Source organism: Gossypium arboreum, chromosome 7 (genome assembly GCF_025698485.1).
Source record: "Gossypium arboreum isolate Shixiya-1 chromosome 7, ASM2569848v2, whole genome shotgun sequence".
Classification (NCBI taxonomy): Eukaryota; Viridiplantae; Streptophyta; class Magnoliopsida; order Malvales; family Malvaceae; genus Gossypium; species Gossypium arboreum.
In genome coordinates, this window is record NC_069076.1 from 104529190 (window position 1) to 104601131 (window position 71942).

The 71942-nt window shown below is 30.4% G+C and overlaps 7 protein-coding genes across 9 annotated transcripts; 3 read left to right on the forward strand and 4 right to left on the reverse strand.

Annotated features, from left to right (window-relative positions):
* The first annotated feature begins 5580 nt into the window (after positions 1–5580).
* Positions 5581–11275, forward strand: LOC108454347 (casein kinase 1-like protein 1). 3 transcript variants are annotated; one of them, XM_017752797.2, is made up of 14 exons: positions 5581–6324; positions 6422–6462; positions 7373–7442; positions 7626–7774; positions 7865–7960; positions 8046–8116; positions 8412–8473; positions 8575–8638; positions 8733–8817; positions 8953–9079; positions 9188–9270; positions 9351–9414; positions 9664–9785; positions 10498–11275. In XM_017752797.2, exons 1-14 carry the CDS (start codon positions 6249–6251, stop codon positions 10765–10767), a joined length of 1380 nt encoding a protein of 459 aa, XP_017608286.1. In that variant the 5' UTR covers positions 5581–6248; the 3' UTR covers positions 10768–11275. The 3 variants fall into 3 exon arrangements, with proteins under 3 accessions (XP_017608286.1, XP_017608271.1, XP_052886623.1); XM_017752782.2 differs by having other exon boundaries at positions 5582–6324; positions 10486–11275; XM_053030663.1 differs by having other exon boundaries at positions 5583–6324; positions 10502–11275.
* A 1763-nt stretch (positions 11276–13038) lies between these two features.
* On the reverse strand, positions 13039–13752 carry LOC108484160 (uncharacterized). Its single transcript, XM_017787854.2, has one exon. It carries the CDS (start codon positions 13554–13556, stop codon positions 13203–13205), a length of 354 nt encoding a protein of 117 aa, XP_017643343.1. The 5' UTR covers positions 13557–13752; the 3' UTR covers positions 13039–13202.
* A 1228-nt stretch (positions 13753–14980) lies between these two features.
* Positions 14981–21615, reverse strand: LOC108466843 (diacylglycerol O-acyltransferase 1). The gene is made up of 16 exons (XM_017767228.2): positions 20785–21615; positions 20481–20561; positions 20320–20393; positions 20106–20181; positions 19824–19891; positions 19099–19222; positions 18337–18414; positions 17980–18081; positions 17730–17866; positions 17184–17265; positions 17040–17060; positions 16507–16569; positions 16354–16401; positions 16139–16201; positions 15950–16003; positions 14981–15355 (listed from the first exon to the last, which is right to left on the reverse strand). The coding sequence occupies exons 1-16, from the start codon at positions 21115–21117 to the stop codon at positions 15251–15253; spliced, it is 1509 nt and encodes a 502-aa protein (XP_017622717.1). The 5' UTR covers positions 21118–21615; the 3' UTR covers positions 14981–15250.
* Positions 21616–32637: 11022 nt separating this feature from the next.
* On the reverse strand, positions 32638–37337 carry LOC108461688 (telomere repeat-binding factor 4-like). Its single transcript, XM_017761632.2, has 6 exons — positions 36968–37337; positions 36721–36890; positions 36024–36111; positions 35172–35255; positions 33769–34045; positions 32638–32824 (listed from the first exon to the last, which is right to left on the reverse strand). The coding sequence occupies exons 1-6, from the start codon at positions 37115–37117 to the stop codon at positions 32793–32795; spliced, it is 801 nt and encodes a 266-aa protein (XP_017617121.1). The 5' UTR covers positions 37118–37337; the 3' UTR covers positions 32638–32792.
* A 7894-nt stretch (positions 37338–45231) lies between these two features.
* On the forward strand, positions 45232–50483 carry LOC108472621 (lycopene epsilon cyclase, chloroplastic-like). Its single transcript, XM_017774171.2, has 10 exons — positions 45232–45779; positions 47967–48138; positions 48589–48724; positions 48793–48903; positions 48987–49089; positions 49176–49319; positions 49395–49502; positions 49593–49818; positions 49996–50128; positions 50239–50483. Exons 1-10 carry the CDS (start codon positions 45480–45482, stop codon positions 50402–50404), a joined length of 1599 nt encoding a protein of 532 aa, XP_017629660.1. The 5' UTR covers positions 45232–45479; the 3' UTR covers positions 50405–50483.
* A 2112-nt stretch (positions 50484–52595) lies between these two features.
* LOC108468731 (uncharacterized) lies at positions 52596–56057 on the forward strand. Its single transcript, XM_017769598.2, has 4 exons — positions 52596–52854; positions 53957–54200; positions 54666–54706; positions 55467–56057. The coding sequence occupies exons 1-4, from the start codon at positions 52821–52823 to the stop codon at positions 55790–55792; spliced, it is 645 nt and encodes a 214-aa protein (XP_017625087.1). The 5' UTR covers positions 52596–52820; the 3' UTR covers positions 55793–56057.
* Positions 56058–64560: 8503 nt separating this feature from the next.
* Positions 64561–66736, reverse strand: LOC108469362 (heat stress transcription factor A-2-like). The gene is made up of 2 exons (XM_017770256.2): positions 66153–66736; positions 64561–65472 (listed from the first exon to the last, which is right to left on the reverse strand). The coding sequence occupies exons 1-2, from the start codon at positions 66576–66578 to the stop codon at positions 64864–64866; spliced, it is 1035 nt and encodes a 344-aa protein (XP_017625745.1). The 5' UTR covers positions 66579–66736; the 3' UTR covers positions 64561–64863.
* Positions 66737–71942: the final 5206 nt, after the last annotated feature.

Sequence of the window (71942 nt, forward strand, 5' to 3'; positions counted from 1 at the left end):
TTGCACTAAAACAGAGCTTTAGTCAACAATGCTTTTAACTTGTCAAAACTCGTTGACACTTCTCATCCATTCAAACTTGACATCCTTTCGCAAAGAATCTTGTCACGGGTAGCTATCATGGAAAATCCTCTACAAATCGCCTATAATATCCGAAGACCAAGAAAACTTCTAACTTTTGATACATTTCTAGGAAGCTTCCAATCAACAATGGCTGAAATCTTGCTCGGATCAACCTTAATACCTTCACCAAACAATATGTCCAAGAAAACCAACTTCTCGTAATCAAGACTCACTTTTGCTGAACTTGACATACAACCGATTATCTTTCGAATCAGAAAGCGTTCTCAAATGCTCTGCATGCTCGGCCTCATCATGAGAATAAATCAAGATATCATCAATAAACAAAACTACAAACTATCCAAGTACGGTCTAAAAATTCGGTTCATTAAGTCCATGAAAATGGCAGGAGCATTAGTCAAGTCAAATGGCATCACAAGGAACTCATAATGACCATACCTAGTCCGGAAGCGTCTTCAAGACATCGACTCTTTAACTCACAACCGATAATATCCGGATCTCAAATCTATCTTGAAAACACAAGAGCTCCTTCAATTGATCAAACAGATCATCAATTCTAGGCAATGGATACTTGTTCTTTCATCGTTACCTTGTTAAGTTGCCGATAATTTAAGCACAATCTCATCGATCCGTCATATTACCTTGTTTCAATTCCAGAATTCCTTTCTCTTCTCGTCAATAAACCTCTCGATCGATGTACTTTTTACGAAATTCCTCCCGAAAGAAATCCCAAGTGACCCTCTCCTTTGGTACAACCGATACAAGTGTCTTCCACCAGTAGTAGGTGAGTCTCTAAGAAGTGATACTACACATTCCATACATTCCTCGGTGTACAAGATAACTCATCAAAGACTCGATAGTATTTTCTAACCAAAATTCGCTCCTTCGCATCATCATCTTTTGTTGCTCGAACTCTTCTCGCCTTGTTTCTCGATTCTATCAACTGGTGGCTTTTCTCTTATCACCGTACTTGTGATTGGGGAGTTTGAGCTACACGGGTAGCCCGAGAATCATGAGGGGTGGAGGTCTAATCGCCGGATTCGCATTTAACGAACTCGGCAAACAAATCATTTAAAGCTTGGAAGAGAGCTTCGAGTCACTCCTCCCGATTAACTATTCGGCCTATTCTCGATGGCGCTACCCTTCTACGGAGCAGGCGCATTACTTTCTACATCATCATCACCAGCTCACTCGGATCCATTACAATAAAACAAAATATTTAAAAATCGTCGAGTCGTCCACACTATCAAAATACAAGTATGGCATGTATAGCTAGACTTTTCTCACACTAGCTGTTCCGAGAACCGACTAAACCTGCTCGATACCAATAAATGTAACGCCTCACGCCCAAACCATCACCGGAGTTAAGCTTGAGGTGTTACTAAACTTATCTTACCTTTTAAACAACTCTAAATCACTTATTTTAATTTTCGAATAAACTGTTTTTCTGCGTCATGGTTACTTAAAATTCATTTCTCGAGTTTCAAAACTCGAAATTAAGATCCGTAAATTTTTCATGAAACTAGACTCATATATATATCTACTAATTTTTTTCTAGAATTTTTGACTTATGCAATTAGTACAGTTTATTAGTTAAAGTTTCCCCTGTTTCAAAACTCGACTGCACTGACCCCTTCTTACTACGAACCATTTTTCTTCCTGTACAAAATTCATATGACTAAGTCATTTGTTTCTCTCAAAACTATATTCAACAAGCATTCTAACCATATAAATTATACCTTCTAATTAGTTTTGTACAATTTATGGTGAATTTCCAAAGTTGAAACAGGGATCCAGAAATCGCCTCGACCTGTTTCACTAAAACTTAGATATATCATAAAATATAATACTTTTACCTGTTTTGCTTATTCCATAAGAAAATATACATAATAAGCTTTAATTTCATATATTATTCATCTTCAAACTATGTTTCTACAATTTTAGTGATTTTCAAAGTTACATCATTTCATTACTTGAATCTGCTTTTAGGTTACTTTCACATTTTTCATAATTTTCATGTGATAATCATCATTCAATCATACATATTAATAAACATGTATATCATCAGCTATTTTCTTAGCTAATCACTAGCAAGTATTTACACATCATTCATTATTCATATTATACCAAAAGTAGCTAAGTTTCTATACATGCCATACCCAAAACAAAACGCCTAGTTATACCGAGTTATTTCTTTGATAGTGTGATCGGCCTCCGACATTTCCTTCGATCCCCGAGTGACTAGATAAGTACTATAAGAAGAAGAAAATAAAGAGATTAAGCACTAGGCTTAGTAAGCTTACAAGCAAATAAATCACAACATTCAACATAATGGATAATTATGCATAATATCATCTAACATCATAAATTTCTTTACTTCTCAATTTCTATCTTCTTCTTTATTCCCTTACCTTCTTTCTTACCTGACCTTTCCTTTTTCATAACTATAATCTACTTTTCCTTTGCTGTTAATTCACTGTAATTTAACTCAGATCCTGACCCGTTGAACCACTCGGAATACTAAGGATACTAGGTCGCTCCTGCTCATCAATATCTCGCCAATGCCATGTCTTTGACATGGACTTACATGAATTATTCCTGCTCCAATGCCATATATAATATGGACTTACATGGCTCAATCCTATCTCCAAAGCCATATTTCTAATATGGACTTACATGGCTCATTTCATTCATCTGTCAACCCTAATATCCTAACATTCCTAGGGTTCAACCGGCTTTCTAACACTTTTCCTCTCACACTTCACCTTAAATTCGACTTTAAATATTTTCATAACATAAATATATAAATGCTGAAATTGACAATAATAATGTAAAATAAAAGAATATTGCATTTATTTACTGTAAACTTACCTCGATACAAAATGTGACTAAACTTTACAATCTAGTCCTTTACTTTTTCTTTTCCCCGATCTACTCTCGAATTTCGCTCTTCTTGATCTATAATAGCAAATTTAGCTTATTTAATATCAACATTTATCAAAACAACCCTTTACTCAAACTTTGGCAAAATTACATTTTTGCCCCTAAACTTTCACATATTTGCACTTTTGCCCCAAGGCTCGTAAATTAAACTTCATCCTATTTTCTTATGTTTTATGACATGCTGATCATTTTTCCCTTCTATGGCAACATCAAATTCACACACTAACATGTACTTATGACTATTAGGTATTTTTACCGATTAAGCCTTTTTACTGCTTTTCACTTAAAACCAAGTAGCACAAGTTGTCTAACATAATTTAAAACCTCATATTCCATCATAAAACATCAAAATACACAAATTTCACCTATGGGTATTTTTCCAAATTTGATTCCTAACTTAAATTATTGCTAGCATAAGCTTTATCGAGCTACGGGACTTCAAAACGTAAAGATCATTAAAAGCGGGCTTGGAATCACTTACTATGAAGCTTGAAAGTTGAAGAAACCCCAGCTATGGAGAGAGGTAAGGTTCTGCTGGTAACTTGAAGAAGATGATACAATTTTATCATCTTTTTACCTTTTATTAATGTTAATAACCAAATGACCAAAATGCCCTCCTTACTAAACTTTCAAAAATTCCTTCCATGTCCTAATTTTGTCCATGAACTTAAAATTGGTCAAATTACCATTTAAGATCTCCTAATTAATATTCCAAAATAATTTCATACTAAAACTTCTAGAATGCAAGTTTTGCAAATTATTCGATTTAGTCCCTAACCTCAATTTAAGCACTTTATGCATAGAATTTTATCACGAAATTTTCACACAATCATGTAATCATACCATGAACCTCAAAATAATAATAAAATATTTTTATTTTATTTTATTTTTACCTCAATTTGTGGTTTCGCAACCACTGTTCCGTTTAGGCCCTATTTCGGAATGTTACAAGAATATATTTTGGCTCCTAAAGATGAAATCTTTTACTTCAATCCCTTCAAAATTATAGAATAACAAGTATATACAAAAATAAAATTATACTTTAATCGTTTTAAAATTTTATATTTTAATTTTAACTCTAAAGATAAAATTCTAGATTTGTCACTTGATTTTTTCAAGATATTTTTTCTATAAATAAATATGTATGAAGAGCACTGATTAAGTGAGAGTTTGGATGAGTAGTGCGTGCGGTGCATTTAACTTACTTTTTTTCTCATGCTATAGTATTGCTATAGTATTTAATCTTACCACTACCACTGTTTTTACACTAAACTCATTGCCCATCCAAACCAGTTAAGTGTTTTAACTTTCTATAAAATAAGCATGTAGAAATTTAAATTTATTAACTACGAATAAAATCATGTGAATTATTATATATAAATTCCAGTGGAATTGAATATTTAAAAAGCAAAAATGAATGATTAAATTTTAATATAATTAACAAAGGCTAACTTGCTATCATAGTTCCACCTTTTTTTCACTAAAACGAAACTCCTAAAGGCAGCAAGATCACGTGACAATAGATTATAATAAAATCACAGTCGGATAACAAGCACGTGAGGCGGGGCCCACTTGAGACTGGCGCTAAAAATACTTTACTTTTAGGGTAATTTTGCCTCAGCCCTTGTATTCTTTGAACTTTACAAATTTAATCCATTTACTTTTAGTTTTAACAATTTAGTCATCAGGATTTCTAATTTAAAATTATGCTACATTTGAAAACTAATGATTTGAGTGCAATTACTTATAATTATACATGGAGGAATGTTTAGATAATGATTGTAATTAATAGGTCTCATTAATTTGAGTCTAATTTAAACACTCAAATTACATTCTCCAATTTTATGAAAATATTGAGAATTAGGATAATTATATGGATAATTATAATTAACCACATTTAAATTCAATTGCCATCATTACTTTCTAAATACACTCATACATGATTTAAGTAAATGAAATTAATTTTATTTAATAGAATATTTTAAATTTAGAAAATATATTTTATTTTAAATTATAATTATATTTCCATATATTTGACTTACTAAATATTTCCTACAGGTTTTATTACTTGTTTAGATAACTTTGTTTTCAAACATTATTGATATTTTTATGATAATTAATATTTTTCTGGTTATAAAGTAGTGTAATTACGGTTCGCACTAAAAAAATGAAAAATTATGATGTAATTATTATTAGCCAAATATATCTAAGGAATTAAATTTTTATAATTATAAAATGTAATTATTAGTCTAATAATTTCTTTTTTAATTTACTCTATGGTGTTTAAACATACTTCTAATGAATACAACTTTTAATTTAAATTCAAGCCCTTTGAATATTAAAATTTAATGAAATTTCCTTTAATAATAATTATAAATTTTAAAGCAAACAAGGCAAAAATTTGAAATTAAAACAGAAAGACTAAATTTTCAATGATCCGAAAGATATAGGGACTCGGAGAAAAATAAACCTTTTTCCTTAGAGAAACCTTCGCATCCCTTACACGCTTAGTAAAAACGCGTGGCTAACCCATTCCCATCTCTCTCCTCTCTCTTTCTCGCCAAAGAATTTCATTTTATTAATATTAAAAAATAAAACAAGAATTAGAATTTAGAAAAAGCTAAGGAAAAAAAGAGAGAGACCCAAACATCATTCAATTAAGGGAAAAAAAAAAAAAAAAAGCACACACATCCATCTCCGTCGTTTAAAGCAAGTTTTTAAATTTTTTTCTTTGCTTCGATACGATCAAAACATCAGAGTGGCAAAATTTTTTTTTTTTTTTGCTTTTTTAAGAGATTGAAAATTAAGCTAATTTATTTGGTTTTTTTAGATAGTGATAGGAAAAAAAATAGAATTATGATTTCGTAGCTACTTTTCCTTCTTCTTCTTTTCTTTCTTCTTCGCATTTAGATTAACTTAACCTAACCCTAGGTTTTTTTTTTTTGGTGTTCTTGTTAATTTTGTTTTTGTTTGTGGTTTAAGGTAAAAGACGGAATTCTAGTTTTTTTCTCCCTTCTTTTCTTTTATTTTTTTAAAAGATTTTTTTACTTGATTGATCATCTGGATGTTTATGGGTTGTCAGTGCGGTTGATTTGAAGTTTAGTGTCGCCGTATAATTTCCTCGCTTTTTTAACGTGAGGGATTTTTTTCTAAATTAGGGTTTCGGATTATAGTTTAGGGTTGTGAATTTCCTTTTTTTTTTTTAGTTACTTATTTGAAGTTGATTGATGGAACCTTGTGTTGGTAATAAGTTTCGACTTGGTCGTAAGATCGGCAGTGGTTCTTTTGGAGAGATCTATCTAGGTTCGTCCTATGCTTCTTTTTTTCCCTTTGCCTATTTGAGTGTAATTTGGTGTGTGTGTGTGTTTTTTTTTTAATTTTTTATAATCTCCCTTTTCAGGTACGAACGTTCAGACCAACGAAGAAGTTGCCATTAAGCTTGTGAGTAGTCTTTGTTTAAAATTTACTTTCTATTTTTGTTGATTTTCTTGCTCTTTGGTTGTTTTCTTGTATGGTGACTGTAGTTTGTTGCTTTTAAGTTTTAAGTTTAACATTCTAAAAAGTAGCGATGTAGTTGCTGCTCTGTTTAGGTTTTAACCTGAGCTTGTGTCTATTAAATTTCATGTGTTAACTAATGTTTAGAACTTAGTGATGCAGTCGAGCCATAGGATAATGTTAAGGTAAGGAGTTGTGGAAATCTTTTATTCATTAGTTAGTTGGCTTCTAGCCGAGGTGCATGTGAAGGAGAAATTCTATTTCGATTTCTTTGAGGTGGTTCAGGGGAAGCATGGAAATTGTGCTTTGATGTTTGGAGCAACTTGACATTATGCTTATGGTTTTTCACAAACTCCGTTAATGGAAAGCATATTATTAGTTATGGTTCAAAATGATGGGATCATAATATCTCATCAGAAAGAGGATCAAATTTGTTAATAAGTGAATATTTGCATCAAGTGGACATGAAGAACATGCTCTGGATGGTTATATCCTGAGATAAATAAGGTTGAATAGGGTGACTTTCTTTTTATTGTTGATTACTGATTTATCATTTTATGCATGTTATTCTCATTATTTTCTCTCACTTGGTCTGAATTCATTTAATGTTTATCAATCAATCAATGATGCTTATAAGTTTCTGTCAGGAGGCATTCAGTTTCGGTTATATTAATTTTCTGCTCGAGTTATTGGTTTGACCCAATTACTCAAAACTTTAAACTTTTGATTTTCTGTATAAGAATTGCTTGCTTATATTTAGTTTTGGTAGTGGTTTCTCCTATGTTGTGGTTGTTTTAGCTATAATAAATTCTTTTTGGTACCTGAGGAAGTTAATGACCTTTTCTTTAATGATCAGGAAAATGTGAAGACAAAGCATCCTCAGTTGTTATACGAATCGAAGTTATACAGGATCCTGCAGGGAGGAAGTATGATATGAATTTTCTTTGTCTTTCTAAAACATAAAGTGTTTGTTTCAAATTGTGGTTGTTTTTCTGAATTTCATGTTTATTTATTTTTCACTTTTGTTTCTTCTGACTGCAATTGTTAAATTTCCTCTTCTCAATAAGCTATGGTAACGAGCTCTACTCATGACGTTTTTGTCTTGGCAGCTGGGATTCCAAATTTGAGATGGTTTGGAGTTGAGGGAGACTATAATGTCCTGGTTATAGATCTGCTTGGACCTAGTCTTGAAGATCTATTTAATTTTTGCAGTCGGAAACTCTCATTGAAGTCAGTTCTAATGCTTGCAGATCAAATGGTAATACTGTAGACTCATAAATTTGCAACTTTAGTTCCTCTTCCGATAATGTCTTGTCACTTCATGCCATTTTATTTTTTTTCTCTCCAGATCAACCGTGTTGAATTTTTTCATTCAAAAGCATTCCTACATCGAGATATTAAGCCAGATAATTTTCTTATGGGCTTGGGAAGGCGTGCGAATCAGGTTTCTGATTTCTGTGCAAAATATTAATATGCATATATTATGTTGCAGGATAATTAATGTGTTATTGCTTTTCACTTTCACGTAGGTATACATCATCGACTATGGTCTAGCTAAGAAATATAGAGACAGTTCAACCCATCAGCACATTCCATACAGGTGAAAGAACTTAGCTTGCATGCAATCTGTTGTATTTTACGTATGGTTTTAAAGACCTGGATTTGTTTCATCCTCCCCCCCTCCCCAAAAGAAAAAAAAAACCCACATGACTCCTAATGATTTGTTTTGTACATTGCATATTTCTTGTAGCAGCGGTAATGATGATCCACAAACTTATTGACACCGGCATGTCTATGTTTCAGTGCTCCCTTGCTGATTTATTCTGTGATAATTGTTGATGTTCCTAGCCATTTATATATATATATATATATTTACCTGGTCATGTCTGTTTCAGGGAAAATAAGAATCTGACTGGAACTGCAAGATATGCAAGCATGAATACACACTTGGGCATTGGTATGTACGATCAATCTTTATTTCTGTTCTCCTTTCTTCAACATATAGACCTTACTTGAAGTCTTCTTAATTTTGATTCTTGGCCCTTCTATACCATCTAGAGCAAAGCCGTAGGGATGATTTAGAGTCTCTTGGATTTGTGCTTATGTACTTCCTAAGAGGAAGGTGATTCTTGCCATCTACACTGCTATTTATTTATTTATTGTCTTGCGTTCAATTCCTTGGTAATTTTCAATATTAATGCCTATTCTTTTTACAGTCTTCCTTGGCAAGGCCTGAAAGCTGGCACCAAAAAACAGAAATACGAGAAAATTAGTGAGAAGAAAGTTTCTACTTCAATTGAGGTAATGAGCTCTTAAATCCTGCAGTTGCAATAGGTTTTTTATAAAGAGAATTTGAGGTAATAAAAACAGGTAGAGTTATGCCTTAGAGTTATGATTTTTATATGGACTTGTGACTGAAGATTGACATTGTTGCAGGCCTTATGTCGAGGTTATCCTACAGAGTTTGCCTCATACTTCCATTATTGCCGTTCACTAAGGTTTGATGATAAGCCAGACTATGCTTATCTTAAAAGAATCTTTCGTGACCTCTTTATTCGTGAAGGTTGGGGTTTGCTTTTTTAGCAGTCCGTTTTGTTAACTTGTATTAATATACGAAGATCAATTTGAGACAGCATTTTCTCTGTACTGTTTTTGTTCCTTGCTAAAATAGGCTTCCAGTTCGATTATGTCTTTGATTGGACCATTTTGAAGTATCAGCAATCACAGTTGACCAATCCTCCAGCTCGAGCCCTTGTGAGTGCTTGCAGAGTGTTTTACATCTTTTAGTAGTAATCACTGTGGAATTCATCTTTTGTAATGCTCGTCTTTGTTAGGGCCTCGGTGCTGGAACAAGTTCTCCCCTGCCACCTGCAATTGCGAATGCTGACAGACACACTGGTTACTTTTCTCCTCCACATGATTGTCTTAAATAGCTTTAGTTTTTACTATCTATGTTTTTGGTTACTCAAGTGCGTGTTTCACACATACATGCATAGTTTGCATACCTGGCATGCATGCTATTCCTTTTCCCGTGTTTTCAAATTCTCTTTGATATTTGATTAGGAACTTGAATTGCTTTTATGTTTCTTTCAAGCTAAAAGATCATGTTATGCTTGGAACTAGACCATTCACATCTCTTGCTTGCAGCTGCAGAGGACACACGAGCAGCTGGTTTGTCATCCATGGATTCTTCTCGGCGGAGAGCATCAGGACCCTTGATGAGTTCTGGAAATTATGCAAAGCAGAAGAGTCCAGTTGCAAATGATCATGTAAGTAAAGAGTATTGTAATTCTTTCATTATACGGTTGTGTGCTTATGCATATATAGTTCAATATTTTTTTGTCAATCTTTCATTTCAGTTACTGTCTTGCTTCCTATTTATATTTTATGATATATCTGTGGTAAAAGTACCATGTAGGCCCTTGTATTAGAAGTCGGATTGCATTTTGTCCTCTATTAAAAAAATGAGTAAACTAGTCTCTGTACTTTATATCAAAGAGCAAACCGTTAAAAACTAGTCACTGTATGTCAGCATGAGGTACACGGATCAACAGTACAAATGGTTGAAGTTTTAACAGAAAGGATCAACTTGCTCTTTGAACTAACAAGGATTAATTTACCTATTTTTTGAGTAGAGGGGCAAAATGCAATCTGACTCCTAGTACAGAAGCCTCCATAGTATTTTTATCTATATCTGTAAGGATTCATTTGTGTTAGTAGTTGAGACCAACATTAACCTAAATTCTAATAATTTTCCATAATTTCTCTGGCGCAACCATGTCAGTTTTTTTCATTAAATCAAGAAGCACGTTCCAAAGTTGGATATGTGCTTTTGATACCGTTTAATTCAATTAGTAACATGTATTTGGTATTGTTTTGAACTGCTCCTATGAAGTAGTCTCATTACTGTTTTATGTTTTCATTATTATCTTTCAAGTGCCAGCTAATTTGGATTTTACTTCAACCTAGTTTATTGGGCAGTCAGGTGGATCATCTTCAAGACAAGTTGGTGTTTCTAGCAGTCGTGATGCATTTGCTGGTAGCGATGTTGACCCACAACGTTCTCGTACAGCCTACGCTAGCCCCGGAGCACTGCAAAAGAATTCAAGTCGACAAAGAAGTCCCATTGATTCTGCCGACCCTAAGCGGTCAATGTCTGCAAGAAACACCAGTCATGTCAAGAACTATGAAGCGGCCCTCAAAGGAATTGAGGGCCTGCAATTTGAAAGCGACGAGAGAATTCACTATTAAACGCTTGGATATACAAAATTTGTTGTAAAACCGTGAAAATGGTTGATGTACTAATACATTTTCCAACAGAGTATTCGAGGAAAGGTCCGAGTTATCGAAGGAATTTGCAACTTGGAGCTCTCCTTGATTTTGGACTAATGGGGTGGGCAAGTGCACACCCGAAAAGCATAAAATTTGTGATCCACTTGGATGATGGAAAGCTTTGTGAAGTAGACAAACATTTTGAGTGCTTAAAATTTGGATGGTGTTGGGCTGTCAAAGTTTTTAGCAGTGTTTGTGGTATGGCATGTCTTATTTTTGTTGTTTTAATTAAATGGTATTGCTTTCCTGTTTTTAAAGATATATATGTTTTGTCAGTCGTGTGGTTGTTGCTTATTTGAGATGTGAAATTATATGGCATTGTAAATTATTTACTTGTATTCATATCTTTCTTTTCTTTTTGTTTATTTGTGCTACATCTCTTTGATGCATTGATAGTATATATATATATATGTTTTGAATTAGATAATTTTAATTTTGTATTTTTCAAAAACAATGGTAATGTTAAATTCAATTATTAGTTTTTTATTATGTGTAGTTTTAAATTTAGTTTGTATTTTTAATGGGATTATTTTGAATCGTTATATTTTTGGAAATTTGAAATTTTAGTTAATTTATTAATTGTATTTTAATGAGTAAAATGTAAAAATAACAAGCTGATAAAGTATTACATATGATTAAATCTTGAAAATAGTAAAATTTGAAGAAGTTAATAGATATCATTTGATGAAGATTGAATTAAAATATTAATTTAAAATATAAAGATTAAATCTAATTTTGTAATGCATTTATAGTAAATTTAACTTATATATTTTAATTTTGTATTATTATTTGTTTATAAAATTTGATTTCATAGTAAATGTGAAATTTGATTTTAATTGTAGATTTGTGATAATTTAAAATTGTTTTAGGCTAAACTATTAAAATATTTTTGTTTGTCTCAAGTTGTCACTTATGTTTAAAATGTTACGTTTTAGCCACTTATGGTACCGTGTTGTAACATTTTAGTATCGAGCGTTAATTGTCATTAATAGTGTAACAATAATATAATGTGGCAAGTTCAATCATCATATCAAATAAAAATTTTAGGTTAAATTATATAATTGTTTCTTATATTTTTTTTCGCTTTGAGTAATTTAACTCTTCTTTTATGTTCTTTTAACTTTTTTTCTTTTTTTTTGTGTTCTCTTTATTTCTTCCTCTATTTCCTCCCATTTCCATTTGTTTTTTTATGTTTTCTATTTGTTAAAACTAGTCCCTATATTATTATTTTTTAAATAATGTATTTATTTTTATTTCTTTATTTGTTAAAGTCAAATATATTTGATTACATACTAACTGTAAGCCCAAAGACTGTTTTCAATCATTGCAAGATGAATAAAATCAATTCTATTGAATTAACCAATACCAATACTTCTTCGATATATAATATAGAACACTAAGCTAGATTCTACCAAAGACACTGATTTGCTTACCAAATTGATGCCAAGAACTAGAAACTAAGCTAACCCTAAGGAGATCAAAAGGGTTAACCAGATTCATGAAAATCTTCATTGAAATATTAAGTCCAAACAATTCTGTAAAATTACTACAATAATCTATTTTTCGATCATTTGCATAGCTTCAAAGAATAACTATAAAATATCATAAATTTTAATTCACAATTGTCTATAATAAGCAAGATTAAAATTAAAAAAAAGGACCTTTAGATTTTCATTAAAGATCAATACAAAATTCTTACCTAAAGTTGAAAACATATAAAAAACTAATTAAAAAGAAGATTAAATAAAACGATAGGAAATACTTAATACCAAAATAAAAATATAGGGACTAATTTTAATAAATAAAAATATAGAAAATTTATATTAAAAAATGAAGAAGGAAAAAAATAGAGGAGAAGCGAAAAAGAAAAAAAGTTACAAAATATAAAAAGAACTAAATTGCTCAAAATGAAAATATATAGAAATTAATTGTATAATTTAACTTAAAATTTTATTTAAAAAATAATTTAACGTGTCACATCAATTCATTATTAAATTATTAACAACCAATAACCACTCAATAACTATTTTATAATTTACTCATTGTTTAATAATTTCTTTTTAAAAAAGCATTGAATTGATAAAATAGTACGCATTAAAAACGATAAAATTAAAAAACATGAATTAAACTTACAATTATACAGAATTTAACATAACAAATTCAGTTACTATCCTACCGTTTGGATCAAAATTTCGAATACTATTCTTCAATTAATCAACATTCCTCAACTTAAATCCACCAACCAAATTGTACAAACCCCAAAAGAAAAACGAGAGGGTCCATCTCAGTGAAGCATAAAAAAAACAAAACAAGGTAAAAACAAATCCAAATTTACTAATAAATTATTATTAATATTACCACCATCCATAAACAACCCTAACATACCTCTCTTTAAGCCATCTAAAACTCTTCTTCAATGATCCTTTCACTTTCCCTTCAACACTATAAACCCTATAACTAGCTACCCTTTTTTTCCTCCTCAACTCTGGGTCATTGAGATTCCAGCTTTTCGAGCAAGACCCATTGCTGGATTTGCTTTTCTTGAACTTATCGACGTTATTCGGGATCTGGGTTTGTCCATTGTTCATCGTTGAACCACCATTGGAAGCACTGTAACACCTTAGATCTTGCATGCTATTTATGCCATTCTTGCTCTCCATTTGTTGAGCCTTTCCTTCCCTACATGATTTGGGTCTAAAATTTTCCATGGAATGGTTCTAAGAGAAGAAGAAAGGAATTGAAATTTGAATACCTTTGTTCTTTCTATGGGAGCATTTAGCTTTTCTTTTTCATTTTTAGTTTTTATCTGCCTAGAGCTGTGTGAGCTGATATGCCTAATAGGATGAGTGGATTTTTGTGGTTTGGAGCCTTGTGTGTAGGGAATTAAGTTAAATTGTAGTTTTAATCCCGTTTTTACGTTAAAATTTGAGATTTTAATATATATTAATTTGATATGATATAATTAGTAAGTCCCAATTGACATAGTTATTTTTTATTAAAATATAATTTGTATTATTGATTGAAAATAATTAATTAAAATTTCGAGTACTTTCGGCTGTGTGACTGAATAAAACAAAATCATATGTCTAACTATAAAGATTTTCCCTTTATTACAGTAAAAATTGATATAATCTGATTATTTTACATTCAAATTAATAACATTGTTAGGAGTCTATATTTAAAGTGATTACATGCTTTTTTCATAACAATCTTAAACATCGACAGGATAAAGAAAAACAGTGCCATTGCCACTTTAATGACAACAGCTAATGGTGAGAATCAAATCTTAAACTTCGAAGTAAAGGAACTAAAATCAGAAATATACCATGGAATATTGTTTCCTCGTTTTCATCGGGATTGAGGAGACAATTTTTCTTGTTATTGAGTTTTTGATGCCCTGACTTTAAATAAGATCAAATTTAAATGACAGGATCAACCAAGGTGGGGTCATTGTCATTTTTAATGTTTTAGTTTGGTCAGATTTTTTTAATTTTTTCAATAACCACGTTATTTTCATTTGCATTGAAAAAATCATTCAAATATTACGATTTCAACCAATTTTCGGTTCTTCGATTTTTTATCTTTAATCATGAATGTAAAATAAAATCAAAATCTACTTCTTCAAATGATTAGTTCTACCTTATGTTGTCTAAATCAGATCATTTGAATTGATCGATCAAACCAATTGTAACGAAAACCAATAGAAATTAGATTAACTGAACCGCCAATCAGAAACCAGTTGAATTGCTTTTTTATGTTTAGAAGCCAAAATTCTTAGACCATATCAGGGAAAAAGCCAGACCAAATCCAAAAATAAAATGAAAAAACTAAATATTTGATACGCATGGAAATTTTTAATTTTGTAATATTAATATTAAAAATATATTTATCGGATTTCTGGACTTAGGACCACATTTTGGCAAAAATAATTTTTTTAAAATTTGAAAACCGACCAACCAAGAAACCTCTAATTGTTACAACTGCAAAACTAAATTAAGGCACAAATCTATAAAAAATAAAAAATAAAAACACTAAATAGAAGACAAAGAGGCTAAGCCTAAATCATCATCTAAATACTGATATAACGAAGTAAAAAGGGAATTACATTTGTGACTTTGCAAGTGCTTTATGCTTCTCTCTTTCTTTTTTTTTTTTTTTTTTTTTTTTTTTTGCATTTTTCTCCTTTCCAAAATTGCTTATGAATTTGATCTTCCCAGCATAGAGGAACAGCATGCGGAATGATGAAATGAAGAATATACAAAAAAAATCCAAAAGCAAAGCACAACAAAATTAATAAAAAAATTTACCAAACCTTCAGCAGCTACTGAATTATGTTCTAATCAGGGACTGAAGTGTTTGTTATGGTCCTTTAAGTAAGTTTTTGATCTGCTGATCCTTGTTTTTAATCTGCTGATCCTTTGCGATTCATCAAATCATGATAATATAAAAGTACGCACGTTGGTTGACCAAGAATGCAGAATATGAACCAGAATATCATATTTCCCACCTGTCATTACCACACATAATTTAACCAATAAAAAACAATAGAATGTTCTAATTAAATCCTCAAAATATAATATCATTTCAATCAAGTCCTTCGGTCAACTTAGCTGCCAGGCATTACATGCTACCTGGGGTATGATGTGAAATAGGGGGAAGTCAGAAATTTTATTTGAGGGGCCAGAAGCGAATTATAAATATTTGGCGGGGGCAAAATAAAATTTTACCACTACTAATTTGTATTCTTAAAATTTTTAAATGGGCTCTAAAGCAATTCTACCACTTTCGGGTGGCCAAGGCCACTGCCACCCTGAGCTTCACCATTGATGTGAAAGGTCCTGATCACATGAACAACTTGCATAACCGTACGTTTTAAGAAATATGGACAATGTCATTGAAATTTAAGGAGACTCCTTTTTAACATATTAGATAGAAGTTGTTCATGCAATATGAATATAAGTGTCTAAAATAAATTTAAATATGTTACGCTAGATAGACGGAAGAACCTGATTGATACATATTTTAAGACCAATTTAAATTCTCAACCATAGTTCAAAGAAAATGTTTGATACAATTAACTTAAAAAAGAAAAGGCACATACCATTGAACTCTGGAACTTATTTTGAAGATAACTCGTGATCAAGACCAAGGGAGCCTGATAAAATATTTAAAAAGAAAAAGAAGAGAAGTTTTCATAAATCCCAATGCCTGATATTAGTTGTAAAGTGATCATTATTGATCTTCACTTTGCTATATATTCATGTGCAAGAAACGAGTATGTTGCTAGTACCTGAAACATGATGCCAAAGAAAGCCCATAACTTAAATAAGTGGCAAGGAACAGCAATGCAGAGCTGCAATGAATCGAACACAGTTACGAAGCAATATAAGCAAAAGTCAATGTGGCAAAACGGTGATGCAATTAAAGAAAGTTGAATAATTACGAGAAACATAACCCTCTACCGAGGGCGAGTGAAAAGAATAAGAGACTGGCGAAAATACATACCTCATGAAATATAGCAGAAACCAAGAAGGCGATAAGAACGGCAACTCCCTGAATAACAAGGAAAAAATGAAAACAAATTAAATTATTTATATTGCCACTAAAGAGTTAAAAATCATAACTAAATCACTTAAGCATTCAGAAGGGGGAATTCACCTTTGGTATACCGTTCCTTAAGCATGGCAAATAGATATGGCGAACCATCCATTTATGAACAGGCTGTAATAAAATAAAATTCAGTCAGCGATATTTTTTCTTGCGAGTGTGAAATGGGAATCGGGAGAAGGGGAAAATATAGAAAGCTGGAGAGTAGATATAACGCAATGGAAGCCATTTTATTCTGAAATTTATTAAAATTAAGGAGAGCAAAAACAGAGACGGGGATTCAACAATGCATTAAGATCCCAATAACGTTGAATGCTATAGTTGGAAACAAGAAAGTCATAAAAACATTTAGGTTGTACTCGGAAACTTGAATTTTTAAGGTCTTTAAAGTTCAAAACTAGTGTGATGCGTTAAAACACAATATATTAATTTTCAAAACTAATTTGTGCATAGCATGTGCATTTCCTTGTTATAATTTATATAGTAAATAAAATTCACTCGAATTCATCTTCCAAATATAGCATTAGAATTTTGGCCACCACTATAATGCAACAGCAATGGGGAGAGAGTAAAATGAAGCGTACCATATTCCACATTCTCCAATACTGATGATAGCCATAAATCGAAACCCATGCAAGGAACAGAAAAGGTTCAATGAATTTCACCAAATCATTGCCCTCAATGTAACCGAAGAAAGCATTTAAGGAGCTCTAGATTCTAGAACTTACCTCCTCAACAGTTTTTGCATTCCACCAATCTTTATAAAACTCACGGTCCCCAAAACGAAGAAGCTCAGCCAATATATTTAACCTGTATTTATAACTATAAGTAAGGGTAAAATGCAGCATGCAATATAAATATCAGGCTGCCAATGCTTTTTAAGTGTCCAGAAAAGGTTGATCTAGGCCTAATGTGCATGTAACCTAATGCAAGTGCATGAACAGCAACAGCAATGTTTTGCATTAACAATCCATATTCTAGAAAAGTTGGTAAAGAAAAAAAACAGATGCACCATGGTTGGCAAAGACTGATGGCATTTCCTAGCCCCCTAACAATCAATAAGGGAAGAGATTTGGGTGCTCGAGAGTGGTTCAATACTGTTCTAGATAGTCAGTTGTATGATCAAGCAAAGAGCTAGTTCACATGTACATAGTCAAAAGCAGAAATGAAGCACTTGCAGCAATTAATCAGAATATGAAATACTTCAGAACTTCCATAAAAAATCAAAAGAGATAAACGTCTGTATTTTCGGGAAACAATAACTGGATATGTACCAGAGATGAAAGAAGCTGTAGAACATGCAAAGCCAGACATATGTATTTGGAACTGAAAGCTTCAAAATTCTTTCTATGGCATATAAAAAGTTCGCCTTCAAAGGGTGCTGAGAGTTCTGAACAATTGGATTGATATACTGCAAATTATAAACACAGACAAAATATTTTAACATTTGACAAAAAATTCTGACTAAAAAAAACAGGTAGAAGAATGAACATCGGTAGTAGAAATTGAAGAATTGACACTCACCTGTTCTATTATGAAACCCATGAGTCCAGTAAATATTATTAACTTGATAAATTGACGAACCACCCAATTTTTTCTAATTGATGCAGTACGAGGATAGCTTGTCTGCACAGAATTCATCAACATTTAAAACAATAGACGAATCATAATGCTGTTTAATACAAATATGAATCAGAATTATGAAAACAGTAACAAAAATTTAAGACAAATCATAATCACAGACTAGGTGAACATACCAAAACTAGAAATTGAAAAAAAATAACTATTTCGGTAAATGACGTACATAGAAAAAATAGATTCTGGCTTAAGCATTGGGCACTAAAATGCACTACAGTGCAGCAAAAAGTAAAATATTGTTACCTGGTAACATAATGTGGGAGCTGCCATGAAGTATGCCAGACTCCTGAAGCTAACATTGTACATGCAGCCTTCACTTCCCTAACAGCAACAACATCATTTGAATAACCAATAATAATTAAGTAGAGAATATAACACTGATAAAATTGGAAACAAGGGAGAAGATACAGATAGAGAGACATGTGGAAGCTCTCCCTTTGACTCGGAGGTGGGGGGGGGGGGGGGATGCAAATGCAGCTTGTGAAAGAAGTAATGAAAGGAAAGCTCGGCCCCAGATCAAACTGTGTTTGTATCCCCACCTGAAGACCAGTTGGCTACCAAATTCCCTATATGGGTTGGCTATCCAGTTTTGTCTTGGGTTGAAAAATGAAATTGGTGAACTGCTATTATTCTAAACCTCCCTGCCTTTCCCTTCTGATTCTAATGCAAATTAAAATGTATTCTAAACCTCCCTGCATTTCCCTTCTGGTTCTAATGCAAATTAAAATGTACCCAACATTTTAACAAGATTTGTGATGTGAAGCAAGAAGCATTTATGATCAACTTCTTTTTCTCCGGACCATATTTCTCAATTCCCAAACAAACCCCAAAAACAATGAAGAAATTGTTAATTTCACATGTGGTTCAACTGTAAAAAGAGAGAAAGAAGAACTGAACTGCAGGGAAGCATAAATAGAGCTACATGCTGTTGTCTGTATTAAGCCTGCACAATTTTTCATTTTATATTAATGAATACAAACATGCTACTACCAGAAAGCAGCCTACCTTTTCAGTCAACTTCGCAACTGATCTCATATCACTGTTAGTATGAGCATAGGAGACCAATTTTAACCAGACAATGCAAGCAAATAGCATCAATGCAATGCCTGATAAGAATGCAGAATCACACCTGCACAGTTCAGAGTAAGTCCAATCAATTTAGACTGTTCAACAACTACCCTTTCATATTTTACTTTTAAATAACATGTGAAAACTGAATAGGCACAAGACAAGTAGAAGACCTCAAAAACAAAAGTTTAAACAGAAAAGAATGAAGCAGACAGGAAACAGACTTTGGCAAAGTTGCCAATCTCAAGCCACCTCCAAGAAGAACAGGTAAATTGTTTAGTGATGATTGAAGAAAAGGACTTAAAATTCCTTAAATGAGCTTTTCTGGCATTCATCTAATGCAAATTTACATAAATGGGTATCCATGTACCTAGACTCTTCGTTTTCGCCAAAGTACATGTGGCTGACACTTGTCTCTGACACATATTCAGACATGATCATGAAGATATGATCCTATAAATATGTGCATTTTCTTTTAAGAAATGAGTATACAATGTTGACACATACTCCTTTCGGACACATATCATATATATATATCCTAGTATTGGAAAATCTGACAATCGTAACATCTTTGAATGCTAAGTAGATTATCAACAGATAACCACATACTTGGAAGAAAAAGAAAATCAACTGAAAACTTTTAAAGGTGGAAAAAAGTTCACCTGAGAATAACAACAACTGGATATAGAACTGCAAGCGTGCTAATCAGTATATGAAGTAAAATAAGAGTCTGCAATATAGAAATTAGCAGTCAACCTTTCTGCAACTTCAAAAGACATAGTTTTGTTTTGTTCTCTAAGAAGAATAAGTACACTTCATTAATGTCTGAAGCCAAACATAATTAAAAAGCAAAGAAATTTCTTAATTGCCGCTTCATTTCAATTAAAATTTCAAGTACAGAAATAACAAAAGCAATAGGTGCAAACTACTGTTGAAACACTTACTCGTTCAGAAATTTGATTCTGTTGCAACAACTTTTCAACTACAAAGGCCGCGATTGGGAATATTGGGAGAGAAAGACTGCAATGTGAACCAGCAGAAACGGATAATAAGTTAAATGATGATAACAAACATGAAAATGGTAATCCAAAAAGGCAAGCCTAGCCCTAACCTATTCTTAGAAAATCTAAAATTAGGATTAGATTAAGGAAGCATTACCAGCACATAAAAAGAGGCCAATCCCTCAATGACCTCGAACTAAACCAAAAGCCAGATCTGATTAACCACCCATACTGCAGCATTTATCAACAACAAGACTTTAATCCGATAATCATAAGTTCATAACCAATCACCAAGGGAACTAAAATTAAGAAACAAACCTTCATCAGGTTCTCAATAATAAGCCGGCTGTTTACAGCAACAAGCACTACAACACATAGGTTAAACAGGCCTGCATGACTCTGCTTATGTTACAAAGAAAAATCGGTAATCAGAGCTAGAAATGCTAAATTCAACACAACTCAAGCATTTTACTGTTTCTTTTAGCTATTAAGCTCGTCATAAACGGTAATAAACCTAAACTAACTACCACAACCAACATAAAAGAAAATAATATTAAAAAAAAACTCCAACACAGAGCGGGATGAAGAACATCTCAAATGAAAAAACACGTGTAAACGTAACCTGTTGGAAGATATTGTCAGAGCTCAGAGGGCTTTCTTTGATCCTCCAATGAGCAGGAACAGAAGGCCGATACGTGAACCTCGTATCTGAATTAGTCGGATTCTCATTCACGTTTTCCCTCGAGAAATTAGCCGATTCCATTCGATCCCTAGCGTCCACTGTCTCGCCATTACCGGAATTGTTACGCTCCACAACTCTAGTTCGTGCATCGACCGCGTTATTCACGGCTCGACGACGGGGCGCAAAATGATTAAGATCTGACTCGCTACGTGAGGTACCGATCACCGTCGCCGTACTACTCCCTGAAATCTCCGGTGACTCGGACATCGCCATTCAAAACACACACACACACACACACACACAAACAGAGAAAGAGAATTCTAGAAAGGAATAAACGTTTAACGAATTAGAATAAAATCAAAAACTTAAACATAAATAAGTAATTCATTCATGCAAATAAAATAAAAATTAATTTTTTTTTAAAAATAAAAAAGCGAATACACAGAGGCAAAAGCGAAATCACGCGAAGTGGCGATGAATGAGTGGAAAGTTGAAACGGTTTTTGGTGTCAAAATATAAACTCGAATAAACTATAAAATTTTAAATATTTATATATAAAGTTCAAAATACATTAAAAGAATGACGTAAAAGCGGTGTAGTGATAGGATGGGGATTGTGAATCATAATCGCCAAAATTAGCCGCTTTGGTCCCTCTAGAAGACTAGAACTTTGCTCCTTACTTCCCTGTTTGTTTGACGATGGGTAACGTTGCAAAATAGGGGTGGAAAAAGGAACTTTGCCTTTTGCTTCTTTAACTCGAGTTATCTGTCCAAGCTCAATCGAATAAGATTTGTATATTTAAAAATTTTAAAATTTATAATTTTTAAACTTTACTCATATTATATTTCTTAAGAATAATAAGATTTTAAATTAATTTACTAATAAAATTATATTTTAATTCTTTTTTAAATTTAAAATTCAATTATAATCTCTTAAAAATGAAAATTTTATAATTTAATTTTTTGAAAAATTGTAATTAACTATTCAATGTGAACAAAATTTTTCATATTATTATAAAACAAACAAAAAATAATTTAAATCCAAATATTATAAAAATAACATATTCACAAATATTCTAATTAAGAAAATAATTTTATTTAAATAATATAATTAATAAAATACCATAAAATGAATGGTGTCGGATAGATACCATAATTACTAGCATTGCCTAAATTGAACATTTAGGCATTTCCACTATAAGATGGATAATACTGATGCGTGTGATTAAGAACCATTATACATAGAAGTATATATTTTCTAGTTATTTGAGATTTGATATTACCGTATATTCTCAAACTATTTATTATCATTTTAAATTCACCCGCGTTGTAATTATATCTTAAATTATTAATATTATTTCAATAAAAATTTTAATTATTAAAATCATTAAATAATATATTAAATATTATATAAAAATTTAAAAATTAAAATAAAGTAGAATCAAAAAAGAATAATAAAGTTTTCGTAAAAGATTCAAAAATCTTGAGGACATTTATTTTTCTTTGATTTTTTGTTTTTAAATTATGTAATATAATATTTTATATATTATTTAACCATTTTAGTAATGGAAAGATTTTGTTGATATAATCTTGATAATTAAAAAATATAATTAAAATGTTTTAAATTTTAGGGTCCAATTTTAATGAATGTTATAATTTGGGATATATAATGGAATTAACTTATATTTTAAATAATTATTTAAAATTTTCATATGGCAATTTTAAATTATGCATTTAATGATAAAATATTGTCCATTTAATTTTTCATGATTACGATATAAGACCAACTCAAGGTCAATCCAATGTACTACGTAATTAGCAAGTAAGGTCAAGTTGGTCTATACAAACAAATTTCCGTTGCATTGCCGATTGCCAAACCAAAAATAAAAATAATTTTGGAAAAGGAATTAAAAAAAAATTGAGATAAAATTTTACATTTAAAAAATAATTATGGGAAATGAAAAATTCTTTTAAAGAACTTTATTATATATTTTATTTGTTGTTATTGCTTCTTTTTTCATGAAATAAAAGCTGTCGGAAGGTCAAATGTCTTTGTTAAGCGTTTCAACTTGATGTTAAATTTTATAATCATAGTAATTATAAAATTAAATTAAATTAATATTAAGTATAAATAAAATAAAATTTTGGAATAATCCAGTTAAAATTTATTCACGATAATTGTGCATGATGAGATTTGAATCCGTATGCGAAAGTAGAAAAATTTTTTAAGGGCTCGAGATTAAAGTATATATCTTTACGAGAAGTTGAAATATATTTTCATTGTTATATTGATTTATGCCTTTATAGTTTTTCAAGAATTAGATCAAATATTTATTACTTTGGAACTTAATTATAATTTTACTATATATTAACTTGTAATTTATAAACTTTCTAAAACATGATTTTCCCAATTTAAGGAAGCCAGTTTCCTTCCATGTCTCTTGCCTGCGCCCTTACTTGAATTTAAGTATTCTAAAGGTTTTTGCCAACAATATACATAACAAGAGATTTTAAGATCAAAAATTTAAGTTTTTAATCCAAAATTAGTTCTAATTTAAATCTCATTATAACTATAACTATAATTCTAATAATAGGTATATGTATTGTTTATAATTTGGAAAAGCCCTCTCCATTTAGTTTAAATCACACTTTTATATATTTAAAATAATTTTATATATTTTATTCATATATCGAAAAATTTTAACCTCATAAGTCATGTGTCATTTAATTGTATTGAAAAATAAATATACTTACCATATAAATTTTATACAAATCATATAATAAACACAATAACATAATTGTTCAATTCTTAACTAAATTCATTATTATTTACTCCATTCTTTCACTTACTACTCGGTATAGCTTTCCTTAATTTACTCACAATTCAATATCATTAAACTATATTCAACTATACACTTATCAATCATATTCCATTTTAATTCATTTCAATAACAGTCAATTTCATTTATATCATATCAACTTACTATCCCTGATAGCTTTCAGTATATACATACGATTCATATATCTCAAATCACATTTCAATTCATCAAGTGGCATCATATATCATCAATTCGAACTCCAATTATTTCATGAACCTTTAGTTCATATTTTCAATTCTCAATTCAATTTCTCGTTTCATTTCAATAGCTTGATCAATCAAATTTATTCGATTTATCTTTCACTTATTTACCCCTATTAACAAACATGGACTTTGACGGATACACGAATTCCAACCCAAATACACCAGTACAGCATATTGTGCCTAAAACGGTACATAGTACCTGATCAGTATACGACACATAAAGTGCCTAAAACGACACACGAGGTGCCTGATACGACACACGAGGTGCCTGATACGACACACGAGGTGCCTGAAATACGACACATAAAGTGCCTGATCGATAAAGCCGGCAAATCCCGTACACTTCCAGATCCTATGGCATGCCAATTATATCCGACTTAGCCCGACTAGTTGATAGGGTATTTCATTCACTTTCTCAATTTAATAATTCTTTCATCAATATACCATTCTGATAATCACATATATTCACCCATTTTCACAATCCATACAATTTCATTCAATTCAAAAATACATTTCAATTATTCACATTAATTCATAATTCAATACAATTCAATTCACTTTTCAATATCAAATATTCAAATATCACAATCTCATATATTCATATCAATTTCTTCATATTTCCAATCAATATATTTTTCAATATAATATTCATTCAATATTCAAATTTCTCGTAAATCATATATATTATATAATTCAATCAATATAAATTCAATAAATTCATCGCATACCAAAATCAATCCGTTTCAATTGTAAAACATCATAATTCTAACACTAACAATTGCCATATGTTTATAAATATAACAAATAATAACTAAGTTCGGATTATAGAAATACAAACCGTAATTTTCGAGCTAACTCCGTTGACTTTGTCTTGTCCTTTCTTAGCGAGATTTCGGTACCACATTGACTACGAAATTAATACAATTCATACTCATTAATACATTACTAATTCATATCTTGAGTTACAGAATTCTAAATTAAGATCCACTAATTTTTCCTGAAACTAGACTCATAAATCTTCTTACAATAAAATTTTCAGAATTTTTGGTTTAGCCATTAAGTACAGTTTATTCTTTAAATTCACCCCTATTCTGCTGTCTGACAGTTTCGTCCCTTCTTCACTAAAAATTAATTATCTCACAGTACAGAACTCAGATAATATTCTTGTTGATTTCCCCTGAAAATAGACTCATTAAGGATTCTAAACATATAACTTTAAGCCTCTAATTATTTTTCTTCAATTTTTTGTGATTTTTCAAAGTCAGAACAGGGGAACCCGAATTCATTCTGACCTTGTCTCACAAAATTCATTATATCTCATAATTTACAATCCAATTGCTTATATCATTTTTCTATAAGAAACTAGACTCAATAATATTTAATTCCATATTTTATTCATTCTCTAATTCAATTTTTAAAATTTTTGGTGATTTTTCAAACTTAAACTACTGCTGCTGTCCAAAATAGTCTTAGTACAAAATGTTGATTTACTTTAATTTCAATTTAATTCTAACTAAATTCACTTACTTTTCTATCTTAATTCATACTTTATTTCTACTCAATTTTTAACCAAACTTAGACATAATTATCTATTTTTCATCATAAAACCATAATTTCGAAATTCTTTCAATTTAGTCCTTAAAGCATAAAACTTATGAATCATTTTACAATTCAATCCTTGTATCATTTTTAACTTGAGTTTCTATCAATTTAGCCCTTAATTCATCATTTTATTTAACATGGATAATATCTAGAAATCTAATAACTATCAAAATATCAACTTAATTTCATCAAAATCTCAACCCTACTTATAGAATAAAAACTTTCCACTACTTGTGTAGTATTAAACCCCTCGTTTGCATCTCAAATACTATAGTTCAAACTCTCTGGTTATTACTTCCTTCCCTCATTTGTATATGTACCCAAAAAAACACTTGTATATTTCATTCATTGTTATTAGAATAAGTTGAATCGGGAATCAGTGGATTAATCAATTGGATTATCGATTCAGTTCTAAAAACCTTAATTCTATTATATATGTGTTATATTTCCTAGGTAAAAGTACCATGAAGACTCTTATACTAGAAGTTGGATTACATCTTGCTGCCTTTGCTAAAAAATAAGAAAATTAGTCCTTATACATTAGACCGAAGAGTAAACTGGTCATTTTGTTAAAATTTTATCTATTTCTACTATTAAAACTAATCTATGTACATTAGAATGAAGTACACATCTAATTATTAAATATTTAACAGAGAAATAAATAAAAATTTGACAGAAAATGATTAATTTTCTTTTAAATCTAATATACATAAATTAATTTATTATTTTTTAAATAAAAAAATACAAAATATAATCTGATTTCGTGTACAATAACCTCGTAATAATTTTACCTAATTCCTTGTATATATTTAGTGATGTAAAGTACAATTTTTAAGATTGTTTTTGGCGTCTCGCGTTGTGCGTACGGAGAATTAAGGAGGTGGTGCAATGCGTGTTGGCTTTGTCTGATGGGAAAGTCAAACGGACCAAATACGTGTTACTTAATGCACTCCAATTCTCAATTTCGATTTGCCTTTTCTTAGTTGGAAAGAAAATTATAATTTAAAACTTCAACTACAACTTGATGCCTTTGTTCTCTTTATTTCATTCTTTTATGCCTATCTTATCTCTTTCTGCATTTTTTTTCTCCAAGATTCTTTAATATCTAGTAATTACGTTTAACAATTGTTTTAAATTTAATGATAAATTTAATCTTTATTTTTAATTTTTTGTCAATTTAGTCTGTTTTGAGTTAATTTAGACATCATCCTTTTAAAAAGAATCAACATTTTAAAATAAATAAAATTGTTATTTTTAACGAAATATAGACTAAAATGTTAAAATTTTAAATATAATAACCCGTACTTTTATGTTTTTCTCTTTATACATTTTAGATTTTTTGAATATTTTATAATTTTAAATTATTTTTTGACATGATATGTTAGACAAATATTATTATATCAACATTAAATAAACATAAACTGTTTATGAATTTGTGACTTCAATTTGATTAAAAATAATATTCTCGATAAAAAGTAAATTAACTCTTTAAAAATTAGTTATTAAATTAATTAAAAATTAAGATTAAATTAATATGTGTAAACATTACTTTATTTATTAGTGGTTTTGGTTATGTTTCAAACTCCCACTTGATATATATAACATTAATATATTGTGTGGCATCTGAATTTGGAATTTTGTGCTTCTTCTTAAAGTTTTATGCCATCACGATTGATTGATAAATAAGCTATTTTGTAGCTTTTTCTAGTTAGATAATTAAAAATAAATTTATTAATAATTGAATGATTATTAATGTAATTTATTAAAAAATTATATTTGAAGAAATAAATCTTAAATTATACATGAATTTTAGTTTAATATATAATTTTATATATAAATTTTGATTTTGTGTAATTTTATATATAAATTTTAATTTAATTTAATTCTCAGAAATTATTAACATAATTATGAATATAACATCATTTATGTCTATATATTGCATACACATTATATTCATCTAATATAAAATAATTTGATGTATTTATTTATTTTAATATTTATAATTAAATAATAATAAAATTTTATGTATATATTTAAATCACAAAATTTATATATATAATTACAGTTTGAATTAAAATTTATATATCATTTTATTTTTTCCATAGAACGAATCTCCCCACCTCACTAAATATATATATAATAAAAGGAAAACAACAAAAGAAATTAAATCAATTAACATATATGGTGGCATCATTAATTTGGGTCTTGCAAAGTATAGGTTGCCAACAGCCTTTGCCCAATGATTCAGATTTAATAGCAATGATTTGCTTACAGTTAAAAGTGATGTTTGTAGGCATAATTGTCAGAATATTCTCTTTCTATAAGATGATATTCTTCTCCTAATAATCCATCAGGACATAAATATTTCATTTAATTTTTTTTCCAAAAACGTATTTGAATAACTATAATTTGAGTCAAATTAATACAAAGTTGAGTAAAATTAAAATTAAAATATATTCAAACAAAATTTATGAGTAAAGTCGACTCTTTTAAAAAAAAAAAATTGAAATGTTATTTATCGGACAATTGATTAGATTGATAGAGGTTTTGCCTCCCTTATTTTACTAAGGGCTAGCATGTAATAAACGATTACAAGACTTAAAAGAGAGGTATCAATATAGGGCATGCAATAATTATGAAGCCACCTAAATGTGCGAGGATTCAAACAAACAACTTGAAGCATATAAGACCATTTGCCTACAATCAAGATACCATTACGTAGCCCAAGTGGTACTATGGTTACAGGTAAGTGGTCTCTATGCCATAGGTTGGTGGTTTGAGTTCCCTTGCTCTAAGGTAACTTCATAATTATTCTCATGTACAATACTAATATCTCTCTTGAGTGTTGTAGATCCACCAATCGGGTAGCTGCTCAAGGCATGTTGGTTCTCGACAAGGTATGAGAGACAAAAGCCTCTACCAAGGGATAATACCAGACATTGTTGGGGATTCGGTCAACTGCTCAACGAATAACACTTTAAAAACTTCTCTTGAAGGAGTCAATCCCCTTCAATAGAACCTGAATATGGTGAGATTTAAACTGAAAATAAAACTAAAGATCCACTAAAATGAGTGAAGAAATTAGTTCCAACGATATTTAAAACCGTGGTTGTTGTGAATTCAATATTTTAGTGGGAATATTAATGTCAAGGATGAGATAAATATTTAGATTTAAATACAACAATAGCGATAAAATGAATTCTAGTAAAAATACAAAATGGCCAAATTTTTTTACATGATTAAACTTATAATTTATTAGAAAATTTAACCCATAATTAAAATTTATGAAAATATTGACATATTATGTAATAAACTTATTTAAAAATTTTATTTAATTATTAGTAATTTTCTTTTTTGGTCACTAGAAGGCTAACGATGACAAAATTTAAAATTGGCATAATAGTGACTTTAACCCTTACCATTTATATATTGTGTCAATTAAGTCTTGATTTTAAAAAATATAATATTCAACATTTACACATTGTGTAATTTGGTCTTTTTTGCAGTTTTACTTTTCTTTGTGACCCTTTCCCCTAAAAAGCTAGAAAAACGAATTTATCAACTAAGTTTGATTGAAAATATACAAGAAATGGAAACACCAAAAAATCTAAGATAATAATTTTTATTTTTTTCTCGTTCTTTTAAAATTAACCTAATTTTTATTTTTTTCTCGTTCTTTTAAAATTAACCTTCGATGTTATAAAGAAAAGAAAAATTACAAAATAAAATAAAATTACACAATGTGTAAATGTTGAAGTTTAAATTTTTTTAGAATCAAGACTAAATTGACATGTATATAAATGTTGAGGGTTAAAGTTGTTATTATGCCAATTCTAAAAGCTACTACCTTAGCCTGGTGACGAAAAATGACAAAATTGAATAGTTGGTGGCCATTTTGTAATTTTTCATAGTTGGGTGATAAAAAAAAAAGAAATATACTAGTAGTTGGGTGACCATTTTGTAACTTTTCATACTTGGGTGTTAAAAAAAAATACTAATAGTTAGGTGATCACTAGTGCAATTTACCATTTTATAATTTTAATAATTTTTATGCAACTTTAATTTATCATAAATTTTGAAATTTTGAGTTATATATATTATTTAGAATTAATATCAAATTGAAAGAATATATAAACGATTAAAGTTAATTTTTAGAATTATGACCAATTTGACATGATATGCAAATGTTGAAGGTTAAATTTATTATTATATGAACTTAAAAAGAATGCATTATCTTTCCTTTAGCCATTTAGTAGGGTGACGAAATCATAACATTTCATAATTTAGTGATAAAAACACAAATTTTCACATAATTGAGTGATTAACTTCGAAAATTGTATTTTTATTTTCACTATTCTATCGATAATTTATGAAAAGAAAAATTGAATATGTTACTATCATTTTAGTTATCCTCGCCATTTTTTTTACGTTTTAAGGAAAATTTCACCATTAAGTAAAAACTTCCCATTGCCCTCTCTAATATTCTCTTGAAGCATACAAATATAGTCATTAAAATCAATAAAAAGCATACTTTGGAAACCTCGAAATAATCTTTGGATCTAATCTAACACTAAGAAAATCCATACAATTATCAATTTTTTTTGTCTAATTGGACAGTTTTTACCACATTCGCTTTGCTTGATACGAAAGAAAGAAAAATGTTACTTAATTGGTCCTTGACTCCTTGCCAATCACATTCGAACTTATATGGAGATATTTTAACAAGATAATTAGGGATGAAACTAGAAAATTAAATTATAGAAGTCAGAGATGAATCATAAATTTTTTAAGGTCAATTTGTAAATTTATCGTTACTTTAACTTGTAATTTTTTAAATTTTAAATAAGTTACAAAATAATTTTACTAATTTTGGGGCTAAAACCACTGCTTAGCCTAATTAATTATGCTCATATATATTCTAATCACATAAAAAATACACATGTTAAAACTCCTCCATGACTCGATAGACAACCTCCCATTACTAAACACGTGGATTATAACGGACCCAAAAAGAATATCAATATACGAGTGATGACAAGAATTTGATATTAAAGGACCCAAAATAAAATTTTAAATTTTTGAGATGTCAAATTATATTAAATAATTGATAATTGTATTCTTCCATTTATCCAAGGGGCTAAGGGTTATATTGCACTCTTGGCTAAGCCCCTTACTTTTAGTATTACATTCGCAAGACACTTTAAACCCTAAATCTTTTTGACCAATTTAATATTTTTTGAACTGTGGTTCGAATTTCCATATTTTTTAATTTAAAATTCATATAATAAACTCTAAATCCTAACAGTATCAATGTAGGTTGGTTGATAAAGCAAATCAATTGGCCCTAAATCCTATTAATGATGTTAGGATATTATTAGATCATTTAATATATATTTTTAATGGATTAAGTTAATATATTCTTTGTGTCGAAATTTAATAATTAATTAGTAATGGAAAAAGTTAATTGTTGGGATAATTAAAGCTGTCCCATCAACAAAAGGCAAAGAAAGGACCCACCTATGTAAAGAAAATGCAATCCACCATAACTTCAGATAAGTGACAATACATTCGGGATGGTGGGATTTTTTTTTTGGTTAAATCATATTTTGGGTTTAAATTTGATAATCTTTTTTATATTGGTGTTTGATTTTTTTTTTATTTAAGTTAGGTTTTGAAATTTTTTTGTCTAAGTTAGGTCATGAAGTTGGCAAATGTTCTCACACTAAGACTTGAAATTTGTTTTGTCCATGTTAATCCTTAAAAACCCCAAAATTCAGCTCCAATATAAAAATAGTTGTCAAGTTCAGAGCTTAACTTGGATAAAAAAAAGTTCAGGCCCAATATGAAAAAAGTTATCAAGTTCAAGTCTCGATATTAGAATAATTGTTAAGTTCAGGACTTAACTTAAACAGAAAAAAAGTTTGGACCCAATATAAAAAAAATTACCAAGTTTAATCTCCAAATAATGATTTAACCCCTTTTTTTAATGATTGAACAACCAAATCAATGATGAAATTGACTGATTATCAATTTTCAATTCATCTATTACATTATTAGTTGAATTGTTATAAAATAAAATCATTCAAAAAAATCATAAGAAAATAATAAACACAAATAATAGAAACATAAATCAAGGTTGTTTGAACCAAATCGAACTGGTTGGTCTGACTAGTTGAATTTGGAGCCAATCGAGTACTAGTTCGAAGAAAAGTATTAAACTAGTTGAACTGAATTTTTAATATTTTAACGATTTTTAAATTATTATTAATGGAACTGATCGAATCAAGAAATCAATGGTCTAGCTAATTCAATCACCGATTCAATTCCAAAACCTTGATGTAAATATAATTTTATAAAGGCTATCATATTATTTGATACCCGAATTTGACAATTTTTTAATATGATACTTGTATTACTTTTTATCAAACATGATACTTATATTTAAGAAAAAATATACAATTTAATATCCAAAGGTAACAATGTTTACCTTTTAGAGTTTAATTCAAGCTTTAGGGTTGATTTAATGAAAGTTAATTGTTAGTATTATTAAGTTTGAATTCTCATTATTTTATAATAGAACAAATAATGTTATCGTAAATTTATTTAATTTTGTATTTAATTTGTTAACTAAAAATGTTTATGATTTTGTCTTACTTTTAACATTAATTTATTTTTATTTTAATTTTAAGATTCGATAAAGTCAATTGTTAATATTATTAATTAATTACGAATTTTCATTATTTCAACCAAAAAACCTTTAATTAATTAACAACATTAACTAGGATATCAAGTGCCAAATACAATGCTATATTGAACCAAAAATAACGTAAGCACTAAATTTATAAAATGTCAAACTCAGTCAAACTCAGATAATAAATGATATAATAAGCTTTTATTAAAAATTATAACAAAATTAAATCTAATTCCACCGATTTTTCTCAGTTCAACCATTTTCCAATTTTATGATATTAGTTGAATTGATTACTACACCAATATTCAGTTCAACTGATTCTATTGGTAGATTCGATTCTGACCATGATTTTTTCCAATAATTATATCTAAAATATTATATAAATTTTAAGTCATTCATAACTTTGTACTTTACAAATATTTCAGAAATGATTTTAAATTAATAAATATTCAAAATAGTCGAGTTTATCAGTCATACAAATTAGTCAAAGTTAAATCTGGAGAGAAACAAGAGAAAACATTATATACAAATTCTAATTGAAGGGGGGAGGGGTCATCATCTCTATCATGTCCTATTATGCTACCAGCACAATTTCACCTTGAGAACCTGCAAAAACCAAATGAAAAGATGCAAAATTCATAAGAATAGAAACATAATGCCTAAAAAGAAACAAAAGTATGTGCTGAAAGTGCTAAATCCGTGTATGTGTTCATCATGAAGTTTATTTGACCTTCAAATGTGAGTGTTGAGTACAAGAATGTGTTCAACAAGAACTTTATTAGATCTGTAAATTGGGGGTAAAAATGTAATGAAAGCCCTTGTATTAGGTGTTTAAGTTTATTTTGTCTTCTCTATTAAAAAATTGTGAAATTAATCCTTGCAAGCTAGATTAAGGAGCAAACAAATTTTTCTGTTAAAAATTCTATCCCTTTCTATTGTTAAAAAGTGGTCTTTGTACGTCAACATAAGATACGTACAGCACGGTCATATATAACTGTCTGATTATTCTGTCAGCTATACTAATTTTTAACAGTAAAAATTAATGAAAATTTTAACAGAAAAGATAAGTTTGCTATTTGATCTAACGGACAAGTGAATAAAAAGGGCTCTCCATGGTACTTTTACCATTAATTGGATGAATTGAGTTGGTTTTGGATCAAATAAATATAAATTATTTTAACTGTTTTGGTCATTTTGGTTTTGGACACTTACAGATAATTTTGGGTTCAACACAGTCAGTTTAATGCTCGAGCTTTTGGGGCGGTATCATTTCGAGTTTAAGTCAGTTTCAAGTTCAGGTTGGGAGGATTCAAGTTAGTGACAATTTATGATCAAATTGGGTTGAATCGAGCTCAGGTTTCAGTTGACTGGGCAAGGTTTTTAGGTTCCAGTCAAAATTGATAGGTCTAGACTTATTTTTTCTAGTACATTTTCTATGAATCCTAAGGGTGTTTGAAGAGTGATATGCTCGTATGTATGTCCATATATGGATCGAGCATGGTATCAAACACGAGAACTTGAAAAAAAATGAAGAGTCGCAGAAACATTACATGTTTCAAAAATCTCTTTGGCCAACTGTAGTAGTGAATCTGCATCTTCAGCCATTTTCGAGACTCGTTCTGCCTCTTTAACTGCTTCAGCTGCAACAAATGACTTATTTTCTGCTTCAGCAATAAGATAGGCAGCAGTCATTGAAGCTTCTTCAACTGCATCGCAAGTTGTACAACCAGCATTTTGCGACTGCTTAAGCTTCGTGCCTTTTTGTTTTGGGCTTGTCGTCTTCATCCCGAATGTCTCATCTTTTCGTATCTTGTACCGATTTTGCACCTGCATTATTACAAAGATAAAGCAAAACAAATTCCATATATAGGGTTTAAGCTAACAAAACAAACTGTGAACACAATTTTATTCTCAGAAAAATATATATCTTATTGGTATTTACACAACTTAGATATGTTTCTTCTTGATTCAAAGAATGCCTACAATGATTGTATTAACTTTTGACAAAAGTTGCTTTTACTCATTGTAAAGAAAATACCTAATTATGGTTTTAGCTCCTTTACTATGCTAAACTTTGGGATTTGGTCATTATACCTTAATTTAGCATAATTTGGTTCCTATACTTTTATAATGTTATTAGTAGGTTCAAATTGATTACATTTTTTAACTGCTACTACTAAAGTGATGATATGGATTTTTTTAACTACTATTCGGGCACACAGTTAAGGTCATGTGAAAATCCAGTCAGCCAGATTCAACCGATAATAAATTTACATGTCTTCCTCAAATTTCTACATAGTAGAGGGAATAAAACCATAATCAGACCTAATGTTTCCTTCTTTAAGCACAAGTATTGTCAATCTTATTTTAGTTCAACTTCCATGACCAATGATTCTGAAGTTCCTTGAAGTGGGGAAAAATTTTGAACAATAAGCATACCATAAGTGTTATAGACATCCCTAAGTTCCTTTATGTTGATCCCGAGAATGATATGTCGAATACGGGGTTAGGAGTGATTGGATCATCTAAATGACTGGGTTAATTCTAAAACATAAAAGTTTGCTATTATAAGGCAACAAAGAGATTCAAGGAAAGCTCTAAGCGGTTCTACAAGATTGAATGAATCTATCAGAAGCAGTTCTACTAATAAAAATCACATTGACAGTGAATAAGTACATTTATGTATTTAGAAAAAAGTTATATCAGCAATTCAAGTCTAGTTATATTTTCCTTCCATTCCAATGAATAAAAAAAAAAAACATATTAAAGGTCATTCAGTCTCTTGCCCAGAACTCATATAAATAGGTTACTTTTGATCTTACTATAGAAGTGCCATGACCATGGAACACCAAAGAAACCCAAAGTCAGCTCCACAATATGTGACCCTTTAAGTAGGAATAATACTAGTAAATGGCAATTGATAAAAAGAAGGATAAAACCATTTATGATTTACCTTTTCTAGTTTTTCTATAGCAACCAGCCTTTTCAACCTTGAACATAACTGCTTCTTAAAACTTTGAGGTACCTCTTGCCTTTGCTGCGTAATATATTAAGGAAATATCATACTCATGAGATACTAGAAATTGTCAAGCATAAGTGACTTTGACTGCCATGTCTAAGTTTTCAAGGTTCACATGCATTTGGTATATTAAGGAAATAACGTACTCATGATTTTGATAATGTAAGCTCATAACTAATGATAAACTAGGCTATGATGTTGAGATAGATGGACATAAAAATCATATAGCATTAGCAAATTTGAATAGCACATCTAACAATTCAAAGTTAACCATCGATTATATTTCCATGCGTCTTAATGAGAATTTATATGAGGCAAGGAACTTAATGGTGGTTGTAGTTAGCCAGAGAAAATTTCAGACATTGATCACACATAACTTTAAACCAATAACGAGATGTATAGTTTCTCAAGTTCAATCTTATCATCAATAACAAGATGTATAGTTTCTCAAAGTTCAATCTTATCATCAATAATAAGATGTATGGTTCATTCAAAATTAAGTTCAACCATGATGATGATTAGAAACAATATCTAGAAACTGATCTGGACATATACAAAATGTAGGAGCACAAATCAAGTCTTCCCTTTTCACATATATGCTTTTGGCATGAATGAAATGGTAAGGCACATTGCACTCCCAAAGAGAGAACGCAAGTTTGAAACTTGGAGATGGCATTGTTAAGAGGGGCAACCACGAACCCCAAACATGGACTGTAAAACAGACATGAAGGATACAAAAAAAAAAAAAAAAAATGAAATGGTGACAAAAAAGAAATTAAATCCTACCTCAATGTAGCCGACAATCGCTCTGTTATCTGATCCATTTGGCTCTTTCAACGCTGATATGGCTTCAATAATCATTTCATTGTACCGGCTACACTCATGTAATTATGTCAAACATCACAATACAACAAAACGCTCATCACAAAGAGAGCAACAGAGTACTAAACCATCAAAACATCTTTAAAATAAACAGCAGGCTAGACCCCTTTATGTTGTATTAGACGAAAAAGAAACCTTTTCTTCTTGATAAATTAAACTAAATGAGTTATATTCCATAAAATTCACTACCACAATCAAGAAAAACCCTCAAATTAACTCTCATTTCTTAGTTCTGCTAAACCCTATGCATCAATTAACCATAAAGCATTCTGATTTGTTCCCAAATATTGTGAACATTATTACTTTTTCTGTTTAAAAATTCTAGTCCAATCGTTGCCGCAATTAGTATCATTTGTCAATTGCTTACTGAACTCATAATTATTTATTGCATGAGTACATTGATTACAAATTTTATCGAAAAATAATAACAGTATCACTAAATAGACTGAGATTTTTAACTCGAAATTAACTTTTCTAAGTGCAGAGATTAAATCTAAAACTTCATTCAAGTAAAGAACTGTCAACATATTAGAACAAACTGACCAAATAGATTCATTTTAGGGGTTTAAAAAAAAATAAAATAGAGAGAGAAGTTACATACTTTGGAGCAAAGCTTTTCGAAGAATCATCAACAAGTGGTTTAGGCAATGCAGTTTGCTTAACAACAACAGCGCCCTGCGAACCGTCGGAGCTCGGCTTGGGCTTCGACGCCCTTGATTTTTCCCGTGAACCATGGCCGCCGGGACCACCACTCAAGTTCCGCCACTTGTCCTATTTTTTTTCAAAATCGACGAAAAATAAATAAAAATTAAAAAAATAAATAAAAATACTAGAGAGGGAAAAGGAACCTTGAGATCAATGTTGGAGCGAGCAAAGAGGAAAGGGCTTAACTCAGGGTCTCTTTGAATTAATTTCCAATTCCCTTTGCCGTATTTAGCCACTCCCGCCCTTAATGCTTCTTCTTCCTCCGCCGTCCACTTCTGCTTTGGATTCCCCATCTCACTATCACATACGACGATGAGCTACACGATTTTTTTGCTTCCGGCAGCCGCCGCTACTGCTGCCAGTGAGCGCCACTCGGCAGCAAAGGATTTTTTTTTTTAATTATTTTTTTTTGTTATTAGTTTTTCTTTTCTTTTCTATAACGACGGTGACGTTTCAGCTTTTGAAATAGTTTGAATGCTCTCGGGTCACGTGGCGGTTTACAAAAGACAAAAATTTGCCTCTCTTTTCTTGTTACTTATACGGCACCGTTTTGTTTTTATGGCTTCTGAACTTTTGCCTTTTTTGCTGACTGGATTAGGTTGGGTTGGTTAAAATTTTTTTTTAATCTCTTTTCTTGTTACTTATACGGCACCGTTTTGTTTTTATGGCTTCTGAGTTGACTTTTGCCTTTTTGCTGACTGGATTAGGTTGGGTTGGTTAAATTTTTTTTAATTTTTAAATTTATTTTGATAAAATGAGCATTATTTTATAATTTATTTAATATTGTCTGGTAATTTTTATGAATTTTTCATTAATATTTTTAATCTCTTTTCTTGTTACTTATACGGCACCGTTTTGTTTTTATGGCTTCTGAGTGGACTTTTGCCTTTTTTGCTGACTGGATTAGGTTGGGTTGGTTAAATTTTTTTTAAATTTTTAAATTTATTTTGATAAAATGAGCATTATTTTATAATTTATTTAATATTGTCTGGTAATTTTTATGAATTTTTTCATTAATATTTTAAAATATAATAATTCTTGAACTTTTAAATTATTTTACTAGTTTAAATATAAAATATTTATTTTATATCATAAAATATAAAATTAATAATATATAAATAAAAATTTAATTTAATTTGGTTTCAATTAACCATGATTTTTGAACTTACATTTTATAAACCATTCAAATACCTTGGTTCAAGTCAATTATTGATTTTTCGTTTTTTCTTATTCATCCCTACCCGTCCTTGGAGTTACTTGTCTAAGCCCAAAAGCTAGCTTGAAATTTGAGACAGTTTTGACAAAAATATTAGGCTTGAAAAATAACATGAACATAGAAATGGCACGTTTAAAATATGGGTTAGGCTCAAGCCGGGTCCAACTAATGATTTAAATATGTAATATCCATACTATAAATAAAATATTTGACTAAGTTGGTGTCATCCAACAATCAAGTCTTGATTTGGTTGTGAAATTATCAAGAGTCAGTTCCTTTTACAAATGAACAAATATTGAGCTGAGGGTATTAATGTATTTTTTAATTTTGATAAATCTAGAAAATACATACTTATAACGAGAATAATGATTTGAACTCGAATCATTATAATCTTCACTATCACAAATTTACTATTTCAACTAAAGCCATATTTGGTTTTATATATATTTTTAATTTGTTACATTATTTTTTACCCACATTGTAAGTGTATCATAATCTAATATCATATTAGGTTATTATATATATTATGTAATTTATAACACATAAAAAGTAAATCTGTAATACTATATAATACTATAATATAAATATTTAAAAAAAACTCTAAAAATTAATATTGGTGAACCTAAAATAGACTTGAGTTGATCATTTACAAATATGAGTGGATAAGGACAAAATTTAGGCAAGTTAAATTAGATCTGGCTTGTGAAACCACTAATTTTAGAACATTTTATAAAACTCTTAGACCCCCAAATTTGAAGTATCTTACTTTCACGCAATTCACAGGATTCAACAAGCAATCGATATTTCACAATCGAAGGTGTAGTACTATTTGTAGTTGTTAGAATTAAGTGACCCAAATTCTTATTTAAATAAAATACGATGGAAAATAAAATAAAAGTAAAATCCATATAGAACTAGACTTCTTTTATTTTATTTTAGAATAAGGTTTTTAAACCTTATTAAACTCCATCTATTTTATATTGATTAGGATAAGGTGTTTCAATCCTACTAGAATATGGCTTTGCAAGCCTATAAATAGACATAGTCTATTCCTCTTGTATTTGAGTAAAAATTTTTCGACATAGTGAATTTTCTTCTCCTCTGCCTGTGGTTTTTTTTTTTCCGAAAGGGTTTCCACGTAAAATTTATGTGTTCTTTATTTTATTTATTTTATTTTATTTTATTTTTTCACAAATTGGTATCGAGCTTAAGGTTATTCATCTCGATCACGGTAATGGCGTCTTTGAAGTATGAAATTCATTGTTGGATCGCAACACCAGATTTGCGTTGTGGCAAATTAAGATGCAAGCGCTTCTTGCACAGATGGATCTAGAGGATGCCCCGCTAGGATAGATAAGATGCCTTCGACATTAATGATGAAGAGAAGAAGCGTAAGGATCGAAGGCATTAACACAATTACATCTGCATTTGTCCAACGAAATTTTGCGGGATGTGATGAAAGAGAAAACCGCATTGCATTATGGAAGAGGCTAGAACAAATATGTATGTCGAAAACTCTAACAAGCAAGTTGCATATGAAGCGGCGTCTTTATACTCATCGTTTGGAGGAAGGTGCGTCATACACGAACACTTAACAGTGTTTAAAGAAATTCTCTCAAACTTGGAGGCCATGGAGGTTCAAGATGATAAGGAAGATCTAGGGTTGATTCTACTTTGTTCGTTGCCTCCGTCTTATTCAACCTTTAGAGACACGATTTTATATAGCCGCGAGTCTCTCACAGCTTGATGAGGTTTATGATTCTTTAACCTCGTATGATAAGATGAAGCATCTTGTGGTTAAACCCAACTCTCGGGAGAGGGTCTCATTGTTCGTGGGAGACAAGACCGAATGTTGATGATGATCGTGGTAGAACACGAACGGAATCCTCGTGGTAAATCTAAGGGTAGATCGAAATCTTCAAACAGGGTAAAACTTGCAACTTCGCAAGAAGAAAGGGCACATTAAATCTGAGTGCTATAAGCTACAAAATAAGATTAAAAGGAGGTCATGAATCAAAAGGAAAACAAATGTAAAATTCGGTGAAGTCGATGTTGTAGAAGACTACGGCGATGGTGAACTTCTAGTTGCTTCATCAATGATTCTAAAGTAAGCGAGGAGTGGATACTTGATTCAGCTGCACCTTCCACATGAGTCCCAATCGGGATTGGTTTACAACTTATGAAACAAGATCTCAAGGTGTTGTTTTGATGGGAAATAATGCTTCATGTAAAATCGCAGTGTTGGAACAATTAAAGTTAAGATGTTTGATGGAGTTGTCGAACACTTAGTGACGTGCGGCATGTTCCGAATTGAAAAGAAATTTAATTTCGTTGAGTACTCTTGATTCAAAAGGGCAGATACACACCGAAAGTGGGGTTTTAAAGATTTCAAAGGGTCCTTGTTGTGATGAAAGGGCAAAGAAAGATTGCCAAGTTATATGTTTTATGTGGTTCTATCATATCGGTGATGCAATTGCCGCTTCTCTTCCTTGTCGATGATGATATTACTAAACTTTGGCATATGCGCCTAGGGCATATGAGTGAGAATGGCATGGCGTAATTAAGCAAAGAGGACTTCTTAATGGGCAAGGAATTTGCAAACCGAATTTCTGTGAGCACCTTGTGTTTTTGGGAAGCAAAAGAGAGTTCGATTCACTAGAGGAATCCATAACACGAAGGAAACGTTGGAGTATATCCATTCGATCTGTGGGGCCGTCCAGAGTGCCTTCGAGAGGTGGAGCTAATTATATGCTAACCTTTATTGATGATTTTTCCGAAAAGTTTGGGCGTTCTTCCGAAGCGAAAAGCGATGTGTTTTCCACATTTAAGTCTTGGAAAATTATGATTGAAAAAGACGGAAAATGATAAAATACCTCCGCATGCACAATGGCTTAGAGTTCGCTCGATGAGTTTAATAGATTGTGCAAGTCGAAGGATCATGAGACACTTGATGTTCGTCATACTCCACAAAAAAACGGCGTTGCGAACGAATGAACGAACGATCATGGAGAAGGTTCGATGTATGTTGTCAAATGCCAACTTACCAAGTCATTTTGGGCGTAAGACCTCTCATCGCATGTTTTTGATCAACCGATCTCCATCCGCTGCCATTGAGAAAAGACTCCACAAGAGGTATGGTCCGTAATCCGCTAATTATTCGATTTAAAGATTTTTGGGTGTCTCGTATGCTCATGTTGATAATGGAAAATTGGAACCGAGATCCATTAAATGCGTTTTCTTGGTTATAAAGTCGGTGTAAAAGGCTATAAGTTATGGTGTCCGAAAATAGAAAAGTTGTGATTAGCAGAGATGTTGTTTTTGATGAAACCGCTATGCTACCTAACTTATCTCTTAAAGACTCTTCCAATAAAGAAAACCAAAAGGGTGGAGCATCGATTAATACGTAATCAACTCCTCAAGCCAAGACAAAATTGAGAATAGAGTTGCTTCTTCACCGCAATACTCTATCGCCAAAAACAGACAAGAAGAGAAATTAAACCTCCAAAGAAGAATGCCGAGGTTGATCTAGTTGCTTATGCTTTAAATGTGGTGAAGATATAGATGCGAATCAAGAGCCATTTAATTATTCGAGGCGATTAGTGTGAAGACTCGTAAAAGTGGATGTTTGCTATGCAAGAGGAGATGGAATCACTCCACAAAAAGTAACATGGGATCTTGTAAAACTTCCTAAAGGTAAAAAGGTCGTTCGTTGTAAATGGGTGTTTAAAAGAAAGAAGGACTCGGGAGTTGAAGAACCCGGATATAAAGCAAGGCTTGTTGCAAAGGGTTACATCAAATTCCGAGTGGACTTCACAGATGTGTTCTCTCCAGTTGTTAAGCATAGTTCGATTCGAGCTTTGCTTGGTATTGTTGCCATGCATGATTTGGAGCTTGAGCGTTAGATGTAAAACGCATTTTGCATGGAGAACTTGAGGAAGATATTTACATGCAACAACCGAGGGTTTTATAGTCTCGAAAAAGAGGACTATGTTTGCTTGTTTGAAAAAGTCCCTTTACGGTTTGAAACAATCACCAAGACAAGGGTACAAGAGGTTTGATTCCTTTATGACTTCTCATGATTTCAAAAGAAGTAGTTTTGACAGTTGTGTCTACTTTAAGAAAAAAAGTGATGGTTCTTTTGTGTATCTACTACTTTATGTTGATGACATGTTGATAGCGAAAAAGATAAAAGAGAGATAAGAAAGGTTAAAGCCCAACTAAGTGAAGAATTTGAGATGAAAGATTTAGGACCAAAGAAAGAAGATACTTGGTATGGAGATTCTCGAGATAGAAAAGCAAGTAAATTGTACCTAAGTCGGAAGGGTACATTGAGAAAGTTCTTTGCGAGTTCAATATGCAGAGTGCTAAGCTCGTTAGTACTCCTTTAGCGACCCATTTCAGACTTTCATCGGCCTTATCTCCTCAATCGATAATGAGATTGAGTACATGTCACATGTTCCATACTCTAGTGCAGAGGATCTCTCATGTATGCTATGGTTTGTTCACGCCCGATTTATCATATGCAATCGGTGCGCTTAGCGTATACATGGCGAATCTCGTAAAGAACACCGGAAAGCGCTTCAATGGATTTTAAGATACTTACGAGGCACTACTAATGTTTGCTTACAGTTTGGAAGAACTAAAGATGGAGTTATAGGGTATGTTGATGCTGATTTTGCTGGAGACCTTGATAGAAGAAGATCTCTCACAAGTTACGTCTTTACAATCGGAGGTTGTGCAATTAGTTGGAAAGCCACTTTGCAAACTACAAATGCTTTGTCTACCAATCAAGTCGAGTACATGGCGATTCACGAGGCTTGTAAAGAAGCTATTTGGTTGAAGGGACTATTTAGTGAACTCAATGAAGACCTTCAAATCAAGACAAGATTTTGTGACAACAGAGTGCCATCTTTCTTACAAAAGATCAAATGTTTCATGAGAGAACAAAACACATTGATATTCGGTATCATTTTGTTCGTGATATTATTGCTCGTGGTGATATTGTTGTGAGCAAAATTAGCACTCATGAAAATCCTGCAGATATGATGACTAAGTCACTTCCTATAACCAAGTTTGAGCATTGCTTAGACTTGGTTGGTGTTCATTGTTGAAGTTAAACCCTTAAGGGGTTTTTGGAAGAGGTGAAGAACTTGTTTATTGAAAGTTCACGATGAAGAACTTGTTCATTGAGAATTTGTGTCAAGGTGGAGATTGTTAGAATTAAGTGACCCAAATTCTTATTTAAATAAAATACGATGGAAAATAAAATAAAAGTAAAATCCATATAGAACTAGACTTCTTTTATTTTATTTTAGAATAAGGTTTTAAACCTTATTAAACTCCATCTATTTTATATTGATTAGGATAAGGTGTTTCAATCCTACTAGAATATGGCTTTGCAAGCCTATAAATAGACATAGTCTATTCCTCTTGTATTTGAGTAAAAATTTTTCGACATAGTGAATTTTCTTCTCCTCTGCCCGTGGTTTTTTTTTTTCCCGAAAGGGTTTCCACGTAAAATTTATGTGTTCTTTATTTTTATTTATTTTATTTTATTTTATTTTTTTCACAGTAGTAACAATGCTTATATATCGTATTAACAATCGAAATATGGTCGTAAGAAAAAATCTCTACTTAGAAATTTCATTGGACTTAGAAATGATACATTAGAAGAATCTTTTGGGTCTTCCAATATCAATAGATTGATTGTTCGCTCCTGTTTTTTCCAAAAGGAAAAAATGATCTCTGATAACTATTTCTAAATCCGAAAGAGAATACTTGGATTATTGATAGGTTTGGTTCATTGTTATTAATCTTGTTTGGATAGGTTTTTTTCGCTAAACTGCAAAGTCAATCACTTAAATTTTAAAGTTGGAAGACCAATCTAAAACATGGGGACTTATAGTTGAATTAACCCCAAAGCTTCATGTGACTTTTCTAGATAAAATATCTATTATGATGAAGGTAATTTTGATATTATCCACATGCTGGCAAGGATTTGAGATTAATATTTTATACGGCTGCGTTTTAGGTTTTTTTTTTCTTTGCAAAGAGTTGTCCACTTGAATAAGTGATGACAGCTAAACATTTGAGCAAAATTCAAACACAAACAAATATACAAAAAAAAAAAAATTATAAAGAAAGGTGATTACCCCATTTTAATCATTCTCAATTTTAATATCAAGCAAATTGGTCCTTCTAAAAAAATTTGAGTAATTTAATTGTTATCAATTTGAAAGTAAGCAACTAAGAATAATTAATTATGAAGTTAATGTTTTCATGAATTGTACATAAAATGTTTTTCATGAATTGTACATAAAATTTATCGATATAATAATAAATTTAACTTTTAAATTTTACACATTATATCAATTTAGTCCAAATTTAACTCACGAGATTTGCATATTCATCAATTTAGTATTTATTTAACAAGTGTAACTTGTAATATTTATACATTCTATTAAATAAACTTGATCGTGGATTGGATCGAGTTGGAGAAAAATTTTAGGCTTAAGCTCGGCCCAACCTGAAAAATTGTCTAAAATTTTGTTGAAGCCCAACCCAGATTAAAAATGCTAGACTCGAGTTCAACCCGGCTCGTTCATATGAATTTTTTTAGATTATTTTTTATATAAAAATATTTTTTAAGAATATAATACATCAAATACACTAAAAACATTAAAATAAATATTTCCTAACAAATTGAAGATATGTTAAAAGTAAATAATATTAAGATAGTTGCAACTTAGCAAGTATTTACTTCTAAAATAGTAGCAAAATTAACAATAAAACAAGAGTTATACAATATCCAAACATTAATAACAAAATAGTAGAAATATAATAGTGAAATGACAATAAAACAACACCAAAACTGCAATAACACATCAGCGAAACAACCAGGTCGGGTCTGGCCTAGGCATAAAATCCTACACGAGTCCCAACTCGTTTAGAAAATGGACATTATTTTTTTGTCCAAGCTAATTTTTTGAGTTTATATTTTTACCCAAATCCTCCTATTTTTTGGGCGAGCCTTCGGGCTTGAGCGGGTGGCCTAACCCATGATCAGGTCTACTATTAAGTCAGGATCAAATTGACATAAAGCGTAAATTTTAAAGACTAAATATGTTATTATACCGATCAAAATTGTATACAATTGACAAAAATGTTAATTTTGTGATTTTCCTTACTTTTTGAAATTGACAAGAATCAATTTAGAGGGACAAATTTTGTTTAATACCGAAATTGAGAGGGATCGGAAATGCCTTTTAACCAAAAAGGAAACAAAACAAAAGTTCTTCCGTTTATACAAGAAGAAGAATCATTTCCTTTTGTTCTCAATATCTGCACTTCGTTTCATTGAAGGAAAACAACAATGGCGACGTGAAGAAGAGAGACAGAGTTTTTCTTCAAATTGTTTTTATTTGTCAATTTCAGTGGTGATGATGATAACGACGTCTGTCGGAGCTCGGAACTTCGAGGCCGTGGCGGTTTCTAAGTCCGCCACTTGGAGGTCTCATAGGAGAAAAGATCCGGTGAGTACGAAAATGGCGGTTTCGAATAATCAACGGTTGATATCGTTGGACGTGAGTGGTAGCGGAGCGGCGAGGGAGAGTTACGTGGCCGTTAAGGAAGGTGACGCCGATGAAGAAGATTACGTAAAAGCCGGCGGATCTCAACTTCTCTTCGTTCAAATGCAACAGCATAAGGAAATGGATGAGCAATCGAAGTTAGCGGACAAGGTTTTCATTACTTTTTCCCTACTCATTTTTTTTGTTCGATTAATCAACTTATATTTATCTAAAATTAATATTAATATTTAGTAACACTTTGGTTCAAATAGAAAAAGTGAGTAAATATTATATAAGAAGACAAAAATACTCACAAATTAATATTAATTACTTTGTTAAAATAAGACCTAATGATATATATTAAAAGCATTATAATTGATAAAAATATTGATTATATATTAAAAATAATATATAATTCAATTAAATTAATTGATTATAAATTTTAATAATTGATAAAATAATCCTAATCAATGATTTAATAAAAGTCGAATTAACCGAAATAGACTTACGCGAATGAAACAACTAAATTTTAATCCTAAAATTTGCGGCACTTTTTTGGATTGCGTTTGTAAGCGGGACATTAAGGTCATGAAATAAGAATGGAAATTAGTTATAAAATTTATCACATTGAAAATATGAAATTATAGTGGACAGATATTTTTCATCTAAACGTAAAAAGATAAATTATCAAAATATTTTTATTTACATTAATTATTTAAATTATATTTAAAAATTTTAAAATATATTTTATGTATTATTATATTAAATTGTTCAAATATTATTTATTATTATATTTAAAATTTCAAAATATGTCATGTATTAAACTATTTAAAATTATATTTTATGTATAATTATATTAAATTATTTTTAAAAATTTTAACATTATATTTAAAATGGACATTATAACTTTTCATTATAATTTTAATAGTAATGTGGAACACTTGAAATGAACAACCCATATTTGTACTTTACAGGAACAATTTTTCCAAACTGAATTTTTCAAATGCATTTCAAAACTAAAATAGCAACGTTAAGTAAATTTTTGAGTTCATGTCTTACTATTACTTAAAAATAAACTTGTGACTCGACTTGACACATCACATTATGATATATAATTTAGTTATTTATATTAAAATATCAATAAATTTAATCAACTCTTATTACATATATTTATTTTATACAGACCTTAACAGATTTAATGGAAAAAAATAAATTATGGAAATAATTAAATCAATTAAATGAGTTTTAACCAACTTATTATCTATCCTAGAATTTAGGGATCTTTTCTTTTTTATTATATTTCTAAGGGGGAATTAAGGTCATGAAATAGGAATGAAAATTAGTTATGAGAATTATGACACGTTACTCCTAGCTTTCTTTTTGCCTTTGCGGGAATTTGACTAAGTTTTAGTTTCTTGTCTAACTATTACGGGCTAGAAATGAATGGTTAATTTTTCTTATTTGTTTTTATTTTGAATTGTTTTGATATTTAATCTTTAAATTTTAATTAAATTATTTTCTTGAGAAAAAATGATCCAACTGTTAATTTTTTAGTGGTTGTTATGTGGCATCTTATATGACAATTCATATATACCTTAGTGTTAACATGTTATTTTAGACATAAATGATAAATTTAGTCTTCAATATTTATATATTTTTAAAATTTAGCTTGTATTATTTTTTAGCTAAATTTGACCATTAACCTTAAAAAAAGAGTCAAATAATTTTTTTAATAAAAATACTAACTAAAACATTAAATTTTTAACGATATTGGCGTAATAGTTCATGTATACTTCATGTTGATGTGACACTATTATTTTATATGTCACATCAATATATAATTATAATAATATTCAAAGTTCAAAAATATATAAAAGTTCATAATTTTTTAAAAAATTAGTATATATGAATTACACGTAGGTTTCCATACATGCTACAATGTTAAAAATTTTAACGTTTTAGTAAGCATTCTGTTAAAAATAACAATTCGACTCTTTTGAAAGATTGATGGTCAAATTCGATTCTTTTTAAAGGTTGAAGATCAAATTTAGTTAAAAAAAGATTAAGAGCTAAATTGATAAAAAAATAAAAATAAACATTGAAAGCTAAATTTATTATTATTTATTATTTTATTTAAAATTTTTTGTGAAGTATATACAGGCTACCATGCCATATAAGTTATAATATCACACTATTAAAATTTTAACATTTCAATAAAATTTTCTACCTCGAAAAAGTCAAAGTGATAAAAAAATAGAATCAAAGAGATAAAATAAATAAATATTAAAGATTAAATTTATCATTATACTTTTTTTTTATCTTTTCAAACTAAAATATAAATCTTATATTATTCCACAGTTACCACCAATATCAATCGGAGACAATATACTAGACCTAGTGGTCATTGGCAGTGGACCAGCTGGTCTTGCCCTTGCTGCAGAGTCTGCTAAGTTGGGTTTAAATGTTGGACTAATAAGCCCTGATCTTCCTTTCACCAATAATTATGGATTGTGGGAGGATGAGATTAAAGGTATTATATCTTGCTCTTTTCATAAATTTATAATCTTTCTACATTTGTTGATTCATGGTAAAAGTACTGTAAGATCCCTATTAAGAGTTGGGTTATATTTTATCTTTTCTATTAAAAATAAATAAATTAATCTTTATACATTAGTTCAAAGAACAAATTAATCTTTTTATTAAAAATTTCATAAATTTCTTCTATTAAACACTAATTCTTGTAACTAGATATGAGGTACATATAGTACGCTACATGTTATTATCTAGTTATTTTATCATCATGTCAATTTTAAAAATACAAATAGATGGATTTTTTAACAAATAAAATCAATTTACTTTTTGATCTAACGTATACAGGCAAAATGTAATTTGACTCCTAATATAACGATTTTTATGATACTTTTAACTTTGTTCCATCACAATCTCATTAACTTGTAAGTTTATCTAATGTCTTCTACAGATCTTGGACTCGAAAAGTGTATGGAGCATGTTTGGCCGAATACAATAGTATACCTCGATGATGATAAGCCCATCACCATTGGTCGTGCTTATGGACGTGTCGATCGACGTTTGCTCCATGAGGAGTTGTTGAAGAGGTAGCCATATAGGTCCTTTGCCAATAATGTTTTTACATCAACATTTAATTTGATTTGAATTTCAATAGGTGTGTCGAATCAGGCGTAATGTATCTTAGCTCAAAGGTTGAATCAATTGTCGAAGCTATCGATGGTCATAATCTCGTAGCCTGCGAATACGAGCATGTTGTTCCTTGCAGGTAGGATGATTTCTTTTTCCCCTACTGCCATCGGTGTATAAGTACACCATAGCTCCTTTCAAGCTCCTAATATGTTATTATAGGCTTGTTGTTGTTGCTTCAGGAGCAGCTTCTGGTAAATTATTGCAATATGAGGTGGGAGGTCCAAGGGTCGCCATGCAATCCGCGTACGGAATCGAGGTTGAGGTACAAATACATGAAATGCCAAAGCGCTACTTTCAAGTTTTTATGCTCCAAAAAAGTTGCCCCTTTATGAGGACCATGTTTGACAGGTGGAGAACAATCCTTATGATCCTAGCATGATGGTATTCATGGATTATAGAGACTATGCTAAAGAACAAGTTCCATGTTTAGAAGATCAGTATCCTTCATTCCTTTATGGCATGCCCATGTCATCAACAAGAGTTTTCTTTGAGGTTTAAGCCATGCCAATCTTCATCTTGTATATGTCATGATCACATGTAAAATGATTCCATAAACTTGCCTTGCAGGAAACTTGTTTGGCTTTAAAAGAGGCCGTGCCTATGGATTTCTTGAAGAAGAAGCTAATGTCAAGGTTACGGGCCATGAGAATTCGGATTGTAAAAGTTTACGAAGAGGTAATTTGCATAACCAAATTGCCCCTTATAAATATGTTTGATTATGCCAAATTATGTTAGGAAGTTACCAAAACCATTTATCTCATCCAGGAGTGGTCTTATGTTCCGCTTGGCGGTTCCTTGCCGAACATGAAACAGAAGAACCTTGCATTCGGTGCTGCCGCAAGCATGGTGCATCCTGCTACTGGTTATTCAATTGCCAGATCATTATCTGAGGCTCCGAATTACGCTTCCGTGATTGCGAAAATCCTCAAGAGAGATTATTCGAAAGGCTTTCTTACTTTTAAAAGAAATAATTGGAATATGTCAATTGAAGGTATGCAAGCAAAAGTTGGTACTCATGCATGCAAGGTATGCATGCATTATTTCTGGTTGTATGATGTGTTATATATCTCTTACTCGGCTCGTATCTTTCATATAGAAAATATCAAACATACTCATGTCGAATACATAACGTAGCCCAACACTTAATTTCGGTTTTAATTTCATTCAGCTTGGAATACTCTTTGGCCACAAGAAAGGAAACGGCAAAGGTCATTCTTTCTCTTAGGGTTAGCACTCCTATTGCAGCTGGATACCGAAGGCAGTCGAACATTCTTCCGCATATTCTTCCGTTTGCCAAGTTGGTAAGAGTTAAACTTGATATTCGCCATTTGTTATTGTGTTTACCAATGGCATTCAACAAGTTTGAAGTTGTGAGTTTTCTTCTTTATACTTTCGTGATATCATGTTGCAGGATGTGGCAAGGGTTTCTCGGTTCGACTCTTTCTTCGATCGATCTCGTCGTATTTGCCTTTTCTATGTTCGTTACAGCACCAATGGATATGAAAATGTTGCTTATTAGGCACTTGCTCAAGGATCCAACTGCAACAACTATGATAAGTACATATCTCACAATTTAGATGGTATCTTTTTATTTTGTTTTGTTTTATTGCTAGGCATTTGTATATTCAAATATTAATTTGCTAATATATCTTCTTTCGAAAATTTCTTCATTTAATATTTTCTTCAACTTAATATGGGTCATTCCAATCGGTTAAATCGAACAAAAAAAAGAGGAATGGAATTGATAAAAACCGAAACAAATTAAACTTAAATCATCATATGTATTATGTTAATCTAAAAAGTAATTGATAATATGATTACTAATAAAAATAACAAGAAAAATACATCATATACAATTTTATCATTTGTTCGTCCCAAAATGAATATGCATCGTTGAAATTATCAAGATTTTCTTTTTCCATGTACTCTACGAAATAGGAATCATTTTAAATCCACCTATTTTTGAAGTTATGAAACCAACCTTTTTTTTTTTTATGTTATACTAAGGCGATATTGTTAATATGAAAAATATTTTTTTAGAACAACTAATGTCTTTTGAAACCACATTTTGAAGCCTTGAATATCTCAAAATAAAGAGTTCGCGAGCTATCTATAGTGTTTATGTTAGGTACAATTTTCTCTAATGGTATCATATTCTACGATATATTGTAAGAAAACCTTTGTTAGTTGCATAATTAGCATCAACCTTATATAATATTTGGGCTCACAGTTAAATAATTTGTAGATATAATTATAACAACTTATATAAACTTAATTGGGAGAATGACATATGCTAGGTTATATCCCTTCTTATAATACATAAATTAAGTAAAATAATAATAATATATAATTTTCATAAAAAATATAAATTGTTCAGAACTTTTATAATACTTTTTATAAATAATATAATTTTTGTCATAATTTTAAAAAGTTATTTTTACAAATAAATTATGATAAAGAACTATAACATTTTTTATAAACATTATATTATTTTTATAATATATAGCATGAATACATAAATAAGTTATGTCCATACTTTTTACCATAATTTTTGGGCTTAGTGTCACGACACTAGCAAGGGTGTGCCACGACATTAAGAGCTTTCCATGACCCTTTTGTGCCAACTACCATGGGTGTCGTGACATTGAAGTCTAACGATTGAAAAAACTATAAGGGTAATTTTGTATCCAAACAAATTCAAGTCATCATATTTTTAAAAGGCATTTTTATCAATATTAAGGTTAGAAAATTCAGAAAGTATTTAAAGCATTTTTATGACACAAAAATTCAGACATCCATTATCTATCATCATCCTTTTATTCCTTCAATCATTTTAGATTCCTAGGTTTTTTTTTCTAGCTTAGTAGCACTTTTCTCTTTTAGTTCAAAAATATATAAGGAACTATTATGTAATTTTGAGTTTTTTTTCCAAGTATTAAATAGATTTAAATGTTTTAGTTACCAAAAGTTGCAAAGTATTAAACTGTTTTGTAGTTTTGTGGAATATTCTTACTCGTCATCATTTCCAGCAAAGATCTCTTCAAGATTTATTAAGCATTTCTTATCCCTTACCTATTTTGTGATTATTTGATGATTCATTTTAGCATGAAATTGGTTGGGATTTGTGTTTTGATGATAGGTAAGAGCTAAACTTCATAGTAGTTGGATTGCTTGAAATGTTGCATGATTAATTTTAGGGTTAGAGTCTAAATCATAAAAATTAGATTAAATCGAATAAACTTCAAAACCTAGAATTGACGAATTTAGGTAACATTTAGAAGGTGAGATCGAGAGGAGATCCTACTGTAAACAATTTTGATTTTCTCGATTTAGTCTAGTGAGGCCGAGGGATAAATTGGACCAAATTGTTTAATTGCATAAAATGGTGATCGAGAGGTAAAATTGGACCAATTAGGAGTTTAAACAATTTAGATCACTAGTTGAGGAGTTAATTAGCAAAATGAATATCAATCAACCACTTTATTTTATCGTATTAATACTTTTGTAATTTTTGTTTTATGCAATTTAGTTTTCTTAAGTATAATTTAACATAATCAACTTCATTTTGTGGATTGTCATAATATATCTTTTAATAATTTAAAAAAATAATGAATTATTAATAGGCATATACGTACCAAGTGGATGCCACCTCTCTAAAGTTAAGAGAATTAAACAATGTAAGTTTAAAATTTTAAAAATTAAATAAAGAATTAAAATAATTTTTTATAAAATTTAAGGCTGAAATAAAAAATTTTGCCATTTGAGAACCACAGACGTGGCCATGACAGTACAGTTGTTAAGTTGTGAATAGTAGATGATAGAAAAAGATCCTTTTGTTAGAGTATACTTTTTTTCAATATTCAGCCAAGTAGGCCACCAACGCAACCTCCTCTCTGCTTTTGTTTCCAGTCTGGCGGAGGCGTAAAAACCTCTGCTCTTCAAAACCATTAAAATCAAAATCCCAACTTGCATCACATTTCATCCAAATCTGAAATGCCCAAATCAAATTCATCCAATTCCTCCTCAGGTATCTTTCTCTTTTTCCTTTTCTTCAATCCCTTTCTGTATGTTCTTTTTTTTTTTTTGAGAAATCCCAGTACAGATATGGAGATATTATCTTGAATTCGTAATATTTATTGTTTGTCTGTAATTTATGATGGGGTCCTTTAGTTTTATCTCCTGTCTTTTGGTTTTGTTTTGCATGTTCTTTCACCTTTCAATGCTGAATGTATGAGATTAGGTTAGTGATTCTTTTGAGTGATCGTTAAAAGTATTTTCAATTTGAATTCCTAAGAACCGGAAATTATATATTAGATTCGTAATAGTTTTTTTGTGGTTAAATTCTGATTTTAGTCCATGTACATTACTAAAGTTGTGGATTTAATTCTTGTATTTTAATTTGGTCTTTTTTAGTCCCTATGCTTTTCCAATTTTAAAGTTTTAGTCTGCCAAAAGATAATTGTTAAATTCATTAACTCATGTTATTTTGAAAATTTGATCCGTCAAAAATTATTATTGTTAAATTCATTAACAACTACCATTTGCGAAAAGATTAAAATTTCAAAATTCGAAAAATATACTGACTTAGAATATCTAATTGAAGAATATGGATCAAATCTACTACTGCACACATAACAGAGGAACTAATAGCAGAATTTAATCTTTTGGATGTAATTTTTTACTTTGTTCATTCTGCAATTTATGGGTCAATCTTTGTTTGGTTTAGTTATGGTTTTAGTCTTTCTACTGCTTAATTTGATCACTTTACTTTTACAATAGTATTAGTAGTTCCGAATTGATAACACTGTTAATCATTTTCGTACCCAGTCGCATAGTTAAGGGCACGTGAAAATCTAGCCAACCATGTTCAACCAGTAATGAATTTATGTCTGCTGAATGCTTAAAGCTGTTTTAAGAAAAAAAAAAGTCACACTTCTAACAGCATTATCAATTTGGACTTGCTAGTAGAGGGACAAAATTATGCCAAACTAGAAGGATTAAATTCTAAATTTCAGCATAGTAAAGAAGTTAGACCTTTCAATGGTTGAACCTGTCAGAGATTAGATTAGTGGTTCTTTGAACGATCAAATAAATGTTTTTTTGGTGCTAATGCTATGTAATGCTAGCAGATGAGGATGTAAAAGCACCTAATATATTTGAAAGAGCAAAGGAAGAGATTGAGGCTGTGATTCATGTTGGGGAAATACATCCTTTTGGTAAGGAAACTCATGGGAAGCGAGATGATATTAATGAAAACACCCCATTGGATGATGTGAAAGCACCTAATGTGTTTGAAAGAGTAAAGGAGGAGTTTGAGGCCCTTGTTGAAACAGTCCATCACAAAAAAGAGTCTCAAACTCATGTTGATGAAAGGTTGGGATCCAATTTTTATCATTGGAAATTGAATATGAGAATCTATTAATGGCTTAGGGCTAGTTTACTATTGAAGTTGAAAATTACTTTTGAAAACTTCTATGAAAAAGAACTTTTGAAAAGTTTGATAGTGTTTACCATTGTTGTCAACAAGTGCTTTTGAGAAGATAAAATGTTAATTTTAAATATGATGTTGTAAAGTGAAAGATTTAAAGGGGATAAAAAGGTAACTTCATCGAAAGACTTTTCAAAAGTCAAAAGCTAAAAATTTTGATTTTTTAACTTGGGTTAGAGTTCTAGTTTAAAATCAAGATTTGGCTTGAAAAGTTGATTATTTACCAATTTTTTTTGTTTAAAATCAAGGCGTGGTTAACCAGTATTTTTCAACTTCAATGGTAAACAAAGTCTTGGAGTGGACTTTTATTTTTTCTATATGTTTAATTTCACTTCACACTGAATTTTCAGGGACCATTCTGACAAGGAACAAGCAAAACATGACAAACCAGGTTCTTTTGCTAATTTCCTGGCTCATACTTATTTCTGAATGGTCAAAATTTTCTCATTATCGAATATGCATTTTGAGTTTATAATGAATTGCTTCTGGAAGTTAATATCATTGCATAGGTGCATTGATGGTAAATTTTGACTCTAAAGTTAGTATGATAGCATAGCTGTATTGATGGCAAATTTTGACAGAAAATACTAACTATGTCAATTATTGAACTTGAATTTTTAAGTTAAAAAAAGGATTCAACTTTTAACCTTTTAAGCACAGGAACTAAAAGAAGTAAAAAAAAAAAAAAAGGAAGGAAAGTGAGACCCTTTTTATTTAAGCAAGAGAAAGCAAAGGTGCTTTCCCTTGAAACACTTTACCTCAATTTTGGAAAATAAAAATATGAAATACCATTTCTATCTTGTCTATTTTTTACATAATTAGAAAATAAAAAATATGAAATCCCATTTTTATCTTGTCTATTTTTTACATAATTGGAAAATATCATTGTAATCAATCATTTCCTTTTCTTTCCCCTTTTTAACCAAAGTTTGTGAGAGTTCATTTACTTTCCTTTCCCTTACTCAGTTTATCCATCCTAACAAAATAAATATATATCATTTTCTTTCCTTTATAATCGATCAAACTTCATTCAAGCACAGAGATTGATGACATATTTTGACCTTTCTTATATACATTTTTGTAGTTTAAATTGTCATCAACTTATGATGATGAACATTGTGTTGTGCTTACTTTGTGTTACATGTTACTAGAAAATGGTGTCAAGGCCCCTAATTTGATTGAAAGAGCTAAGGAAGAGATAGGGGCCATCTTTCCGCATGACAAATCATCAAACCATCACCACAAAGAAACTCATGGGAAGAATAATGATATTGATGAAACCACCCCACTAAATGAAGTTAAAGCACCTAATGTGTTTGAAAGGGCTAAAGAAGAAATCGAAGCTATTGTAGGAACAATCCATCCGAAGATAGGATCAAATGATTCTGGTTCCGAATTGAAGGAAGGAGGGTTCAGACATTGCCTTGGAATGGGATTGGAAAAAGTATGCCATCCCTGGGGCAGCAAGAGAGATTAATGGCGAGCTTTTGTATGGTTTGGATTCTTACCTATTTGTTTGCTGAAAAAATCCCATGAAAACATTAAGATATTGTTGTACTCTTTGTCGATGTTTGCTTCGAGATTTTGGTGAATCCAATGTCTTCTCCATTCCTTTTCTCGATTTGATTTGACACGGAAGTGCTCGTGTCTTTGGAAGTTGCTTATGTTAGACTTTGCTGGTTGTCTGTTTTTTAATCACAATTTATTCCATTCATTGATCATATATGCTGGTCTTTCTTTAACCATAGATGTTTTCACAATTCTGTATTATATCCATGATTTCCTTATGGTTGATATTTATTGTTGAATGCTCAAATTTTAATGAAAATATTAAGTTAAATTGTACTTTGCCCCCTATGCGTTGCTCCTTTCCTAAAGTAATTTTTTGGTTTCACCACTACTTGCTCAAAAGGTTTTGAGGCGTTTTTACTATATAATGCTAAGACGTGCAAGGCACAGGCACAGGCACAAGCAGGGGCACGCCTTAGCACACGCCTCGACAACACTGATTTATGTTCCCTAACAAAATATGGTCCTGGCCTGTCTTGAAACTTATCTTGCATTTTTGCAGTTGTAGTGGCGAACTTTATATGCCCCATGGAAGCAAATGAAGGATATGGAACATTTTTGACTGCACATAAGCCAGCATATAATCTAGCAATTTGAAAGGGTGAGCAAAGAAACTCATTCGCTTTTTATTTTTTTCTACAATGCCTAGAACTAACCATAATTTCTTTCAACTAGAATTTCATTGTGTGAAAAATAAAATAGAATAAAATAAATAAAAATAAAGAACACATAAATTTTACGTGAAACCCTTTCGGAAAAAAACCACAGGCGAGAGGAGAAGAAAATTCACTATGTCGAAAAATTTTTACTCAAATACAAGAGGAATAGACTATGTCTATTTATAGGCTTGCAAAGCCATATTCTAGTAGGATTGAAACACCTTATCCTAATCAATATAAAATAGATGGAGTTTAATAAGGTTTAAAACCTTATTCTAAAATAAAATAAAAGAAGTCTAGTTCTATATGGATTTTACTTTTATTTTATTTTCCATCGTATTTTATTTAAATAAGAATTTGGGTCACTTAATTCTAACAATCTCCACCTTGACACAAATTCTCAATGAACAAGTTCTTCATCGCGAACTTTCAATAAACAAGTTCTTCACCTCTTCCAAAAACCCTTAAGGGTTTAACTTCAACAATGAACACCAACCAAGTCTAAGCAATGCTCAAACTTGGTTATAGGAAGTGACTTAGTCATCATATCTGCAGGATTTTCATGAGTGCTAATTTTGCTCACAACAATATCACCACGAGCAATAATATCACGAACAAAATGATACCGAATATCAATGTGTTTTGTTCTCTCATGAAACATTTGATCTTTTGTAAGAAAGATGGCACTGACCGTCACAAAATCTTGTCTGATTTGAAGGTCTTCATTGAGTTCACTAAATAGTCCTTCAACCAAATAGCTTCTTTACAAGCCTCGATGAATCGCCATGTACTCGAACTTGATTGGTAGACAAAGCGATGTAGTTTGCAAAGTGGCTTTCCAACTAATTGCACAACCTCCGATTGTAAAGACGTAACTTTGTGAGAGATCTTCTTCTATCAAGGTCTCCAAAAAATCAGCATCAACATACCCTATAACTCCATCTTTAGTTCTTCCAAACGTAAGCAAACATTAGTAGTGCCTCGTAAGTATCTTAAAATCCATCGAATCGCTTTCGGTGTTCTTTACGAGATTCGCCATGTATCTCGCTAAGCTGCCTTGATTGCATATGATAAATCGGGCGTGAACAAACCATAGCATACATGAGAGATCCTCTTGCACTAGAGTATGGAACATGTGACATGTACTCAATCTCATTATCGATTGAGGAGATAAGGCCGATGAAAGTCCGAAATGGGTCGCTAAAGGAGTACTAACAGGCTTAGCACTCGCATATTGAACACCAAAGAACTTTCTCAATGTACCCTTCCGACTTAGGTACAATTTACTTGCTTTTCTATCTCGAGAATCTCCATACCAAGTATCTTCTTTGCTGGTCCTAAATCTTTCATCTCAAATTCTTCACTTAGTTGGGCTTTAACCTTTCTTATCTCTCTTTATCTTTTCTTTGCTATCAACATGTCATCAACATAAAGAAGTAGATACACAAAAGAACCATCACATTTTTCTTAAAGTAGACACAACTGTCAAAACTACTTCTTTTGAAATCATGAGAAGTCATAAAGGAATCAAACCTCTTGTACCACTTGTCTTGGTGATGTTTCAAACCGTAAAGGGACTTTTTCACAAGCAAACATAGTCCTCTTTTTCGAGACTATAAAACCCTCTGGTTGTTGCATGTAAATATCTTCCTCAAGTTCTCCATGCAAAATGCGTTTTACATCTAACCGCTCAAGCTCCAAATCATGCATGGCAACAATACCAAGCAAAGCTCGAATCGAACTATGCTTAACAACCGGAGAGAACACATCTGTGAAGTCCACTCACGAATTTGATCAGTAACCCTTTGCAACAAGCCTTGCTTTATATCCGGGTTTTCAACTCACAGAGTCCTTCTTTCTTTTAAACACCCATTTACAACGAATGACCTTTTTACCTTTAGGAAGTTTTACAAGATCCCATGTTCTGCTTTTTGTGGAGTGATTCCATCTCCTCTTGCATAGCAAACATCCACTTTTACGAGTCTTCACAACTAATCGCCTCGAATAATTAAATGGCTCTTGATTCGCATCTATATCTTCACCACATTTAAAGCATAAGCAACTAGATCAACCTCGGCATACTTCTTTGGAGGTTTAATTTCTCTTCTTGTCCTGTTTTTGGCGATAGAGTATTGCGGTGAAGAAGCAACTCTATTCTCAATTTTTGTCTTGGCTTGAGGAGTTGATTCGTATTAATCGATGCTCCACCGCTTTTGGTTTTCTTTATTGGAAGAGTCTTTAAGAGATAAGTTAGGTAGCATAGCGGTTTCATCAAAACAACATCTCTGCTAATCACAACTTTTCTATTTTCAGGACACCATAACTTATAGCCTTTTACACCACTTTATAACCAAGAAAACGCATTTAATGGATCTCGGTTCCAATTTTCCATTATCAACATGAGCATCGCAGAGACACCCAAAAATCTTTAAATCGAATAATTAGCGGGATTACGGACCATACCTCTTGTGGAGTCTTTTCTCAATGGCAGCGGATGGAGATCGGTTGATCAAAAACATCATGCGATGAGGTCATACGCCCAAAATGACTTGGTAAGTTGGCATTTGACAACATACATCGAACCTTCTCCATGATCGTTCTGTTCATTCGATTCGCAACACCGTTTTCTTTGTGGAGTATGAATGAACATCAAGTGTCTCATGATCCTTCGACTTGCACAATCTATTAAACTCATCGAGCGTAACTCTAAGCCATTATGCATGCGGAGGTATTTTATCTGTTTTCCGTCTGTTTTTCAATCATAATTTTCCAAGACTTAAATGTGGAAAACACATCGCTTTTCGCTTGGAAGAACGCCCAAACTTTTCGGAAAAATCATCAATAAAGGTTAGCATATAATTAGCTCCACCTCTCGAAGGCACTCTGGGCGGCCCCCACGGATCGAATGGATATACTCCAACGTTTCCTTCGTGTTATGGATTCCTCTAGTGAATCGAACTTTCTTTTGCTTCCCAAAACACAGTGCTCACGAAATTCGGTTTGCAAATTCCTTGCCCATTAAGAAGTCCTTTTTGTAATTACGCCATGCCATTCTCACTCATATGCCCTAGGCGCATATGCCAAAGTTTAGTAATATCATCATCGACAAGGAAGAGGAAGCGCAATTTGCATCACCGATAATAGTAGAACCACAGAAAACATATAACTTGGCAATCTTTCTTTGCCCTTTCATCACAACAAGGACCCTTTGAAATCTTTAAAACCCCACTTTCACCGTGTATATCATGCCCTTTTGAATCAAGAGTACTCAACGAAATTAAATTTCTTTTCAATTCGGAACATGCCGCACGTCACTAAGTGTTCGACAACTCCATCAAACATCTTAACTTTAATTGTTCCAACACCGCGATTTTACATGAAGCATTATTTCCCATCAAAACAACACCTTGAATCTTGTTTCATAAGTTGTAAACCAATCCCGATTGGGACTCATGTGGAAGGTGCGACTGAATCAAGTATCCACTCTCGCTTACTTTAGAATCATTGATGAAGCAACTAGAAGTTCACCATCATTGTAGTCTTCTACAATATCGGCTTCACCGAATTTTCCGGTTGTTTTCCTTTTGATTCGCATGACCTCTCTTTTAATCTTATTTTGTAGCTTATAGCACTTTCAGATTTAATGTGCCCTTTCTTCTTGCGAAGTTGCAAGTTTTACCTCTGTTTGAAGATTTCGATCTACCCTTAGATTTACCACGAGGATTCCGTTCTGTGTTCTACCACGATCATCATCAACATTAGGTCTTGTCTCCCACGAACAATGAGACCCTCTCCACGAGAGTTGGGTTTAACCACAAGATGCTTCATCTTATCATACGAGGTTAAAGAATCATAAACCTCATCAACCGTGAGAGACTCATGCTATATAAAATCGTGTCTCTAAAGGTTGAATAAGGCGGGCAACGAACAAAGTAGAATCAACCCTAGATCTTCCTCCATGGCCTCCAAGTTTGAGAGAATTTCTTTAAACACCATTAAGTGTTCGTGTCTGACGCACCTTCCTCCAAACGATGAGCATAAAGACGCTTCATATGCAACTTGCTTGTTAGAGTTTTCGACATACATATTTGTTCTAGCCTCTTCCATAATGCGTGGCGGTTTTCTCTTTTATCACATCCTGCAAAATTTCGTTGGACAAATGCGGATGTAATTGTGTTAATGCCTTTCGATCCTTACGCTTCTTCTCTTCATCATTAATGTCGAAGGCATCTTATCTATCCTAGCAGGGCATCCTCTAGATCCATCTGCAAGAACGCTTGCATCTTAATTTGCCACAACGCAAAATCGGTGTTGCGATCCAACAATGAAATTTCATACTTCAAAGACGCCATTACCGTGATCGAGATGAATAACCCGGAAGCTCTGATACCAATTTGTGGAAAATAAAATAGAATAAAATAAATAAAAATAAAGAACACATAAATTTTACGTGGAAACCCTTTCGGGAAAAAAACCACGGGCAGAGGAGAAGAAAATTCACTATGTCGAAAAATTTTTTACTCAAATACAAGAGGAATAGATTATGTCTATTTATAGGCTTGCAAAGCCATATTCTAGTAGGATTGAAACACCTTATCCTAATCAATATAAAATAGATGGAGTTTAATAAAGTTTAAAAACCTTATTCTAAAATAAAATAAAAGAAGTCTAGTTCTATATGGATTTTACTTTTATTTTATTTTCCATCGTATTTTATTTAAATAAGAATTTGGGTCACTTAATTCTAACACATTGGCTTTGAAAGTACTTCATAGAACATGTAGTTACGAGCGAATAAAAGTTGGTTTTAATTGAGTTTAACAGATAACCAATAACTAAACTTTCATTCAAGTCAATTCGATTGTAATTGGTTATGATGATTAATTTAATTTTATAATCGAACTAATTCATTTAATTCACTCTTAATATATATTATTTTTAATATTTATGATATATAATGTATAAAAGTTTGAGCAAGACCTAGTAGTTCTCTCCATTTTTCATTTTTTCAAATCGATTTTTTTAATCAAATTAGTTGATCGCCCGGTGGAAGCTTTGTTCATTAATCAAGGTTCATTGTTTTATTAAGAGTAAAGATCATGACACATTTTCAACATAACTTATAGGGCTCGACTTACTATCTTGTAAACTCTAAAAGCTCAACAAGGTAATATATGACTGATGGGATATATACGAATGCACCTATCAACAAAGTCACATGACTCATCTCATAAACATCAAAATGAAATTACCTGTCCAAAAGTGTATATATATATACTGGCAACAAAATTCTCAACACTCCTTCTATCTACACTTCATTTTTCTTCTTCTTTTTTTTTCTATTTTTTTCCTCCAACCAACAGACGAAGTTAGAAAATTATTTTAAAATAGTCAAAATGAATTATAAATTATTAGAGGATGAAAGTGTAATTTACTATCATATAATTTCATAAAAAATAAAATGAAAAATCTATCAGACCAAAGTCCTTCACAGCTAAGTTACCTCAATGTTACCACTATTTAAACAACTTCATTTTCTAGCCTATTCTAAAAATAAAAATAAAAATAAAAAGTTTCAATCTAAGTCCAAAGATTAGATAATAAACTAATATTTAAAATATTGCTTTAGGTATAGTTCAAACTAATAAAAGATGCTTTTCATTATGATTTTTCTTTGAGTAGGTGTTGTTATGATGGTGATGAGTGATGACAATTCTTATCTTCTCACCCAAACCTAAACAATCCACCTCTCTGGAATAATTTATGCTCAGTCTTTAATCTTGCCACGTGTTAAACAAAGGCATATTTTGTGGAATTTTAACTATTTTGGGTAAGCTTTGAACATGGGTGGAGTGGGATGTAAATTAAAATATATATTTATACAAATTAATTTTTCGTTAAAATTTTATTTATATGTTTTGTTAAATCATGATTTAATTTTTTTTTTTATTTTTCATATACTATTAAATAACAGTACCATAGCAACACCTATAGTAGAATCAAGTTGCTTTTTATCGCCTTAGCTAAAAAATGGATATAATAGCTATTATATGTTGAACCAAAGAATAAATCGGTTCTTGTGTTAAAAATTATATTCATTTCTACTATTAAATGATGAACTGCGACAAAGGAACCAAACTCTAACACATAATGTACCATGTATACCTCATGTTAACGTGATAATATTTTAAAAATTTAAAATCTTAAAATAAATGTTTTTTTATAATTATTAAAAAAACTATAAACCTATACAAATGGTTATCCTAATTTGTTTCATCCTAAACATGCTTTTCAAAAAAAATTATTGAAAATTAATAAAATTTATGAGAAACATTTTTAACAATTATAAATTATATATAAATCACGTTTAACATGTTTAAAGAATTCAAATATATTCATACATAAAGGTTTTCATGGGTTGAAATAAATTAAGTTAAAGCTCGGTTTCAAAAGAAATTTCAAATCCAAACCGTTTTCGAATAGGTCCAACCCTTACAAAAAGGCTCATTTTATTAAATAAACTCAATCAACCAACTAACTTAAGTTTTAATTGATTTAACCGAATAAACTTATCATTAGTTGGTTGATGCTTTATTTACCAAAATTGCAAAATTAATTTCTTATTTTTTTAACTAAAATGTAGTTTTTTAAACCAAATCCAACTTTTTAAACTGATTTTTCAATTCAACCCAAAAACCTAAAAGCTCTAGCTTTTGACTTTTCAAAGGCCAATTTTGGTGCAAATTATAATTTTGCCCTTCATTTATATTAATTATAAAAGATAAATATTATTTATATGTACAAATTAAAATTTACAAATAATTTATATTAATTTTAAAAGATATTTAAAATTTATATTTTACAATATTAACAATAAGTTGCAATAAATTGTTTTATTTTATTTGTAATATAATTTAAGTTGTTTACTAATACCAAAAATAATAATTTGGCATCGTGTTAATAATAACACGTGAAAATAAAGATATTTTATATTTAAGTCAATTATAATTTTTATTGCAATTATTATAATTTAAGTTTATATATTTGATATATCATAATAATATTATTAAACCACATTTTAAAAGCACTTTTTAAACCGAATGACAAATTAGCCCTAAGTTGGTTAAAGCATTTTCTCTCTCTTAATCCTTTTCAAATATAAAAAATAAAACACGAATAAATCAGGTGATTCAAAAGAAACTTACTAATAATTTGATTCTCATCACTTTGTAATTTACTTTTCATTGGATTATATATTATAAAATTTAAAAATAATACATATTAAAAGTTGGTTAAATTGACCAGTTCAATTATAAAATTTATAAATTAATAATCAACCAATTTGACTTATTTATAAGCTACATAGGCATAATGAAAAATTAGCTTCTAATATTTACTTCTTTTGTCAAATTGTCTCTTATCCTTTTTTTAAATTAAATTTGAGACACAACATTTTAAAAAAGAAGTCAATTTGATTTCTAATTTTTTAAAGAAATTGCTAATTAAAATGTTAAGTTTTTAGAATGACAACCCACAAAACAATTTAGTGTGTACTTTATACTTTTTTCTTTAATTTTTATAATTTTTATAATTTTTATAATTTTAAAATTATTTATAGACAAGATATGAAAATTAATATGAACATATAAATTACATCATAAATTATTATGCCAATATCGTTAAAAATAACATTTTAATCTCATTTTATAGAGAAAATATCCAATTTAACTAAAAAAATATACATCAAATTAAAAAAATTGTTAATCTATCATTCTGTCTTTTTTACTAGTAGAGATTAAAAGTTTAGATCATAATTTACATTTAAAAGAAAGCAGAAAAAGAAGAAGTTGTTCTTTATAATGATAAATTGAAGCAAAGGTGTAGTTATGATGATGGGAAATGACCACACTATCTACTGGTCTGCCATAATCTATGCTCAAAGCCTTTAGCTTTGCCATGTGTTGGACTAAAACACAAACCGCCATTTTTGGAAAGCTTTAAAGCAAAGCATGCAGACTTTAGTTAATTAAATATTAAATTTCGTATAGTGAAATACCGATATCTACACTCTACTCTCTTTCTGCATAATCCAAATTTTATATAGGACCGAAATCTTTACAACCTAATGGAAAACAGTGGTAAAATCAGATGAAATTTGTCATCATCTTCAAGGGTTTATCATGCATGCGACCAACGCCCATCCATGCAATTAAGGAATCACTTGCATGACAAGAGCATAGATTATACATATACATACACACAAATATGTATATATTATTCAACAGCCAGTTTGCTCCACAGGCTCACTTGGAAACCCACCCTAGCTACATGGCTTCCAATTCACCAACTGCTCTAATTCAACATAAATCTTTGAATCATTCACATCTACCTCTTCATTTCTTGACATCTCTGGTACAACCCTATCATCCATGGAAACCAAAAACTCTTCATCTTGAATTGGGTCCATAGGTTCTTCAATAGGGTTCGTTGTGACTTGGGTCTCAAGCAATCTCCTCCTTTTGTTAAACTTCTTTCCATGATCAAGCTCTTTCCCTTTGTGAAGCAACTGTTGAATGAAGTTGGGGTATTTGATCATTTTAGCTAAGAAGCTGCACATCCGTCGTTGCTTACACTCGGCCAAATGAATCCGCTCCTCAACGATGCTTAGCCGATGATTCGAGTTGTCTTGTTTTTGTCTAAGTTTCGATACTTCCATTTGTAATGAAGTGTGATCTTGCTTTAGAACCTCAACATCAGCTTCTAATCCAACTCTACTATTAGTTGAATTATCAATGCATATAACTCCTCCTTGTTGTTGCTGCTTATTATATCTACTTCTTCTCTTAATATTTTTTAATAAATGCTTCCTTCCTCCTTGAAACCCTTCATTTGCAAACTCCCATCTGTCTGAATCAATCTTCCTAAAACCCTAAAAACGCAAAAAAAGAATATGTTAAATTTGAAAATGTCTAATTTTGAGTTTAGTCCTCTGAAATTTAAATTTAATTCCTATACTTTTTTAATATTGTTTAGAAGGTTAAACTTACACGTACGACATAGATATACTCATACCATACATGCACACTCGCACATCCAATAAACAACTCCACTATCTAGGGCCTTGAGAGGCAAAAGTAAATATTTAATTTTTAAAAATTTCAAGAGACTCCTACAGATTCGAACCCGAGTGAGTTTTAAGGTAAATATCTCTTCACCATCAGATTAATCACAAAAATTCTTCTAAGATAATTCGAGCATTCCAAATTGATAACACTGTTAACTGTTACCCTACCGTATTATCGAAAACGATGCGTTTTAATGTACCGTTTCAAATTTAACAATATTTTTAAAGGCTCCGGCTAAGACCGAAACAGTGCCACTGTTAAACAGTGACAACCCTGTTATCAGTTTAAACTTATTATTAACATTATTAAAATCAAAACCAAATATACGCTAAATGAAAGTAAAAAATAAAAATAAAAAAGAACTAAATCTAAATTTCAGCATATTATAGGGACTAAACCCGTAATTATACCCACTAGAAATATAGAAACTATGAAAGTTCAGTGAAAATTTTAATGGGGGAAAGTGGTAAATAAAAATACTTACGTAAGTGTTGAGTTGACGAACAAAACTGGAGAAATTCTTGTGCTTGAAATATTTAGGCAGTAGATTTTCAGAGAACCGGTGACAATCCCAAACGACGAAGCTATTACGACCGGAGCTCCATGAAACAATAGGGTCGGTTTTCGGATCCTCCACCATTTCAAACGTTTTCCTCAGAAACGGCGGCGGACCCAAATCGTTTAACCCTTCCATTGGCTTCGGCAAAGCATCCGGCAAACTCGCTGACGGCCACCCATTGTTCCAATCTCCGACGCCGTTAATCATATCATCAAAGAGCCTCATTTCTTCATCCGGCTCTTCCTTGACGATACTTGACTCGGTTTGATCCCCTTTTCCGGTCGGTTCATTCAAAAACCCAGTCGTGTAGCTCAATTCACCACCGCCATTATCATGCTCCCAAGCTACCATTTTTTTTATTTTTGAAAAAAGAGGAACTGAAAGCGGTAATGCCAGAACAATGAAGAAATTAAATAGGAAGGAAAATTTGGAATTGAAGTTGACAGTGTTCAAAGCCTATCGCCATATTTTACTGCCATTTGTAGCGACCTTTTTTTATTATCTCCACCTAATCTAAACCCTTCTAGTTTTCTTTATTTACATATCAGGCCCCCTTTATTTTTTAATTCAATCCAATAAAATTGTGCCACGTTGATGAAAAAGCAATGGGAGAACTTTGGTTGTTGTCCTTTTTTGGTGAGGATAAATGGCACTTTTATCTAAAAGAAACTAGATATTTGATAATATTTTAACAAAAATATTAAATATGAAAATATTTTTAAAAAATTACTACTGTTACTAAAAATTATTTTAAGGGCTAGAAATGAATAAAAAATTTGGAGAGGCTAAAGTTATGATTTTATGAGAATTGGTTAAGTTATCGATTTAAATAATAATATTAAATAAGTTGATTTGATAATTAGTATGAAACAATTGAGTTAAATTAATTTTTTAAAATTTATTCAATCGGATTGTAATTAGTGACCTAATCAATTCGGCCAATGCGAATTTATTATACTAAATTATAATTTCATAAAAACTAAAGGGACCAATAATTATTTTTCTTTTTCAGGGCTAAGACCACTATCCACCCTTATCTTCGCCCCTGGGTTTGAGTTTTACATTTCACATACAAAACCAGACCCACCATCTAACAGTGTAATATATTATATTATATAATTTATAAAGACATAAAATAGTAAAAATATCTAACAGTCTTATAATACTACAAATTAAATATTAAAATATATATTAAGTTAATATTTGAAATTAGATTAATTATTTATAAATTTACATGAAATAAAAGTAAAAAAATATTAGATTACAAATTATATATAATTAAAAAATTAAGTTATTTAATATTGATGAAATTACTAAAAATGTGTTGAAGTGTTGTTGTTGTTGGTATGTAAATTAATTATTTGTAAAAAGGGAAGAAAATCAGACAATTATCCAAATACTTGTCGTTTTGTCTTCATTTTCAACTTTGGATTACCTCTCAAGTATATTAGTGCTTAGACAAACGTGTTTGTTTTATTTGTGGCCATCATCATCATCATCATCATCATTACAAAGAAGTCCCCAAATTTTTCATGAAGCTCCTAATTTTTGCTTTCTAATCCTCACATCGTTGTTCTGGTGTTATAATCTTCAAAATCTATACCGTGCAATTGCGTCTCGTAGCCGTTAGATATCATCACAGGGAAAACATGATGGAGAATCGTGCGGTGAGTACAAGACAACCGTGTTGGTTCCCCAACTGCCCACTGCATGGTGTCCACGTTTCGAGCTTATTGTCCACAAAAATGTCCATTTCTGAGGTTGGAGTTCGACCACACAAAAAAGGAAACAATATTCCACCAATAAGGTCGTGCCACGTTAACGGTATTGCTTGCAAAAACGGTTTGAGGTTTTATTATATTATTATTTTGTTCGAATCGAGGTTTTTTATTTTGGGGGAAATAAAAGCTGCTTTATAGAAGATTAGATTCAGCTTTATGAACCCATTTCTTGGATATGACCAAAAAAAGAATGGGTAGCCGTACAGGTGTCACAAAATGAAAAAAAGTAAAAATGAGCAAAAATATCACAGAGGCTCCAACATGTATTTTTGTCTTTTTATTCAAATTTAAAATCAATTAAAGATAAAAATCATCATTTTATTAAAAATTTCATTAATTTCTAATGTAATAATTGAAATAACCAAATAATTATATGGCTTAATTTTTAATAATAAAAATAAGGGTGAAGCTAGAAAACTAACGGGGCTTTTACGGTTTTACCTTCCTTAAATGGAAATTTCTCTTTTAACTTTTTTTATAATTTATTAAATTTTAAATCAATAAGATTACATTTTGACCTCTTTAAAATAATAAAAATTTAATTTGATCATTTTAAAATTATAAAAATTTATGCTATTAAAATGGTAAAATTACATTTTATTATCATGAAAATATACATTTAATTTCAGCCTCTCAAAAAAAATGGCTTAGCCCTCGAGTAAAAATTGTTATATATTTAAACAAAACGACATATTTGCTCTTTAATGAAATGTACATTGACTAATTTACTTATTTTTTAGTAGAGGATAAAATACAAATTGACTCTTAGTGGAAATGCCTCCATAATATTTTTACCAATAAAATGGAGATCATTGGTCAAATGTTATATAGTTTGTTTTTATTCATTTTGTTAAACTATCGGGTCAATAATAATTAAATAAATATTAATAAAATAAAAGAATAATTAATTGACCATTAATTTAATTTTGATTTTTATAAGTTTTCATCTATTTACAAGAGTTTATTTTATTTTCGATTATATATTATTGATTGAACTGATAAAATCATCAATTTTAGTCTATTAATTGATAAGATTCGATTCTAACAACACATATATGAGAGGAAGGCTCTTTCAATTAAAGAAACAACACTAATAGTTGGATGTTTGTAATTTTTATAAAATTTAGTTGTTAACAAAAAAATTATTTATTATTTACATTAAATTTGAGCATTGAGTTGAATCCTATTTAGATTCATAAATATATAGTTAATTGAAATAGATGTCTTCAGTTTATGAATTTTCATTTTAAATTGGTTTTAAAATTATTAATGTTACATCAATCAAATTATATTATTCAATCCGTTAAATGACACATAAAATATCATGTAGCATAAATTAAAATGAAAATTGTAAAGAATAATAGAACGTTAGCACATAAATTTTTAAATGTTAGAACTAAAAATAAAGTAAAATCTTTTAAAAAATAATGGGTGAACGATAAAACTTTGGTAAAAGCTTTGAAAATCTCAAAACCGATATTTTTACAACCTTTATTTTTCTTTAAATTTTTTATTTTAAACTATATTACATAAAATTTGACATCTCATTTAATTTTTGTATTAACAATTTTGGGTAATGGAATAACCTTATTGATATACCTTTGATCGTTTAAGGTTATAATTAGAATGTTTTAAAATTTAGGGACTAATTTAAAATAAAATTTATAGCTTAGGGATGTATAGTAGAATTAACTCCGTGATAATGAACATTCAAATAAACATATTAATTTAAATATTATTTAGTGTTTATTTGGAGTGATAGTTAAAATATTGAGACACTTATATTACCCTATATAAAAATTCAAAGACTCAATCGTATAAATATGTAAAATACATGAGTCCTATTTGAATATGTAAAATTTTTAAGTTCCTTATTTTGCAAATATTAACATTATGGAAATTGATAAATATTAATAGTATATCAATATAATTGTAAACTATATTCTCATTGATAATTATGTTATGTTCTTAGTATGTAAATTAGTAATAATTATGTCAGACTTTGAACAAATTTGTCAAGTAATTTTTGAGCAAGCATGATCAAATATTTCATCCCACATATCTCATTCTCAATCAACTGTAAGAAAAAGTTGGACATCCCATATATATATATATATATATAGAGAGAGAGAGAGAGAGGTTTTAGCTCAACAGTTTATTGCAAACCTCTATTAACCAAACACCGCAATTAGAATGTTTGACTACTCAATCATTTATTTGTGCCCAAAACAACTAAAAAGGGTTCGAAATTTTGTTTACCAACACCCTTGTGATTTTCAATCCTAACAGCAAAGAGAGAGAGACGTACATTCAGTTTAAAGCTAGTAAAGAGAATTTCACACTCAATCTTCTAGATACTTATGGACTTTCGTAGAAAATCATATTCGATGAAAGTTACATGTACAGTTTTGTGGGAACATTTTTCATACCTTTCGAGGTTCACGTTACAATATGGGGTTAAAAGGCCTAAATAAATTATTTTAACCCCTATAAAATGAAAATGAATTTTTAAATCCCTTTCACGCTAATATCACGTTGAAGTATTATAGAAGAAAATACTTCAAAATTTGATCCAATTTATCATAATTAATTAATTAACATGTTGTTTAACCGTGTTTTGAAACGTGAAAAAAACCATACACTTATATAATGCAAATTCAAACCGTATCATTTTTATTTCCTACCTAAATATCAAAAATATTATCTATATTCGTATTTTCAAAATTTACAAATAACTCAATTCGCAATCTAATCCTTAGGTGGCGTAACCTACCCCATTATTTTCTCAATTGATTTTATATTTTCTTTAAATTATAATTAAATAAATATTTTCGTAAAAATGATTATACTAATTTGATTTTCATCATGATGTAATAGAAAATTTCATATATTTTTAATAAAACACAGAAATTACACATTATAATTACATTTGAGAACCGCGAATGTGAGTAATCCATCGCCACATTTTCAAACTTTCTTTGAAATATTATTTATATTTTATGAAAATTGTAGATTTAATTTTTATATTTTATTTGATATTTGTATTTTTAAAATTTTAAAATTATAAATCCATTAATTTAAGTTCTATTATTTTTCAAAATCGATGCAATAAATGTATTATCATGTGTAAAGTCGTGTCAACTTATTTTTTCACATATTACTTGAAAATGAAATTAATGGAATAACGAATGCCATTTGCGTCAAAATTGAAATTTCAAAATTCAAAAAATATAAGGACTTAGAATGATCAAATTGGATAATATGGGTTAAATCTACAACTGTATGCACAGGACATGACTAGTAATTGAATTTAACCAAGTAAATTTAACTGCTATTGTTTGGGTTAAGATTAAAATTTCAAAATTCAAAAAGTACAAGGACTAAAAGTGACCAATTCGAAAAGTAAAGAACTAAAATAGATCAAATCAAAGCATAAGAACTAAATCTATAATTTTCATAAAGTATAGGAACTACAAGCAAAATTTTACCATTTTATTTTTATTACATTACAATTTGGATTCAAATTCTAATTTGCATAATTAAGATTAGATTTAATTTGTTTTATATGGGATTTGGGTTTGGATAATTTATTTGGGTTGTGTTCGTTTATTTTGATTTTGGGCCAAGATTTAAATAATTTAAAAATATTTAAATTAGTTAATTCGATTTTAGATTTGGAAAATGAAATCTAATTAATTTATTATGGGTTTGGATAAGCGGCGTGTTTGCTTATGGTTAGTGTAACAACAACGATGATAGTGAAATTAGATATTGTAGCTACACTGTAGTGTGAGACAAAAAAGTAAGTTAAAGCACCACACCGTCTATCCAAACCTACCCTTAATAAGTTTTAATCGGCTATTTCAACTAATAAAAAATAAAAAATTATTTATTTAAATTGACTCAATTCAATCAGTATAATCAAATTTATTCA

What these genes read in the sequence shown, in the direction of transcription:
- LOC108484160 (XM_017787854.2), bottom strand. Translation starts at nt 13,556, where the DNA reads ATGGAAAATTTTAGACCCAAATCATGTAGGGAAGGAAAGGCTCAACAA.
- LOC108469362 (XM_017770256.2), bottom strand. Translation starts at nt 66,578, where the DNA reads ATGGTAGCTTGGGAGCATGATAATGGCGGTGGTGAATTGAGCTACACG. An exon ending in TTCGTCAACTCAACACTTAC is followed by an intron (nt 65,473 to 66,152) that starts GTAAGTATTTTT and finishes TTGCGTTTTTAG; the next exon opens with GGTTTTAGGAAGATTGATTC.
- LOC108468731 (XM_017769598.2), top strand. Translation starts at nt 52,821, where the DNA reads ATGCCCAAATCAAATTCATCCAATTCCTCCTCAG. An exon ending in TTCATCCAATTCCTCCTCAG is followed by an intron (nt 52,855 to 53,956) that starts GTATCTTTCTCT and finishes TAATGCTAGCAG; the next exon opens with ATGAGGATGTAAAAGCACCT. An exon ending in AGCAAAACATGACAAACCAG is followed by an intron (nt 54,707 to 55,466) that starts GTTCTTTTGCTA and finishes ACATGTTACTAG; the next exon opens with AAAATGGTGTCAAGGCCCCT.
- LOC108454347 (XM_053030663.1), top strand. Translation starts at nt 6,249, where the DNA reads ATGGAACCTTGTGTTGGTAATAAGTTTCGACTTGGTCGTAAGATCGGC. An exon ending in CATCAGCACATTCCATACAG is followed by an intron (nt 8,117 to 8,411) that starts GTGAAAGAACTT and finishes TGTCTGTTTCAG; the next exon opens with GGAAAATAAGAATCTGACTG. An exon ending in GTCCAGTTGCAAATGATCAT is followed by an intron (nt 9,786 to 10,501) that starts GTAAGTAAAGAG and finishes TTGGGCAGTCAG; the next exon opens with GTGGATCATCTTCAAGACAA.
- LOC108472621 (XM_017774171.2), top strand. Translation starts at nt 45,480, where the DNA reads ATGATGATAACGACGTCTGTCGGAGCTCGGAACTTCGAGGCCGTGGCG. An exon ending in GTGGGAGGATGAGATTAAAG is followed by an intron (nt 48,139 to 48,588) that starts GTATTATATCTT and finishes TGTCTTCTACAG; the next exon opens with ATCTTGGACTCGAAAAGTGT. An exon ending in CGTACGGAATCGAGGTTGAG is followed by an intron (nt 49,090 to 49,175) that starts GTACAAATACAT and finishes CATGTTTGACAG; the next exon opens with GTGGAGAACAATCCTTATGA.
- LOC108461688 (XM_017761632.2), bottom strand. Translation starts at nt 37,117, where the DNA reads ATGGGGAATCCAAAGCAGAAGTGGACGGCGGAGGAAGAAGAAGCATTA. An exon ending in TCGAAAAGCTTTGCTCCAAA is followed by an intron (nt 36,112 to 36,720) that starts GTATGTAACTTC and finishes ACATGAGTGTAG; the next exon opens with CCGGTACAATGAAATGATTA. An exon ending in CAAAGAGATTTTTGAAACAT is followed by an intron (nt 32,825 to 33,768) that starts GTAATGTTTCTG and finishes TGGTTTTTGCAG; the next exon opens with GTTCTCAAGGTGAAATTGTG.
- LOC108466843 (XM_017767228.2), bottom strand. Translation starts at nt 21,117, where the DNA reads ATGGCGATGTCCGAGTCACCGGAGATTTCAGGGAGTAGTACGGCGACG. An exon ending in TGGGTTTCATAATAGAACAG is followed by an intron (nt 17,867 to 17,979) that starts GTGAGTGTCAAT and finishes TATAATTTGCAG; the next exon opens with TATATCAATCCAATTGTTCA. An exon ending in TAAGGAACGGTATACCAAAG is followed by an intron (nt 16,402 to 16,506) that starts GTGAATTCCCCC and finishes CTTGTTATTCAG; the next exon opens with GGAGTTGCCGTTCTTATCGC.